The 71,447-nt window shown below is 52.0% G+C and overlaps 2 protein-coding genes and 1 long non-coding RNA gene across 7 annotated transcripts; 2 read left to right on the top strand and 1 right to left on the bottom strand.

Annotated features, from left to right (window-relative positions):
• The first annotated feature begins 36,823 nt into the window (after positions 1-36,823).
• LOC135302258 (ribosomal RNA processing protein 1 homolog) lies at positions 36,824-37,873 on the top strand. Its single transcript, XM_064422663.1, has 3 exons — positions 36,824-36,983; positions 37,099-37,306; positions 37,624-37,873. Exons 1-2 carry the CDS (start codon positions 36,960-36,962, stop codon positions 37,300-37,302), a joined length of 228 nt encoding a protein of 75 aa, XP_064278733.1. The 5' UTR covers positions 36,824-36,959; the 3' UTR covers positions 37,303-37,306; positions 37,624-37,873.
• A 403-nt stretch (positions 37,874-38,276) lies between these two features.
• Positions 38,277-45,417, bottom strand: LOC135303998 (uncharacterized). Of its 5 annotated transcripts, none has more exons than XM_064426307.1 (2): positions 39,524-44,380; positions 38,277-38,947 (listed from the first exon to the last, which is right to left on the bottom strand). In XM_064426307.1, the coding sequence occupies exons 1-2, from the start codon at positions 40,561-40,563 to the stop codon at positions 38,929-38,931; spliced, it is 1,059 nt and encodes a 352-aa protein (XP_064282377.1). In that variant the 5' UTR covers positions 40,564-44,380; the 3' UTR covers positions 38,277-38,928. The 5 variants fall into 5 exon arrangements, with proteins under 5 accessions (XP_064282377.1, XP_064282375.1, XP_064282372.1 ...); XM_064426305.1 differs by having other exon boundaries at positions 38,284-40,469; positions 42,443-44,384; XM_064426302.1 differs by adding an exon at positions 44,686-45,417 and having other exon boundaries at positions 38,285-42,580.
• Positions 45,418-45,955: 538 nt separating this feature from the next.
• On the top strand, positions 45,956-46,897 carry LOC135302257 (uncharacterized). Its single transcript, XR_010363960.1, has 3 exons — positions 45,956-46,070; positions 46,181-46,370; positions 46,645-46,897. It is a non-coding gene; the product is annotated as an uncharacterized LOC135302257 (long non-coding RNA).
• Positions 46,898-71,447: the final 24,550 nt, after the last annotated feature.

Genomic DNA, 71,447 nt, shown 5'->3' with positions numbered 1-71,447 from the left:
CAGGAGGGGAGTGGCTGTGAAACCCAGGGCGGGGCTTTCACATTGCCTGCTCTCAGTGAGTGTCTGGAAATGACAGTTTTCCATCTTCTGCCAACCAAGGCTGCCAGTGTTTCTGTGTTTGTATTGATGAGAAGGGTAGAGTGTGGGTTTGTGGTTTCATGGAGAGCAAAGCAGTCTGAATTCAATTGATTTCAATTTTTTCTTTCTTGGTATTTTGTCTGTGAAAAGTCTGAAAATCAAGGACATCTTTCTGGAATCCACTGTCTGTGACCTCAATACTGGCTGAGTGACCCTTCAGGACCTTGACCTGACTAAGCGAGTGCATGAACTCTTTTAGCTCTTTTTAGAGGGAGAAAATAAACCAAACCCAAACCTGTTTGTTGAATCTTTGGAAAATCTGACTTATCCAAGAAAGTATAATTTGGAACACACAGATTTTCTGTTCATAATTCATTCAGGTGCCTGTGAAGCCAGACCAGCAATGCCCTCTTCAAAGATTCAACACAGCTGATTGACATCAAGTCGCTTGAAATTTTGGCCTCAACTTTCAGTGATATTTTGAATATGACAATTCCCGTTTCAAGGAGGAGCAGAATGCATGTGCACAGTTCCATTATGGTTTGTTTTTTTTTTTTTCAACACACAGATTCTCTCATTTCCCCTTCTGTAGCCTTAAGCATTAAAATCAACCATCTGCTTTGGAAATGCAGCTGAAATGTAGCTCTTTCTGCTGTTTTGCTTAACTTTTTTTTAGGGGCTGAAAATATTCAGTTGTAATTTGCTTTACATTCTTTGTATTATTTGCCACTGTGGCATTGGAAAAATTCACAGGAGTTTCTCCCATCTTGGACTTTAAAATAATTTAAAATATTATTATAAAGACGATTTGGCAATATTTAATTTTTGCTGCTTGTGTAACTTTATTAAATCTGTGCTTTAAAACAGGTGTCACCTAGCAGGCTTTCAGTTCAATGACAGCAGTTGCTTTTCAGCAGGCTGATTTTCCTGTAGGACTAGCCAAGGAAAGTACCTTAGGAAACTGAGTTTTCCACATTGTTGCAGTGTAGGAATGGTATTCCCTAGTTGAGTGCTCACACTGATACCCCTCAGAGCACGTGCCCCTCACTGACTTCCCCACCACTTTCCCTGTGGCAGGATGGAGAGAAGAGCACAAATAGGTAAAGATCACGGGTTGAGATAAGAACAATTTACTAGAAAGAGCAGTGAAAAAAGAACACAAACGGTAATAACAACACTAAAAGGAGAGTGTACCAGAGGCAAACGAGTCACACGTGATCGTTCTCCACGCAGAACTTGGCACAGCCCGTGACTTGCTGACACGATCCGTCCTAAGGACGTGATTCGTGGAGGTTCTTTTTTCACTGATCTCAGGGTGCAAAAACTGACACGACAAGGGGATTTGCAGTAAAATCAAAATACATGTACTTTTATTAAATAGCCATAGCAAAGATGTGTTAGAGAAAGGGGGAAAGAAGAAAGGGAAAAGAATAAGGAAAAGAAAAAGAAGAGAGAGAGAGGGCAAGGAGGTATATAGCTACCAGACGTGCGGATGACAAAGTCCCTCGAAGTCCGGTCGACGAAGAGGCCTGTCGTCTTCACGTCAGGGGAGATCTCAAAGGTATCAGTCAGGTCTAACCTTTTTTATAGTCCTTTTGAAAAGGGGGAAGGGGACCCATTTCAAAATAGTCTATTGATAAAGGGTACAAGGAGTCCATCAGTAGTCCATCAGGAGCAGGCGTTGTCAGCAGCAGATGTCGTAGGCAGGAACCATTGTCTTCTCGGTCCAGTGGTCGCTTGCAAAACTTGCTCCGGTCCCCACACACGCCTTCCTTCACCATACGGTGGGGATTTCAGTCTTAGTCCTTTTGGCAAAAGAGGGGAGCTTTTCCATGTAGGGGTCGCACGTCTCAGTCCTTGAGGGGAGAACCTTCTCCCATCTCAGTCCATCTGTCACGGTGGTTGATGTACGGTGAGTGGAGGGTCCTTTTGTGGCGACCTCCAGGAAGGTCATTCCAGAGAGAAAGTCCAGCCAAGTCAGAAGGGTGGAGAAATTCCAGCACTAGCGTTGCTAGGTGATGCAGGCGAAGGAGAGCACACTGCCCCTTCTTGGGTGCAGTGTTCCATGAGTTGAGCAAACACACCCGTAGGCAATAATCTGGCTTGGTGGACCAGACAGACCTGGATTTTCAGAACAGGATCTTTCCCTTTCTCCGGTGGTCTTGGCTTTCATGACGATCGAGAGGCAAAAAAATGAGGGAAGTTTCGGACAGACTCTCACACATAGCAACAGGGGGCCGGTGATGTTTTCCTTGGAAACTGACCATAGCAACAGGGAGCTAGGGATGGTTGCCATGGATACTGACCATAGCAACAGTATGCTGGTGATGTCTGCCATGAAAGCTGACCACAGCAACGAGGGGCTGGGGATGGTTGTCATGGAAACCGACCATAGCAACAAGAGGCTGGGTATGGTTGCCATGAAAACTGACCATAGCAACAAGGGGCTGGAGACGTTTTCCTTGGAAACTGACCATGCCAACAGGGGGTTGGGGATGGCTGCCGTGGAAACTGACAATAGCAACAGGGGGCTGGAGATGTTTTCCTTGGAAACTGACCATAGCAAGAGGGGGCTGGGGATGGTTGCCATGGAAACTGATCATAGCAACGGGGAGCTTGGGATGGTTGCCATGGAAACCTGACATAGCAACGGGAGGCTGGGGATGGTTGCCATGGAAACTGACCACAGCAACAAGGGGCTGGGGATGGTTGCCACGGAAACTGACCACAGCAACAAGGGGCTGGTGATGGTTGCCATGGAAACTGACCATAGCAACGGGAGCTGGGGATGGTTGCCATGGAAACTGACAACAGCAAGAGGGGGCAGGTGATGGTTGCCATGGAAGCTGACCATAGCAATAATGGTCTGGGGACGGCTTCCATGGAAACAGACCATAGCAACAAGGTGCTGGGGATGGTTGCCATGGAAAGCGACCATGGCAACCGGGGGCTGGGGATGGTTGCTATGGAAACTGACCATAGCAACAGTGGGCTGGTGATGGTTGCCATAGTAATTGACCATAGCAACAGGGGATGGGGATGGCTGCAATGGATACCGACCATCGCAACAGGGGGCTGGGGGTTGTTGCTATGGAAATTGATCATAGCCACTGGGGGGTGTTGATGGTTGCCATGGAAACTGACCATAGAAACAGGGGGCCGGGAATGGTTGCCATGGAAACCGACCGTAGCAACATGGGGCTGGTGATGGCTGCCATGGAAACCGACCATGGCAATGGGGAGCTGGGGATGGTTGCCATGAAAACTGACCATAGCAACGGGGAGCTTGGGATGCTTGCCATGGAAACCGACCATACCAACGCAGGGCTAGGGATGGTTGCCATGGAAACTGACCATAGGAACAAGGGGCTGGGGATGGCTGCCATGGAAACACACCATAGCAACAGGGGGCTGGGGATGGTTGCCATGGAAACCGATCATAGCAACAGGGGACTGGGGATGGCTGCTATGAAATCTGGCCATAGCAACAGGGGGCTGGTGATGGTTGCCATGGAAACTGATCATAGCAGCAGAGAGCTAGGGATGGTTGCCATGGAAACAGGCCGTAGCAACTGCGGGGTTTTGGTGGTTGCCATGGAAAGTGACCATAGCAACAGGGGGTCTGAGGATGGTTATCATGGAAACCGACCATACCGACGGGGGTCTGGGGATGGTTGCTATCTAAACGGACCATAGCAACGGTGGGCAAATTGTGGTCGCCATGGAAACCGACCATAGCAACATGGGGCTGGTGATGGCTGCCATGGAAACCGACCATAGCAACGGGGGCAAATGATGGTTGCCATGGAAGCTGACCATAGCAACAGGGGGTTGGTGATGGTTGCCTTCGAAACTGACCATAGCAACTGGGGGCTGGGGATGGCTGCTATGGAAACTGATCATAGCAACAGGAGGCTGGAGATGTTTTCCTTGGAAACTGACCATAGGAAGAAGGGGCTGGTGATGGTTGCCACGGAAACTGACCACAGCAACAAGGGGCTGGGGCTGGTTGCCATGGAAACTAACCATAGCAACGGGAGCTCGGGATGGTTGAAATAGAAACTGAAAATAGCAAGAGGGGGCTGGTGATGGTTGCCATGGAAACTGACCATAGCAATAGTGGGCTGGGGATGGCTTCTATGGAAATCGACCATAGCAACAAGGTGCCGGGGATGGTTGCCATGGAAAGTGACCATGGCAACCGGGGGCTGGGGATGGTTGCTATGGAAACTGACCATAGCAACTGTGGGCTGCGGATGGTTGCCATGGAAACTGACAATATCAACAGGGGGCTGGTGATGGTTGCCATGGAAACCGATCATAGCAACAGGAGGCTGGTGATGGTAGCCATGGAAACTGACCATAGCAACAGGGGGCTGGTGATGGTTGCCATGGAAATTGATCATAGCAACGTGGGGCTGTGGATCTCTGCCATGGAAACTGACCATAGGAACAGGGGGCTGGTGATGGCTGCCATGGAAACTGACCACAGCAACAGTGGGCTGGGGATGGTTGCCATGGAGATTTACCATAGCAACGGGGTGCTAGTGGTGGTTGCCATGGGAAGTGACCATAGGAACAGGGGGCTGGGGATGGTTGCCATGGAAACCGACCATAGAAACAAGGGGCTGGGGATGGCTGCCATGGAAACTGACCATAGCAACGGGGAGCTGGGGATGGTAGCCAAGGAGACAGACCATAGCAACAGTTGGCTGGTGATGTCTGCCATGGAAACCGACCATAGCAACGCGGGGCTGGGGATGGTTCCCATGGAAACTGACCATAGCAACAGGGAGGTCGGGATGGTTGCTATGGAAACTGATCATAGCAACAGGTGTCTAGTGATGATTGCCGTGGAAACTGACCATAGCAACATGGGGCTGGCGATGGTTGCCATGGAACCTGACAGAGCAACAAGAGGCTGGGGTTGGTTGCCATGAAAACTGACCATTGCAACAGGGGTCTGGTGACGTTTTCCTTGGAAACTGACCATAGCAAGAGGGGGCTGGAGATGGCTGCCATGGAAACCGACAATAGTAACGGGTGGCTGGTGATCGTAGCCATAGAAACTGACCATAGCAACATGGGGCTGGGGATGGTTGCCATGGAAACTGACCATAGCAACAGTGGGCTGGTGATGTCTGCAATGAAAACTGACCATTGCAACGGGGGGCTGGAGGCGGTTGTCATGGAAAACGACCATAGCAAGAGGGGTCTGGGGTTCGTTGCCATGGAAACAGGCCGTAGGAAGTGCGGGGTGTTGACGGTTGCCATGGAAACTCACCATAGCAACAGGGGGTCTGAGGATGGTTATCGTGGAAACCGACCATAGCAACGATGGGCAAATTATGGTCGCCATGGAAACCAACAATAGGAACGAGAGGCTGGGGATGGTTGCCATGGAAACTGACCGTAGCAACATGGGGCTGGTGATGGTTGCAATGGAAACCGACCATAGCAAAGGGAGCTGGTGATGGTTGCCATGGAAACTGACCATAGCAACTGGCGGGCTCGTGATAGTTGCGATGGAAACTGACCATAGCAACAGGGGGGTGGGGATGGTTGCTATGGAAACGGACCATAGCAACAGGTGTCTGGTGATGATTGCCGTGGGAACTGACCATAGCAACATGGGGCTGGGGATGGCTGCCAGGGAAACCGACCATAGCACCAGTGGGCTGGTGATGTTTGCCATGGAATGTGACCATAGCAACAGGGGTCTGGGGGTCGCTGCCATGGATACTGACCACAGCAACGGGGGTCTGGTGATGGTTGCCATGGAAACCGACCATTGCAACAGGGTGCTGGGGATGGCTGCCGTGGAAACTGACCATAGCAACAGGCGTCTGGTGACGTTTTGCCTGGAAACTGACCATGCCAACAGGGGGCTGGGGATGGCTGCCATAGAAACTGATCATAGCAACGGGGCGCTAGGGATGCTTGCCATGGAAACCGACCATACCAACGCGGGGCTAGGGATTGTTGCCATGGAAACTGACCATAGCAACATGGGGCTGGTGATGCCTGTAATGGAAAACGACCATAGTAGTGGGGGGCTGGGGATGGTTGCCATGGAACCTGACAGAGCAACAAGAGGCTGGTGATGGTTACCATGAAAACTGACTATAGCAACAGGGGTCTGGTGACGTTTTCCTTGGAAACCGACCATAGCAACAGGGGACTGGGGATGGCTGCCATGAGAACTGAACATAGAAACAGGGGATGGTGATGTTTTCCTTGGAAACTGACCGTAGCAAGAGGGGGCTGGAGATGGCTGCCATGGAAACCGACCATAGTAACGGGGGGCTGGTGATGGTAGCCATAGAAACTGACCATAGCAACAAGGGGCTGGGGATGGTTGCCATGGAAACCGACCATAGCAACAGTGGGCTGGTGATGTCTGCCATGAAAACTGACTATTGCAACGGGGGGCTGGGGGCGGTTGTCAGGGAAACCGACCATAGCAAGGGGGGGCTGGGGATGGTGTCCATGGAAACAGGCCGTAGCAACTGCGGGGTGTTGATGGTTACTATGGAAACTGACCATAGCAACAGGTGTCTGGTGATGATTGCCATGGAAACTGACCATAGCAACGGGGGGCTGGGGATGGTGTCCATGGAAACCGACCATAGTAACGGGGGGCTGGTGATGGTAGCCATAGAAACTGACCATAGCAACAAGGGGCTGGGGATGGTTGCTATGGAAACTGACCATAGCAAAAGGCGGGCTGGTGATGGTTGGGATGGAAACTGACCATAGCAACAGGCGGGCTTCTGATGGTTGCAATGGAAACTGACCATAGCAACAGGTGTCTGGTGATGATTGCTGTGGAAACTGACCATAGCAACAGGGGGTGGGGGTGGTTGTCATGGAAACCGACCACAGAAACAAGGGGCTGGGGATGGCTGCGATGGAAACTGACCATAGCAACGGGGGGCTGGGGATGGTTGCCATGGAAACTGACCATAGCAACAGTGGGCTGGGGATGATTTCCATGGAGATTTACCGTAGCAACGGGGTACTAATTGTGGTCGTTGTAAAAACTGACCATAGGAACGGGGGGCTGGGGATGGTTGCCATGGAAACCGACCACAGAAACAAGGGGCTGGGGATGGCTGCGATGGAAACTGACCATAGCAACGGGGGGCTGGGGATGGTTGCCATAGAAACTGACCATAGCAACAGGGGGCTGGGGATGGTTGCTATGAAAACTGACAATAGCAACAGGGGGCTGGTGGTGGTTGCTATAAAAACTGTCCATTGCAACAGGGGACTCGAAATGTTTTCCTTGGAAACTGACCATAGCAAGACGAGGCTGCTGATGGTTGCCATGGAAATTGATCACAGCAACGGGGGGCTGGTGATGGTTGCCATGGAAACTGATCATAGCAACAGGAGGCTGGTGATGGTTTCCATGGAAACTGACCATAGCAATAGGGGATTTGTGATGGTTGCCATAGAAACTGACCATAGCAAGAGGGTGCTGGGCGTGGTTGCCATGGAAACTGAGCATAGCAACAGGGTGCTGGTGATGTTTTCCTTGGAAACCGACCATAGCAACGGGGGGCTGGGGATGGTTGCCATGGAAACTGACCATAGTAACTAGGGGCTGGGGATGGCTGCCATGGAAACTAAGCATAGCAACGGAGGGCTGGGGATGGTTGCCATGGAAACTCACCATACCAACATTGGGCTGCGGATGGTTACCATGGAAACTGACCATAGACACGGGGGGCTGGTGATGGTTGCCATGGAAACCGACCATTGCAACAGGGCACTGGGGATGGCTGCCGTGGAAACTGACCATAGCAACAGGGGGCTGGCGATGGTTGCCATGGAACCTGACATAGCAACAAGAGGCTGGGGATGGTTGCCATGAAATCTGACCATAGCAACAGGGGTCTGGTGACGTTTTCCTTGGAAACCGACCATAGCAACGGGGGGCGGGGGATGGCTGCCATGGAAACCGACCATAGCAACAGGGGTATGGGGTTTGTTGCCATGGAAACTGACCACAACAAGAGGGGGCTGGTGGTGGTTGCCATGGAAATTGATCATAGCAACTTGGGGGCGTTGATGGTTGCCATGGAAACAGACCATAGCAACTGGGGGCTGGTGATAGTTGCCATGGAAACAGACCATAGCAACTTGGGGCTGGGGGTCGCTGCCATGGATACTGACCATAGCAACAGGGGGCTGGGGATGGTTGCCATGGAAACTGACCATAGTAATAGGGGCTGGTATGGTTGCTATGGAAACTGACCATAGCAACAAAGGGCTGGGGATGGTTGCCATGGAAACTGACCATGGCAACCGGCAAGCTGGTGATGGTTGCGATGTAAACTGACCTAGCAACAGGTGTCTGGTGATGATTGCCATGGAAACTGACCATAGCAAGGGGGGCTGGGGATGGTGTCCATGGAAACTGACCATAGCAACGGGGGGCTGGGGATGATTGCCATGGAATCTGACCCCAACCAGAGGGGGCTGGGGGTGGTTGCCATGGAAACAGACCATAGTAACTGGGGGCTGGGGATGGTTGCTATGGAAACTGACCATAGCAAAAAAGGTCTGGGGATGGTTGCCATGGAAACCGACCATAGCAACGGGGGGCTGGAGATGGTGGCCATGGAAACTGAGCATAGCAACAGGAGGCTGGTGATGGTTTCCATGGAAACTGACCATAGCAATAGGGGATTTGTGATGGTTGCCATAAAAACTGACCATAGCAAGAGGGCGCTGGGCGTGGTTGCCATGGAAACTGAGCATAGCAACATGGGGCTGGTGATGGCTGCCATATAAACCGACCATAGCAACAGTGGGCTGGGGATGGTTGCCATGGAAACTGACCATAGCAACAGGGGGCTGCGGGTGGGGTCCATGGAAAGTGACCACGGCAACCGGGGGCTGGTGATGGTTGCTATGGAAACTGACCATAGCAACAGGGGTCTGGTGACGTTTTCCTTGGAAACCGACCATAGTAACGAGACCTGGTGATGCTTGCCATGGAAACTGACCATAGCAACAGGGGGCTGGGTATGGTTGCTATGAAAACTGACGATTGCAACAGGGGGTTTGTGATGGTAGCCATAGAAATTGACCATAGCAACCCGGGGCTGGGGATGGTTGCCACGGAAACTGACCATAGCAACGGGAGCTGGGGATGGTTGCTATGGAAACTGATCATAGCAACAGGGGGCTGGTGATGTTTGCCATGGAAATTGACCATAGCAACAGTGGTCTGGGGTTGGCTGCCATGGAAACTGACCATAGCAACAAGGGACGGGGGATGGTTGCCATGGAAAATGACCATAGCAACAGTGGGCTGCGGATGGTTACCATGGAAACTGACTATAGCAACGGGGAATGGTGATGGTTGCCATGGAAAGTGATCACAAAAAGAGGGGGCTGGGGTGGTTGCCATGGAAATTAATCATAGCAACTGGGGGGTTTTGATGGTTGCTATGAAAACTGACCATAGCAACGGGCGGCTGGTGAGGCTCGCCGTGGAAACTGACCATATCAACAGGGGTCTGGTGATGGTTGCCATGGAAACTAATCATAGCAACAGGAGTCTAGAGATGGTTGCCATGGGAACTCACCATAGCAACAGGGGTCTGGAGATGCTTGCCATGGAAACTGACCATAGCAACAGTGGGCTGGGGATGGTTGCCATGGAAACTGACCATAGCAACGGGGGGGGATGGTTGCTATGGAAACTGACCATAGCAACAGGGTGCTGGGGATGGTTGCCATGGAAACTGAGCATAGCACCAGGGGGCTGGTGATGTTTTCCTTGGAAACTGACCATAGCAATAGGGGGCTGGGGATGGTTACCATGGAAACGGACCATAGGAACAAGGGGCTGGGAATGGTTGCCATGGAAAGTGACTATGGCAACTGGGGGCTTGGGATGGTTGCCATGGAAACTGACCATAGCAACGGGGGGCTGGTGATGGTTGCCATGGAACCTGGCATGGTAACAAGGGGCTGGGGATGGTTGCCATGGAAACTGGCCATAGCAACAGGGGGCTGGTAATAATTGCCGTGGAAGCTGACCACAGCAAGAGTGGGCTGGGGGTTGTTGCCATGTAAATTGATCATAGCAACTGGGGTGTGTTGATGGTTGCCATGGAAACGGACCATACCAACAGGGGGCTGGTGATGGTTGCCGTGGAAACTAATCATAGCAACAGGCAGCTGGGGATAGTTGCCTTGGAAACTGACCATAGCAAGAGGGGCCTAGTGATGTTTTCCTTGGGAACTGACCATAGCAACAGGGGGCTGGTGATGGTTGCCATGGAAACTGACCATAGCAACAGGGGTCTGGTGATGGTAGCCATGGAAAGCGACCACAGCAACAGGGTGCTGGGGATGGTTGCCATGGAAACTGAGCTTAGCAGCAGGGGGGTGGGGATGATTGGTATGAAAACTGACCATAGCAACGGCGGGCTGGTGATGGTTGCCATAGAAACTGACCGCAAAAAGAGGGGTCTGGGATGGTTGCCATGGAAACCGACCATCGAAACAAGGGGCTGGGGATGGCTGCCATGGAAACCGACCATAGCAACGGTGGGCTGGTGATGGTTGCCATGGAAAGTGATCACAAAAAGAGGGGGCTGGGGTGGTTGCCATGGAAATTAATCATAGCAACTGGGGGGTGTTGATGGTTGCTATGAAAACTGACCATAGCAACGGGCGGCTGGTGAGGCTCGCCGTGGAAACTGACCATATCAACAGGGGTCTGGTGATGGTTGCCATGGAAACTAATCATAGCAACAGGAGTCTAGAGATGGTTGCCATGGGAACTCATCATACCAACAGGGGTCTGGAGATGCTTGCCATGGAAACTGACCATAGCAACAGGCGGGCTGGTGATGGTTGCGATGGAAACTGACCATAGCAACGGGGGGGGATGGTTGCTAAGGAAACTGACCATAGCAACAGGGTGCTGGGGATGGTTGCCATGGAAACTGAGCATAGCACCAGGGGGCTGGTGATGTTTTCCTTGGAAACTGACCATAGCAATAGGGGGCTGGGGATGGTTACCATGGAAACGGACCATAGGAACAAGGGGCTGGGAATGGTTGCCATGGAAAGTGACTATGGCAACTGGGGGCTGGGGGTGGTTGCCATGGAAACTGACCATAGCAACGGGGGGCTGGTGATGGTTGCCATGGAACCTGGCATAGTAACAAGGGGCTGGGGATGGTTGCCATGGAAACTGGTCATAGCAACAGGGGGCTGGTAATAATTGCCATGGAAAGTGATCACAAAAAGAGGGGGCTGGGGTGGTTGCCATGGAAATTAATCATAGCAACTGGGGGGTGTTGATGGTTGCTATGAAAACTGACCATAGCAACGGGCGGCTGGTGAGGCTCGCCGTGGAAACTGACCATATCAACAGGGGTCTGGTGATGGTTGCCATGGAAACTAATCATAGCAACAGGAGTCTAGAGATAGTTGCCATGGGAACTCATCATATCAACAGGGGTCTGGAGATGCTTGCCATGGAAACTGACCATAGCAACAGGCGGGCTGGTGATGGTAGCCATGGAAACTGAGCATAGCACCAGGGGGCTGGTGATGTTTTCCTTGGAAACTGACCATAGCAATAGGGGGCTGGGGATGGTTACCATGGAAACGGACCATAGGAACAAGGGGCTGGGAATGGTTGCCATGGAAAGTGACTATGGCAACTGGGGGCTGGGGATGGTTGCCATGGAAACTGACCATAGCAACGGGGGGCTGGTGATGGTTGCCATGGAACCTGGCATAGTAACAAGGGGCTGGGGATGGTTGCCATGGAAACTGGCCATAGCAACAGGGGTCTGGTAATAATTGCCGTGGAAGCTGACCACAGCAAGAGTGGGCTGGGGGTTGTTGCCATGTAAATTGATCATAGCAACTGGGGTGTGTTGATGGTTGCCATGGAAACTGACCATAGAAACAGGGGGCCGGGAATGGTTGCCATGGAAACCGACCGTAGCAACATGGGGCTGGTGATGGCTGCCATGGAAACCGACCATGGCAATGGGGAGCTGGGGATGGTTGCCATGAAAACTGACCATAGCAACGGGGAGCTTGGGATGCTTGCCATGGAAACCGACCATACCAACGCAGGGCTAGGGATGGTTGCCATGGAAACTGACCATAGGAACAAGGGGCTGGGGATGGCTGCCATGGAAACACACCATAGCAACAGGGGGCTGGGGATGGTTGCCATGGAAACCGATCATAGCAACAGGGGACTGGGGATGGCTGCTATGAAATCTGGCCATAGCAACAGGGGTCTGGTGATGGTTGCCATGGAAACTGATCATAGCAGCAGAGAGCTAGGGATGGTTGCCATGGAAACAGGCCGTAGCAACTGCGGGGTTTTGGTGGTTGCCATGGAAAGTGACCATAGCAACAGGGGGTCTGAGGATGGTTATCATGGAAACCGACCATACCGACGGGGGTCTGGGGATGGTTGCTATCTAAACGGACCATAGCAACGGTGGGCAAATTGTGGTCGCCATGGAAACCGACCATAGCAACATGGGGCTGGTGATGGCTGCCATGGAAACCGACCATAGCAAGGGGGGCAAATGATGGTTGCCATGGAAGCTGACCATAGCAACAGGGGGTTGGTGATGGTTGCCTTCGAAACTGACCATAGCAACTGGGGGCTGGGGATGGCTGCTATGGAAACTGATCATAGCAACAGGAGGCTGGAGATGTTTTCCTTGGAAACTGACCATAGGAAGAAGGGGCTGGTGATGGTTGCCACGGAAACTGACCACAGCAACAAGGGGCTGGGGCTGGTTGCCATGGAAACTAACCATAGCAACGGGAGCTCGGGATGGTTGAAATAGAAACTGAAAATAGCAAGAGGGGGCTGGTGATGGTTGCCATGGAAACTGACCATAGCAATAGTGGGCTGGGGATGGCTTCTATGGAAATCGACCATAGCAACAAGGTGCCGGGGATGGTTGCCATGGAAAGTGACCATGGCAACCGGGGGCTGGGGATGGTTGCTATGGAAACTGACCATAGCAACTGTGGGCTGCGGATGGTTGCCATGGAAACTGACAATATCAACAGGGGGCTGGTGATGGTTGCCATGGAAACCGATCATAGCAACAGGAGGCTGGTGATGGTAGCCATGGAAACTGACCATAGCAACAGGGGGCTGGTGATGGTTGCCATGGAAATTGATCATAGCAACGTGGGGCTGTGGATCTCTGCCATGGAAACTGACCATAGGAACAGGGGGCTGGTGATGGCTGCCATGGAAACTGACCACAGCAACAGTGGGCTGGGGATGGTTGCCATGGAGATTTACCATAGCAACGGGGTGCTAGTGGTGGTTGCCATGGGAAGTGACCATAGGAACAGGGGGCTGGGGATGGTTGCCATGGAAACCGACCATAGAAACAAGGGGCTGGGGATGGCTGCCATGGAAACTGACCATAGCAACGGGGAGCTGGGGATGGTAGCCAAGGAGACAGACCATAGCAACAGTTGGCTGGTGATGTCTGCCATGGAAACCGACCATAGCAACGCGGGGCTGGGGATGGTTCCCATGGAAACTGACCATAGCAACAGGGAGGTCGGGATGGTTGCTATGGAAACTGATCATAGCAACAGGTGTCTAGTGATGATTGCCGTGGAAACTGACCATAGCAACATGGGGCTGGCGATGGTTGCCATGGAACCTGACAGAGCAACAAGAGGCTGGGGTTGGTTGCCATGAAAACTGACCATTGCAACAGGGGTCTGGTGACGTTTTCCTTGGAAACTGACCATAGCAAGAGGGGGCTGGAGATGGCTGCCATGGAAACCGACAATAGTAACGGGTGGCTGGTGATCGTAGCCATAGAAACTGACCATAGCAACATGGGGCTGGGGATGGTTGCCATGGAAACTGACCATAGCAACAGTGGGCTGGTGATGTCTGCAATGAAAACTGACCATTGCAACGGGGGGCTGGAGGCGGTTGTCATGGAAAACGACCATAGCAAGAGGGGTCTGGGGTTCGTTGCCATGGAAACAGGCCGTAGGAAGTGCGGGGTGTTGACGGTTGCCATGGAAACTCACCATAGCAACAAGGGGTCTGAGGATGGTTATCGTGGAAACCGACCATAGCAACGATGGGCAAATTATGGTCGCCATGGAAACCAACAATAGGAACGAGAGGCTGGGGATGGTTGCCATGGAAACTGACCGTAGCAACATGGGGCTGGTGATGGTTGCAATGGAAACCGACCATAGCAAAGGGAGCTGGTGATGGTTGCCATGGAAACTGACCATAGCAACTGGCGGGCTCGTGATAGTTGCGATGGAAACTGACCATAGCAACAGGGGGGTGGGGATGGTTGCTATGGAAACGGACCATAGCAACAGGTGTCTGGTGATGATTGCCGTGGGAACTGACCATAGCAACATGGGGCTGGGGATGGCTGCCAGGGAAACCGACCATAGCACCAGTGGGCTGGTGATGTTTGCCATGGAATGTGACCATAGCAACAGGGGGCTGGGGAAGGTGTCCATGGAAACTGACCATAGCAACAGGGGGCTGGTGATAGTTGCTATGGAAACTGACCATAGCAACAGGGGTCTGGGGGTCGCTGCCATGGATACTGACCACAGCAACGGGGGTCTGGTGATGGTTGCCATGGAAACCGACCATTGCAACAGGGTGCTGGGGATGGCTGCCGTGGAAACTGACCATAGCAACAGGCGTCTGGTGACGTTTTGCCTGGAAACTGACCATGCCAACAGGGGGCTGGGGATGGCTGCCATAGAAACTGATCATAGCAACGGGGCGCTAGGGATGCTTGCCATGGAAACCGACCATACCAACGCGGGGCTAGGGATTGTTGCCATGGAAACTGACCATAGCAACATGGGGCTGGTGATGCCTGTAATGGAAAACGACCATAGTAGTGGGGGGCTGGGGATGGTTGCCATGGAACCTGACAGAGCAACAAGAGGCTGGTGATGGTTACCATGAAAACTGACTATAGCAACAGGGGTCTGGTGACGTTTTCCTTGGAAACCGACCATAGCAACAGGGGACTGGGGATGGCTGCCATGAGAACTGAACATAGAAACAGGGGGTGGTGATGTTTTCCTTGGAAACTGACCGTAGCAAGAGGGGGCTGGAGATGGCTGCCATGGAAACCGACCATAGTAACGGGGGGCTGGTGATGGTAGCCATAGAAACTGACCATAGCAACAAGGGGCTGGGGATGGTTGCCATGGAAACCGACCATAGCAACAGTGGGCTGGTGATGTCTGCCATGAAAACTGACTATTGCAACGGGGGGCTGGGGGCGGTTGTCAGGGAAACCGACCATAGCAAGGGGGGGCTGGGGATGGTGTCCATGGAAACAGGCCGTAGCAACTGCGGGGTGTTGATGGTTACTATGGAAACTGACCATAGCAACAGGTGTCTGGTGATGATTGCCATGGAAACTGACCATAGCAACGGGGGGCTGGGGATGGTGTCCATGGAAACCGACCATAGTAACGGGGGGCTGGTGATGGTAGCCATAGAAACTGACCATAGCAACAAGGGGCTGGGGATGGTTGCTATGGAAACTGACCATAGCAAAAGGCGGGCTGGTGATGGTTGGGATGGAAACTGACCATAGCAACAGGCGGGCTTCTGATGGTTGCAATGGAAACTGACCATAGCAACAGGTGTCTGGTGATGATTGCTGTGGAAACTGACCATAGCAACAGGGGGTGGGGGTGGTTGTCATGGAAACCGACCACAGAAACAAGGGGCTGGGGATGGCTGCGATGGAAACTGACCATAGCAACGGGGGGCTGGGGATGGTTGCCATGGAAACTGACCATAGCAACAGTGGGCTGGGGATGATTTCCATGGAGATTTACCGTAGCAACGGGGTACTAATTGTGGTCGTTGTAAAAACTGACCATAGGAACGGGGGGCTGGGGATGGTTGCCATGGAAACCGACCACAGAAACAAGGGGCTGGGGATGGCTGCGATGGAAACTGACCATAGCAACGGGGGGCTGGGGATGGTTGCCATAGAAACTGACCATAGCAACAGGGGGCTGGGGATGGTTGCTATGAAAACTGACAATAGCAACAGGGGGCTGGTGGTGGTTGCTATAAAAACTGTCCATTGCAACAGGGGACTCGAAATGTTTTCCTTGGAAACTGACCATAGCAAGACGAGGCTGCTGATGGTTGCCATGGAAATTGATCACAGCAACGGGGGGCTGGTGATGGTTGCCATGGAAACTGATCATAGCAACAGGAGGCTGGTGATGGTTTCCATGGAAACTGACCATAGCAATAGGGGATTTGTGATGGTTGCCATAGAAACTGACCATAGCAAGAGGGCGCTGGGCGTGGTTGCCATGGAAACTGAGCATAGCAACAGGGTGCTGGTGATGTTTTCCTTGGAAACCGACCATAGCAACGGGGGGCTGGGGATGGTTGCCATGGAAACTGACCATAGTAACTAGGGGCTGGGGATGGCTGCCATGGAAACTAAGCATAGCAACGGAGGGCTGGGGATGGTTGCCATGGAAACTCACCATACCAACATTGGGCTGCGGATGGTTACCATGGAAACTGACCATAGACACGGGGGGCTGGTGATGGTTGCCATGGAAACCGACCATTGCAACAGGGCACTGGGGATGGCTGCCGTGGAAACTGACCATAGCAACAGGGGGCTGGCGATGGTTGCCATGGAACCTGACATAGCAACAAGAGGCTGGGGATGGTTGCCATGAAATCTGACCATAGCAACAGGGGTCTGGTGACGTTTTCCTTGGAAACCGACCATAGCAACGGGGGGCGGGGGATGGCTGCCATGGAAACCGACCATAGCAACAGGGGTATGGGGTTTGTTGCCATGGAAACTGACCACAACAAGAGGGGGCTGGTGGTGGTTGCCATGGAAATTGATCATAGCAACTTGGGGGCGTTGATGGTTGCCATGGAAACAGACCATAGCAACTGGGGGCTGGTGATAGTTGCCATGGAAACAGACCATAGCAACTTGGGGCTGGGGGTCGCTGCCATGGATACTGACCATAGCAACAGGGGGCTGGGGATGGTTGCCATGGAAACTGACCATAGTAATAGGGGCTGGTATGGTTGCTATGGAAACTGACCATAGCAACAAAGGGCTGGGGATGGTTGCCATGGAAACTGACCATGGCAACCGGCAAGCTGGTGATGGTTGCGATGTAAACTGACCTAGCAACAGGTGTCTGGTGATGATTGCCATGGAAACTGACCATAGCAAGGGGGGCTGGGGATGGTGTCCATGGAAACTGACCATAGCAACGGGGGGCTGGGGATGATTGCCATGGAATCTGACCCCAACCAGAGGGGGCTGGGGGTGGTTGCCATGGAAACAGACCATAGTAACTGGGGGCTGGGGATGGTTGCTATGGAAACTGACCATAGCAAAAAAGGTCTGGGGATGGTTGCCATGGAAACCGACCATAGCAACGGGGGGCTGGAGATGGTGGCCATGGAAACTGAGCATAGCAACAGGAGGCTGGTGATGGTTTCCATGGAAACTGACCATAGCAATAGGGGATTTGTGATGGTTGCCATAAAAACTGACCATAGCAAGAGGGCGCTGGGCGTGGTTGCCATGGAAACTGAGCATAGCAACATGGGGCTGGTGATGGCTGCCATATAAACCGACCATAGCAACAGTGGGCTGGGGATGGTTGCCATGGAAACTGACCATAGCAACAGGGGGCTGCGGGTGGGGTCCATGGAAAGTGACCACGGCAACCGGGGGCTGGTGATGGTTGCTATGGAAACTGACCATAGCAACAGGGGTCTGGTGACGTTTTCCTTGGAAACCGACCATAGTAACGAGACCTGGTGATGCTTGCCATGGAAACTGACCATAGCAACAGGGGGCTGGGTATGGTTGCTATGAAAACTGACGATTGCAACAGGGGGTTTGTGATGGTAGCCATAGAAATTGACCATAGCAACCCGGGGCTGGGGATGGTTGCCACGGAAACTGACCATAGCAACGGGAGCTGGGGATGGTTGCTATGGAAACTGATCATAGCAACAGGGGGCTGGTGATGTTTGCCATGGAAATTGACCATAGCAACAGTGGTCTGGGGTTGGCTGCCATGGAAACTGACCATAGCAACAAGGGACGGGGGATGGTTGCCATGGAAAATGACCATAGCAACAGTGGGCTGCGGATGGTTACCATGGAAACTGACTATAGCAACGGGGAATGGTGATGGTTGCCATGGAAAGTGATCACAAAAAGAGGGGGCTGGGGTGGTTGCCATGGAAATTAATCATAGCAACTGGGGGGTTTTGATGGTTGCTATGAAAACTGACCATAGCAACGGGCGGCTGGTGAGGCTCGCCGTGGAAACTGACCATATCAACAGGGGTCTGGTGATGGTTGCCATGGAAACTAATCATAGCAACAGGAGTCTAGAGATGGTTGCCATGGGAACTCACCATAGCAACAGGGGTCTGGAGATGCTTGCCATGGAAACTGACCATAGCAACAGTGGGCTGGGGATGGTTGCCATGGAAACTGACCATAGCAACGGGGGGGGATGGTTGCTATGGAAACTGACCATAGCAACAGGGTGCTGGGGATGGTTGCCATGGAAACTGAGCATAGCACCAGGGGGCTGGTGATGTTTTCCTTGGAAACTGACCATAGCAATAGGGGGCTGGGGATGGTTACCATGGAAACGGACCATAGGAACAAGGGGCTGGGAATGGTTGCCATGGAAAGTGACTATGGCAACTGGGGGCTTGGGATGGTTGCCATGGAAACTGACCATAGCAACGGGGGGCTGGTGATGGTTGCCATGGAACCTGGCATGGTAACAAGGGGCTGGGGATGGTTGCCATGGAAACTGGCCATAGCAACAGGGGGCTGGTAATAATTGCCGTGGAAGCTGACCACAGCAAGAGTGGGCTGGGGGTTGTTGCCATGTAAATTGATCATAGCAACTGGGGTGTGTTGATGGTTGCCATGGAAACGGACCATACCAACAGGGGGCTGGTGATGGTTGCCGTGGAAACTAATCATAGCAACAGGCAGCTGGGGATAGTTGCCTTGGAAACTGACCATAGCAAGAGGGGCCTAGTGATGTTTTCCTTGGGAACTGACCATAGCAACAGGGGGCTGGTGATGGTTGCCATGGAAACTGACCATAGCAACAGGGGTCTGGTGATGGTAGCCATGGAAAGCGACCACAGCAACAGGGTGCTGGGGATGGTTGCCATGGAAACTGAGCTTAGCAGCAGGGGGGTGGGGATGATTGGTATGAAAACTGACCATAGCAACGGCGGGCTGGTGATGGTTGCCATAGAAACTGACCGCAAAAAGAGGGGTCTGGGATGGTTGCCATGGAAACCGACCATCGAAACAAGGGGCTGGGGATGGCTGCCATGGAAACCGACCATAGCAACGGTGGGCTGGTGATGGTTGCCATGGAAAGTGATCACAAAAAGAGGGGGCTGGGGTGGTTGCCATGGAAATTAATCATAGCAACTGGGGGGTGTTGATGGTTGCTATGAAAACTGACCATAGCAACGGGCGGCTGGTGAGGCTCGCCGTGGAAACTGACCATATCAACAGGGGTCTGGTGATGGTTGCCATGGAAACTAATCATAGCAACAGGAGTCGAGAGATGGTTGCCATGGGAACTCATCATAGCAACAGGGGTCTGGAGATGCTTGCCATGGAAACTGACCATAGCAACAGGCGGGCTGGTGATGGTTGCGATGGAAACTGACCATAGCAACGGGGGGGGATGGTTGCTAAGGAAACTGACCATAGCAACAGGGTGCTGGGGATGGTTGCCATGGAAACTGAGCATAGCACCAGGGGGCTGGTGATGTTTTCCTTGGAAACTGACCATAGCAATAGGGGGCTGGGGATGGTTACCATGGAAACGGACCATAGGAACAAGGGGCTGGGAATGGTTGCCATGGAAAGTGACTATGGCAACTGGGGGCTGGGGGTGGTTGCCATGGAAACTGACCATAGCAACGGGGGGCTGGTGATGGTTGCCATGGAACCTGGCATAGTAACAAGGGGCTGGGGATGGTTGCCATGGAAACTGGCCATAGCAACAGGGGGCTGGTAATAATTGCCATGGAAAGTGATCACAAAAAGAGGGGGCTGGGGTGGTTGCCATGGAAATTAATCATAGCAACTGGGGGGTGTTGATGGTTGCTATGAAAACTGACCATAGCAACGGGCGGCTGGTGAGGCTCGCCGTGGAAACTGACCATATCAACAGGGGTCTGGTGATGGTTGCCATGGAAACTAATCATAGCAACAGGAGTCTAGAGATAGTTGCCATGGGAACTCATCATATCAACAGGGGTCTGGAGATGCTTGCCATGGAAACTGACCATAGCAACAGGCGGGCTGGTGATGGTAGCCATGGAAACTGAGCATAGCACCAGGGGGCTGGTGATGTTTTCCTTGGAAACTGACCATAGCAATAGGGGGCTGGGGATGGTTACCATGGAAACGGACCATAGGAACAAGGGGCTGGGAATGGTTGCCATGGAAAGTGACTATGGCAACTGGGGGCTGGGGATGGTTGCCATGGAAACTGACCATAGCAACGGGGGGCTGGTGATGGTTGCCGTGGAAGCTGACCACAGCAAGAGTGGGCTGGGGGTTGTTGCCATGTAAATTGATCATAGCAACTGGGGTGTGTTGATGGTTGCCATGGAAACGGACCATACCAACAGGGGGCTGGTGATGGTTGCCGTGGAAACTAATCATAGCAACAGGCAGCTGGGGATAGTTGCCTTGGAAACTGACCATAGCAAGAGGGGCCTAGTGATGTTTTCCTTGGGAACTGACCATAGCAACAGGGGGCTGGTGATGGTTGCCATGGAAACTGACCATAGCAACAGGGGTCTGGTGACGGTAGCCATGGAAAGCGACCACAGCAACAGGGTGCTGGGGATGGTTGCCATGGAAACCGACCATCGAAACAAGGGGCTGGGGATGGCTGCCATGGAAACCGACCATAGCAACGGTGGGCTGGTGATGGTTGCCATGGAAAGTGATCACAAAAAGAGGGGGCTGGGGTGGTTGCCATGGAAATTAATCATAGCAACTGGGGGGTGTTGATGGTTGCTATGAAAACTGACCATAGCAACGGGCGGCTGGTGAGGCTCGCCGTGGAAACTGACCATATCAACAGGGGTCTGGTGATGGTTGCCATGGAAACTAATCATAGCAACAGGAGTCTAGAGATGGTTGCCATGGGAACTCATCATAGCAACAGGGGTCTGGAGATGCTTGCCATGGAAACTGACCATAGCAACAGGCGGGCTGGTGATGGTTGCGATGGAAACTGACCATAGCAACGGGGGGGGATGGTTGCTATGGAAACTGACCATAGCAACAGGGTGCTGGGGATGGTTGCCATGGAAACTGAGCATAGCACCAGGGGGCTGGTGATGTTTTCCTTGGAAACTGACCATAGCAATAGGGGGCTGGGGATGGTTACCATGGAAACGGACCATAGGAACAAGGGGCTGGGAATGGTTGCCATGGAAAGTGACTATGGCAACTGGGGGCTGGGGATGGTTGCCATGGAAACTGACCATAGCAACGGGGGGCTGGTGATGGTTGCCATGGAACCTGGCATAGTAACAAGGGGCTGGGGATGGTTGCCATGGAAACTGGCCATAGCAACAGGGGGCTGGTAATAATTGCCGTGGAAGCTGACCACAGCAAGAGTGGGCTGGGGGTTGTTGCCATGTAAATTGATCATAGCAACTGGGGTGTGTTGATGGTTGCCATGGAAACGGACCATACCAACAGGGGGCTGGTGATGGTTGCCGTGGAAACTAATCATAGCAACAGGCAGCTGGGGATAGTTGCCTTGGAAACTGACCATAGCAAGAGGGGCCTAGTGATGTTTTCCTTGGGAACTGACCATAGCAACAGGGGGCTGGTGATGGTTGCCATGGAAACTGACCATAGCAACAGGGGGCTGGTGACGGTAGCCATGGAAAGCGACCACAGCAACAGGGTGCTGGGGATGGTTGCCATGGAAACTGAGCTTAGCAGCAGGGGGGTGGGGATGATTGGTATGAAAACTGACCATAGCAACGGCGGGCTGGTGATGGTTGCCATAGAAACTGACCGCAAAAAGAGGGGTCTGGGATGGTTGCCATGGAAACCGACCATCGAAACAAGGGGCTGGGGATGGCTGCCATGGAAACCGACCATAGCAACGGTGGGCTGGTGATGGTTGCCATGGAAAGTGATCACAAAAAGAGGGGGCTGGGGTGGTTGCCATGGAAATTAATCATAGCAACTGGGGGGTGTTGATGGTTGCTATGAAAACTGACCATAGCAACGGGCGGCTGGTGAGGCTCGCCGTGGAAACTGACCATATCAACAGGGGTCTGGTGATGGTTGCCATGGAAACTAATCATAGCAACAGGAGTCGAGAGATGGTTGCCATGGGAACTCATCATAGCAACAGGGGTCTGGAGATGCTTGCCATGGAAACTGACCATAGCAACAGGCGGGCTGGTGATGGTTGCGATGGAAACTGACCATAGCAACGGGGGGGGATGGTTGCTAAGGAAACTGACCATAGCAACAGGGTGCTGGGGATGGTTGCCATGGAAACTGAGCATAGCACCAGGGGGCTGGTGATGTTTTCCTTGGAAACTGACCATAGCAATAGGGGGCTGGGGATGGTTACCATGGAAACGGACCATAGGAACAAGGGGCTGGGAATGGTTGCCATGGAAAGTGACTATGGCAACTGGGGGCTGGGGGTGGTTGCCATGGAAACTGACCATAGCAACGGGGGGCTGGTGATGGTTGCCATGGAACCTGGCATAGTAACAAGGGGCTGGGGATGGTTGCCATGGAAACTGGCCATAGCAACAGGGGGCTGGTAATAATTGCCATGGAAAGTGATCACAAAAAGAGGGGGCTGGGGTGGTTGCCATGGAAATTAATCATAGCAACTGGGGGGTGTTGATGGTTGCTATGAAAACTGACCATAGCAACGGGCGGCTGGTGAGGCTCGCCGTGGAAACTGACCATATCAACAGGGGTCTGGTGATGGTTGCCATGGAAACTAATCATAGCAACAGGAGTCTAGAGATAGTTGCCATGGGAACTCATCATATCAACAGGGGTCTGGAGATGCTTGCCATGGAAACTGACCATAGCAACAGGCGGGCTGGTGATGGTAGCCATGGAAACTGAGCATAGCACCAGGGGGCTGGTGATGTTTTCCTTGGAAACTGACCATAGCAATAGGGGGCTGGGGATGGTTACCATGGAAACGGACCATAGGAACAAGGGGCTGGGAATGGTTGCCATGGAAAGTGACTATGGCAACTGGGGGCTGGGGATGGTTGCCATGGAAACTGACCATAGCAACGGGGGGCTGGTGATGGTTGCCATGGAACCTGGCATAGTAACAAGGGGCTGGGGATGGTTGCCATGGAAACTGGCCATAGCAACAGGGGTCTGGTAATAATTGCCGTGGAAGCTGACCACAGCAAGAGTGGGCTGGGGGTTGTTGCCATGTAAATTGATCATAGCAACTGGGGTGTGTTGATGGTTGCCATGGAAACGGACCATACCAACAGGGGGCTGGTGATGGTTGCCGTGGAAACTAATCATAGCAACAGGCAGCTGGGGATAGTTGCCTTGGAAACTGACCATAGCAAGAGGGGCCTAGTGATGTTTTCCTTGGGAACTGACCATAGCAACAGGGGGCTGGTGATGGTTGCCATGGAAACTGACCATAGCAACAGGGGTCTGGTGACGGTAGCCATGGAAAGCGACCACAGCAACAGGGTGCTGGGGATGGTTGCCATGGAAACCGACCATCGAAACAAGGGGCTGGGGATGGCTGCCATGGAAACCGACCATAGCAACGGTGGGCTGGTGATGGTTGCCATGGAAAGTGATCACAAAAAGAGGGGGCTGGGGTGGTTGCCATGGAAATTAATCATAGCAACTGGGGGGTGTTGATGGTTGCTATGAAAACTGACCATAGCAACGGGCGGCTGGTGAGGCTCGCCGTGGAAACTGACCATATCAACAGGGGTCTGGTGATGGTTGCCATGGAAACTAATCATAGCAACAGGAGTCTAGAGATGGTTGCCATGGGAACTCATCATACCAACAGGGGTCTGGAGATGCTTGCCATGGAAACTGACCATAGCAACAGGCGGGCTGGTGATGGTTGCGATGGAAACTGACCATAGCAACGGGGGGGGATGGTTGCTATGGAAACTGACCATAGCAACAGGGTGCTGGGGATGGTTGCCATGGAAACTGAGCATAGCACCAGGGGGCTGGTGATGTTTTCCTTGGAAACTGACCATAGCAATAGGGGGCTGGGGATGGTTACCATGGAAACGGACCATAGGAACAAGGGGCTGGGAATGGTTGCCATGGAAAGTGACTATGGCAACTGGGGGCTGGGGATGGTTGCCATGGAAACTGACCATAGCAACGGGGGGCTGGTGATGGTTGCCATGGAACCTGGCATAGTAACAAGGGGCTGGGGATGGTTGCCATGGAAACTGGCCATAGCAACAGGGGGCTGGTAATAATTGCCGTGGAAGCTGACCACAGCAAGAGTGGGCTGGGGGTTGTTGCCATGTAAATTGATCATAGCAACTGGGGTGTGTTGATGGTTGCCATGGAAACGGACCATACCAACAGGGGGCTGGTGATGGTTGCCGTGGAAACTAATCATAGCAACAGGCAGCTGGGGATAGTTGCCTTGGAAACTGACCATAGCAAGAGGGGCCTAGTGATGTTTTCCTTGGGAACTGACCATAGCAACAGGGGGCTGGTGATGGTTGCCATGGAAACTGACCATAGCAACAGGGGGCTGGTGACGGTAGCCATGGAAAGCGACCACAGCAACAGGGTGCTGGGGATGGTTGCCATGGAAACTGAGCTTAGCAGCAGGGGGGTGGGGATGATTGGTATGAAAACTGACCATAGCAACGGCGGGCTGGTGATGGTTGCCATAGAAACTGACCGCAAAAAGAGGGGTCTGGGATGGTTGCCATGGAAACCGACCATCGAAACAAGGGGCTGGGGATGGCTGCCATGGAAACCGACCATAGCAACGGTGGGCTGGTGATGGTTGCCATGGAAAGTGATCACAAAAAGAGGGGGCTGGGGTGGTTGCCATGGAAATTAATCATAGCAACTGGGGGGTGTTGATGGTTGCTATGAAAACTGACCATAGCAACGGGCGGCTGGTGAGGCTCGCCGTGGAAACTGACCATATCAACAGGGGTCTGGTGATGGTTGCCATGGAAACTAATCATAGCAACAGGAGTCGAGAGATGGTTGCCATGGGAACTCATCATAGCAACAGGGGTCTGGAGATGCTTGCCATGGAAACTGACCATAGCAACAGGCGGGCTGGTGATGGTTGCGATGGAAACTGACCATAGCAACGGGGGGGGATGGTTGCTATGGAAACTGACCATAGCAACATATGTCTGGTGATGATTGCTGTGGAAACTGTCCATAGCAACAGTGGGTGGGGAGGGTTGTCATGGAAACTGACCATAGCAACAAGGGGCTGGTGATGGTAGCCATGGAAAGTGACCATGGCAACCGGGGGCTGGGCATGGTTGCCACGGAAACTGACCATAGCAACAGGGGGCTGGTGATGTTTTCCTTGCAAACCGACCATAGCAACTGGGGTCTGGTGATGGTTGCCATGGAAAGTGACCATAGCAACGGGGGACTGGGGATGGTTGCCATGGATCCTGACATAGTAACAAGGGGCTGGGGATGGTTGCCATGGAAACTGGCCATAGCAACTGGGGTCTGGTGATAATTGCCGTGGAAACTGACCATAGCAAGAGTGGGCTGGGGTGGTTGCCATGGAAATTAATCATAGCAACTGGGGGGTGTTGATGGTTGCCGTGGAAACCGACCATATCAACAGGGGGCTGGTGATGGTTGGCATGGAAACTGACCATCGCAACTGGGGGCTGTTGATGGTTGCCATGGAAACTGACCATAGCAACAGGGGGCTCACGATTGTTGCCATGGAAACCGACCATAGCAACGGAGGGCTGGAGAGGTTTTCCTTGGAAACTGACCATAGCAACAGGGAGCTAGGGATGGTTGCCATGGATACTGACCATAGCAACAGTGGGCTGAGGATGGTTGTCATGGAAACCGACCATAGCAACGAGAGGCTGGGGATGGTTGGTATGGAAACTACCCATAGCAAGAAGGGGCTGGTGATGGTAGCCATGGAAACCGACAATAGCAACGGGGGGAGGCGATGGTTGCCATGGAAACGGACCATAGAAACGGGAGCTGGGGATGGTTGCCATGGAAACTGACCATAGCAACAGGGGGTTGGGGATGGCTGCCATGGATACCGACCATAGAAACAGGGGGATGGTGATAGTTGCCATGGAAACTAACCATAGCCACAGTGGGCTGGGGATGGCTGCCATGGAAACTAACCGTAGCAACAGTGGGCTGGGGATGGCTGCCATGGAAACTGATCATAGCAACAAGGGGCGGGGGATGGTTACCATGGAAAGTGACCATAGCAACGGTGGGCTGGTGATGGTTGCCATGGAAAGTGATCACAAAAAGAGGGGGCTGGGGTGGTTGCCATGGAAATTAATCATAGCAACTGGGGGGTGTTGATGGTTGCTATGAAAACTGACCATAGCAACGGGCGGCTGGTGAGGCTCGCCGTGGAAACTGACCATATCAACAGGGGTCTGGTGATGGTTGCCATGGAAACTAATCATAGCAACAGGAGTCGAGAGATGGTTGCCATGGGAACTCATCATAGCAACAGGGGTCTGGAGATGCTTGCCATGGAAACTGACCATAGCAACAGGCGGGCTGGTGATGGTTGCGATGGAAACTGACCATAGCAACGGGGGGGGATGGTTGCTATGGAAACTGACCATAGCAACATATGTCTGGTGATGATTGCTGTGGAAACTGTCCATAGCAACAGTGGGTGGGGAGGGTTGTCATGGAAACTGACCATAGCAACAAGGGGCTGGTGATGGTAGCCATGGAAAGTGACCATGGCAACCGGGGGCTGGGCATGGTTGCCACGGAAACTGACCATAGCAACAGGGGGCTGGTGATGTTTTCCTTGCAAACCGACCATAGCAACTGGGGTCTGGTGATGGTTGCCATGGAAAGTGACCATAGCAACGGGGGACTGGGGATGGTTGCCATGGATCCTGACATAGTAACAAGGGGCTGGGGATGGTTGCCATGGAAACTGGCCATAGCAACTGGGGTCTGGTGATAATTGCCGTGGAAAGTGACCATAGCAAGAGTGGGCTGGGGTTGTTGCCATGGAAATTGATCACAGCAACTGGGGGGTGTTGATGGTTGCCGTGGAAACCGACCATATCAACAGGGGGCTGGTGATGGTTGGCATGGAAACTGACCATCGCAACTGGGGGCTGTTGATGGTTGCCATGGAAACTGACCATAGCAACAGGGGGCTCACGATTGTTGCCATGGAAACCGACCATAGCAACGGAGGGCTGGAGAGGTTTTCCTTGGAAACTGACCATAGCAACAGGGAGCTAGGGATGGTTGCCATGGATACTGACCATAGCAACAGTGGGCTGAGGATGGTTGTCATGGAAACCGACCATAGCAACGAGAGGCTGGGGATGGTTGGTATGGAAACTACCCATAGCAAGAAGGGGCTGGTGATGGTAGCCATGGAAACCGACAATAGCAACGGGGGGAGGCGATGGTTGCCATGGAAACGGACCATAGCAACAGGGGGCTGGGGATGGTTTCCATGGAAACCGACCATAGAAACGGGAGCTGGGGATGGTTGCCATGGAAACTGACCATAGCAACAGGGGGTTGGGGATGGCTGCCATGGATACCGACCATAGAAACAGGGGGATGGTGATAGTTGCCATGGAAACTAACCATAGCCACAGTGGGCTGGGGATGGCTGCCATGGAAACTAACCGTAGCAACAGTGGGCTGGGGATGGCTGCCATGGAAACTGATCATACCAACAAGGGGCGGGGGATGGTTACCATGGAAAGTGACCATAGCAACAGTGGGCTGCGGGTGGTTACCATGGAAAGTGACCATAGCAACGGGGTGCTGGGTATGGTTGCCATGGAAACCGAGCATAGCAACAGGCATGCTGGTGATGGTTGCGATGGAAACTGACCATAGCAACGGGGGGGATGGTTGCTATGGAAACTGACCATAGCAACCGGAGGTGGGGATGGTTGTCATGGAAACTGACCATAGCAACATGGGGTGGGGATGGCTGCCATGGAAACCGACCATAGCAAGGGGGGCTGGGGATGGTGTCTATGGAAACTGATCATAGCAACAAGGGGCTGGTGATGGTTGCCATGGAAAGTGACCATGGCAACCGGGGGCTGGGGATGGTTGCCACGGAAACTGATCATAGCAACAGTGTGCTGCTGATGGTTGCCATGGAAACTGACTATTGCAACGGGGGCTGTGATAGTTGCCATGGAACCTGACATAGCAACAATGGGTTGGGGATGGTTGCCATGGAAACTGACCATAGCAACAGGGGGCTGGTAATGTTTGCCATGGAAACTGACCATAGCAACAGGTGGCTGGGGTTGGTTGCCATGGAAACTGACCATAGGAACAAGGGGCTGGGAATGGTTGCCATGGAAAGTGACTATGGCAACTGGGGGCTGGGGATGGTTGCCATGGAAACTGACCATAGCAACGGGGGGCTGGTGATGGTTGCCATGGAACCTGGCATAGTAACAAGGTGCTGGGGATGGTTGTCATGGAAACTGGCCATAGCAACTGGGGGCTGGTGATAATTGCCGTGGAAACTGACCATAGTAAGAGTGGGCTGGGGTTGTTGTCATGGAAATTGATCACAGCAACTGGGGGGTATTGATGGTTGCTGTGGAAACCGACCATATCAACACGGGGCTGGGGTTGTTGCCATGGAAACTGACCATCGCAGCTGGGGGGTGTTGATGGTTACCATGGAAACTGACCATAGCAACAGGGGGCTGGGGATGGCTGCCATGGAAATAGACCATAGCAACAGGGGGCTCACGATTGTTGCCATGGAAACCGACCATAGCAAGGGAGGGCTGGAGACGTTTTCCTTGGAAACTGACCATAGCAACAGGGAGCTAGGGATGGTTGCCATGGATACTGACCACAGCAACAGTGGGCTGAGGATGGTTGTCATGGAAACCGACCATAGCAACGCGAGGCTGGGGATGGTTGGTATGGAAACTATCCATAGCAAGAAGGGGCTGGTGATGCTAGCCATGGAAACCGACAATAGCAACGGGGGGTGGCGATGGTTGCCATGGAAACGGACCATAGCAACAGGGGCTGGGGATGGTTGCCATGGAAACCGACCATAGAAACGGCAGCTGGGGATGGTTGCCATGGAAACTGACCATAGAAACAGTGGGCTGGGGATGGCTGCCATGGAAACTGACCATAGCAACGGGGTGCTGGGAATGGTTGCCATGGAAACTGACCATAGCAACAGGGGGGTGGGGATGATTGCTATGGAAACTGACCATAGCAACTGGGGGGTGGTGATGGTTGCCATGGAAACTGACCATAGCAACGGTAGCTGATGATGGTTGCCTTGGAATCTGACCATAGTAACAGTGAACTAGGGATGGTTGCCATGGAAAGTGACCATAGCAACAGGGGGCTGGGGTTGGTTGCCATGGAAACTGACCATAGCAACAGGGGGCTGGTTATGGTTGCCATGGAAACTGACCATATGTCTTGGTTTGAAAAGACAGGAGTCTGTGAAGGAAGGCAAAAAGCCTTCTGTGAAATGGAAAAGGTAAACCCCCTCCTTCCGAATTATCACAATTTCAGAATTAAAAGGGCTCTCAGGCAAAGATATGGGAATAACAGTTTTTTACTAGGAAGAAAAAAACCTAAATAACAATGTAATTTAGCACAAGCAAAAAACCACTGGCAGAGTGAGAAAAACCTGACACCCTGAGAAGTCAGGGTGTTGATAGTAGTCCAGCCAAATGGTGGCTGCTCCTCCTGGAGCGGCGATCTGCAGAAGGGTGTAGATCCTTTCTGAAAATGCGGCGAAGGAGCAGCTGGGCCTTGGTTCCTGATTCCTCTGGGAAATCCAGCGAAGAAGGCTGTCTGTGGTCTCAGAAATGCTTGTTTTATGGTGGCAGGGATGCTTGGCTCCTCCCTCTGGGTGGAGCATCTCCCAATGGGATGATGTAACTAATCTTACCAGCCACAGTGAGTAATTCAATAGCCCATTAGCAGGAGATTATCTTCCAGGCAGTGTCATTGTTCTTGAAAGAGATAAGAAAAACTGCCTAACCCCCAACAGATGGCAAAAATAGAATACATGCTTATTTTACAAGCCAGGACATTATCCACCCCTTATTCTATTTCCATCTGTGTCACAATGAAATCTTATACTCAGTTTTCACTTAAGACCAGGTTTCCCTGTGGTACACAACGGGTTTCCCCATCTTTCTGCATTACCCACCAAGTGTAACCAGGTCCTTGAGCAAAAACAATCCCACGGATGGGTTTGTCTCTGCCTGAGGTGGGATTAATCCAGACAGTTTTCCCTAAAATACCCTTCATATGTACCACAGGGACTTTATCTCCATCTATTGTGTGCAAGGGTTCAGACTGGGCAGGGCCAGCTCGATTGATGGACCCTCGGGTGTTGACCATCCAGGTTGCTTTTGCCAGGTTATTTTCCCAGATTCTAAATGTTCCCCCACCAAGTGCCTTCAGGGTAGTCTTAAGGAGTCCGTTGCACCATTCAACTTTGCCAGCAGCTGGAGCATGATAGGGGATATGATATATCCATTCGATACCATGTTCTCTGGCCCAGGTGTTGATAAGGCCGTTCTTGAAATGGGTGCCGTTGTCAGATTCAATCCTTTCAGGTGTGCCATGTCTCCATAGCACTTGCTTTTCCAGGCCTAAGATGGTGTTCCGGGCAGTGGCATGAGGTACAGGGTAGGTCTCTAGCCATCCAGTGGTGGCTTCCACCATGGTCAGCACGTAGCGCTTGCCTTGGCATGTCTGGGGCAGTGTGATGTAGTCAATCTGCCAGGCCTCCCCATACTTGTACTTGGACCACCGCCCACCATACCATAGGGGCTTCACCCGCTTGGCCTGTTTGATGGCAGCACATGTCTCACAGTCGTGGATAACCTGAGAAATACTGTCCATGGTTAGATCCACCCCTCGGTCTCGTGCCCACTTGTAGGTGGCATCTCTGCCCTGATGACCTGAGGCATCGTGAGCCCATCGAGCCAGGAACAACTCCCCCTTATGGTGCCAATCTAAGTCTATCTTTGACACTTCTATTCTCGCTGCCTGATCTACCTGCTCGTTGTTTCGGTGTTCCTCATTAGCCCGACTTTTGGGGACATGGGCATCTACATGACGGACTTTCACCGTTAGTTTCTCCACCCGAGAGGCAATGTCTTTCCATATATCAGCAGCCCAGATTGGTTTTCCTTTACGTTGCCAGTTGGCTTTTCTCCACCTTCCCAGCCAGCCCCATAGAGCATTGGCTACCATCCATGAATCAGTATAAAGGTAGAGCTTTGGCCACCTCTCCCTTTCAGCAATGTCCAGGGCCAGCTGAATGGCCTTGAGTTCAGCAAGTTGGCTCGATCCACCTTCTCCTTCGGTAGCTTGTGCAACCTGTCGTGTGGGGCTCCATACGGCTGCTTTCCACTTCCGGTTCATCCCTACGATGCGACAAGAACCGTCAGTGAAAAGAGCGTAACGTGTTTCCTCTGCTGGTAGTTGGTTATAGGGTGGAGCTTCTTCAGCTCTTGTCGCTTGTACCTGCTCCTCATTGTCAGTGAGACTAAAGTTTTCACCTTCTGGCCAGTTTGTAATTATCTCTAAAATCCCAGGGCGATTCAGGTTTCCAATACGGGCGCGCTGGGTGATGAGGGCAATCCATTTGCTCCATGTGGCGTCGGTGGCGTGGTGGGTAGTAGGAACCTTTCCTTTGAACATCCACCCCAGCACTGGTAGTCGGGCTGCCAGGAGGAGTTGTGCTTCCGTGCCAATCACCTCCGAGGCGGCTTGAACTCCTTCATAGGCAGCCAAGATTTCCTTCTCTGTTGGGGTGTAGTTGGCTTCGGACCCTTTGAAACTTCGGCTCCAGAATCCCAATGGTCGACCTCGAGTCTCACCAGGCACCTTCTGCCAAAGGCTCCAGGAACAAACCATTGTTCCCGGCTGCAGAGTAGAGCACATTTTTGACTTCTGGTCCCGTTCTGACTGGGCCAAGGGCTACAGCATGAGCGATCTCCTGCTTGATCTGGGTGAAGGCTTGTTGCTGCTCAGGGCCCCAGTGGAAATTGTTCTTTTTGCGGGTAACCAGGTAAAGAGGGCTCACAATCTGGCTATACTCGGGAATGTGCATCCTCCAAAAACCTATGGCACCTAGGAAAGCTTGTGTTTCCTTCTTGCTGGTTGGTGGGGACATAGCGGTGATCTTGTTGATGACCTCAGTGGGAATCTGGCGCCGTCCGTCTTGCCATTTCACTCCCAGGAACTGGATTTCTCGGGCAGGTCCCTTGACTTTGCTCTTCTTGATGGCAAAGCCAGATTCTAGCAGTATCTGGATGATCCTCTTACCTTTCTCAAACACTTCTGCCGCTGTGTTCCCCCACACAATGATGTCATCGATGTACTGCAGGTGTTCTGGAGCCTCACCCTTTTCTAGTGCAGTCTGGATCAGTCCATGGCAGATAGTGGGACTGTGTTTCCACCCCTGGGGCAGTCGGTTCCAGGTGTACTGCACGCCCCTCCAGGTGAAAGCAAACTGAGGCCTGCATTCTGCTGCCAGAGGAATGGAGAAAAACGCATTAGCAATATCAATAGTGGCATACCACTTCGCTGCCTTGGACTCCAGCTCGTACTGGAGTTCCAGCATATCCGGTACAGCGGCGCTCAGCGGTGGAGTCACTTCATTCAAGGCACGATAGTCCACAGTCAATCTCCATTCTCCGTCAGATTTGCGCACAGGCCAGATGGGGCTGTTGAATGGTGAGTGGGTTTTGCTGACCACCCCTTGGCTCTCCAGCTCACGAATCATTCTGTGGATGGGGATCACGGCATCTCGATCCGTCCGATACTGCCGGCGGTGCACTGTCGAGGTCGCAATTGGCACGAGTTGCTCTTCCACCCTCAGGAGTCCTACTGCCGACGGGTTTTCTGACAGTCCAGGCAAGGTGTTCAATTGCTTAATGTCCCCTGCCTCTACAGCAGCTATGCCAAAAGCCCACCTGAGTCCCTTTGGGTCTTTGTAATAGCCGTTCCGGAGGAAGTCTATGCCCAGAATACATGGGGCCTCTGGGCCAGTCACTATAGGATGTTTCTGCCACTCCTTCCCAGTCAGGCTCACCTCGGCTTCCACCAGGGTCAATTGCTGTGATCCCCCTGTCACACCAGCAATAGAAACAGGCTCTGCCCCCACATGTCCCGATGGTATCAGGGTACACTGCGCACCAGTATCAACTAGGGCATCGTATTTTTGTGGCTCTGATGTGCCAGGCCATCGGATCCACACTGTCCAGAAGATCCGGTTTTCCCGTGCCTCTCCCTGGCTAGAGGCAGGGCCCCTCTAACACTGGTTATTATTCCTCTCCTGGGTATACATACTAGAGGTCCCTTCAAGGGGATCTGACAGATCGTACCCAAAAGCTTGGTCATGGGAGGTTGAGGCTACCTTCACCTTGGTGGAACTCCCCTGGTTAGAGTTTCCCTCCTTGAGTTGACAGACCCGTGCTGCCAGGACAGAAGTGGGTTTCCCATCCCACCTCCCCATGTCTTCCCCGTGGTCACGCAGGAAGAACCACAGATTAGCCCTTGGGGTGTACCCTCTCTCTCTAGCTGGGGAATGTTGGGCTCTGACTTTGGGGCCTGTGACTCATACGGGTGCTGCATTAACCTTCCTCATTTCCTCCCTCATCTCTTCTTTGAACTTCTTAATCACAGCTGAGATATGAGCCTGCATTGGGCCATTAATCATACTCTCATAATTCCTAAGTTTGTTGGCAACAGAGCCCACTGTCTCTCGGTTAGTGTCAGCATCAATTGTTGCAATGAAAGTGGTGTACTGAGATGGCCCCAGATTTGCCAGACTCCACAGCATTTGCCCTGTGCACCTGACCTTGTCGGGGTCATTATTATGTTGTCCATCCCTCCCAAAGAGTACCTCTAATACTGCCACTTCCCTTAACTGTTGGATCCCTTCCTCCAGGGTCTTCCAACGCATTCTATGGTGGTGCTCCTGCATTCTCTCCCTGTGGACAAACCTCTCTCTGACACTCATTAAAAGCCGCTCCCAGAGAGAAAGGGATCCTGGCTCCCTTACAAAAATCTGATTCATACCTGAGTCCTGGGTTAAGGGTCCCAAGTTCCTTGCCTCACCACCGTCCAGCTGCACGCCTGTACCCATAAGGTCCCAGACCCGGAGTAGCCAGGTAGTATAAGCCTCACGCCCTCGTCGCACAATGTCTTTGTGCAGATTACGGAGACTTTCGTACGTCAGGGACTCGGTGATGATCGCAACTCCTGGCTCCCCTGTGGGTTGTGAGGTTCCTCCATTCCTATCTCTATCTGGGTGCTCTGCTTTCATCTCAGACCTCCTTGTTTCTACCGGGGCAACTGCTGCTGGCTGTGACTGCCTTTGTGGTTCAGCTGGAGCCTGGACAGTTGTAACATTTGTGGGTTCCACAGCTGTACTATTAGACTGTCCCTCTTCAAGGCAAAAGGCGGGCTTCTCACCAGCTGGTGAAATGCACTCCTTCAGCATCTCTTGCATCTCCTGCATCTCCTTAACCAGCACCCTCACCCAATCTGGGTGGTTCGTTTCTGAGGCAGGCTGTGGGGCAGGGTCAGGCTCTGGAGCAGCAGCATCTCCAGTCTCTGGGGTAGTGTCAGGCTCTGCAGCAGCATCCCTAGTCTCTGGTGTAGGTGTCAGGGTAGTTATCCAGGTTAATCTTCTCTTATCTCTGAGTGCTAAACATAACAGGCATATCAGCAACACCATCCATTGTATGATATCATTAGCACTTAGAGTGGATCTTAACCCTTCGAAAACTGGTGGAGCAGACCCAAAAAGATGGTTAAAAGGTTGGGAGAAAGTTTCCCCCCGTGTCATTTCTACACAGTAGGTACCATTATTAAAGTAACTCCAAAAACATGCAGTTAGTGTGTGATAGCTCTGAATCCATGTACCTGCCATCCAGAGGAAATTAAAGATCCATGAATCCTTCACCCAGAGGACAAACTTGATAACAGACACAGTGGCTTTAGTTATAGGACCCATATTTAGATAAGGGCCTGTAAATGGGAAGAATACACTTGCGACCACATGCCACCCAAACCAGGGAAAACTAGACCACATGGTGGTACTTAAAAATTAAACTACCTAAGAACTGTTAATCCCTTTTTTTTTTTTTTCTCAATGCCCTCGAGCCCCTGTTCAGGCGCCAAAATCTGTCTTGGTTTGAAAAGACAGGAGTCTGTGAAGGAAGGCAAAAGCCTCCTGTGAAATGGAAAAGGTAAACCCCCTCCTTCCGAATTATCACAATTTCAGAATTAAAAGGGCTCTCAGGCAAAGATATGGGAATGGGAATAACAGTTTTTTACTAGGAAGAAAAAAAACCCTAAATAACAATGTAATTTAGCACAAGCAAAAAACCACTGGCAGAGTGAGAAAAACCTGACACCCTGAGAAGTCAGGGTGTTGATAGTAGTCCAGCCAGATGGTGGCTGCTCCTCCTGGAGCGGCGATCTGCAGAAGGGTGTAGATCCTTTCTGAAAATGCGGCGAAGGAGCAGCTGGGCCTTGGTTCCTGATTCCTCTGGGAAATCCAGCGAAGAAGGCTGTCTGTGGTCTCAGAAACGCTTGTTTTATGGTGGCAGGGATGCTTGGCTCCTCCCTCTGGGTGGAGCATCTCCCAATGGGATGATGTAACTAATCTTACCAGCCACAGTGAGTAATTCAATAGCCCATTAGCAGGAGATTATCTTCCTGGCAGTGTCATTGTTCTTGAAAGAGATAAGAAAAACTGCCTAACCCCCAACAGATGGCAAAAATAGAATACATGCTTATTTTACAAGCCAGGACACCTGGGTCTAAAGCTTGCATCTCTCAGTTCCTGATGCTATTTGCTACCCTTCAGCCTTGACTGGCCCTGATGTGACTGACTGCTGGGCAAGTGGGGCTGGGGATGCTCAGCCTGGAGAGAGGAGACACTGGGCAGCCTCACTGCGGCTCTGCAGGACTGGAAGGCTCCCGCAGGAAAGAAGGGGACAGAGTGTTCAGCAGGGCCTGTGCTGACAGGACAAGGGGGGATGGCTTTCAACTGCAGCAGGTTGATGGAAGCTGCATCTAAGGAAGCTGCTCTTTTCCACTGGGGGTGGTGGGGCACTGGCCCAGGCTGTGCAGAGAGGCTGTGCATGTCCCATCCTTGGCAACAGGGCTCTCAGCAGCATGCTCTGGGGGAAGACTGCTCAGCTGGGAACAAGATGTTGTTCTTCAGGCTCCCTTGCAAGCCCAACCGTTCAGGGACTCCATCATTCCATGGTCTCCACTGTCCACTTCAGATGGAGCCTGGGAACTGTGATGTCACAGCCCACGCTCCAGCTGGAATGTCCAGCGCCCAGCAAAGGGCACAACACAACCCTTGGCCGCTGTGTTGACACGCTCTGCACCTTGCTCCTGCCCTCGCCTTTCACTCTTCTTATCCCCCCGATACCCCGATCACCTCGATCATTCCTGACAGCTCCTGAGTGCCTGGATTTCATCATCCAGCCCTGCAGGATGCTCCCCTTTCTTCTGAGGAAGGTATGGTGCCATTCCATGGAGGTGGACACCCCCCACCTGCCCGGGTGGGCTGGAGCTCTGTGGGCATGGAGTGGGACAGGGACCCGCTCTGAGCTTTTGCTACCTACCTCTGCAGGCTGTCCCAGACAGAGAGGAGGAGATGGAGGTAGATACCAAGATTGATATGGAGGAGGAGATGGAAATAGACGGAGAAGACCCTGGAGAGGAAGAGATGGATGTGGATGAGGATGATGAAGAAGAGATGGACGTGGATGTGCATGAGGACGAAGAGATGGATGTGGATATGGAAGAGTCCATTGAGGACATGGATATTGATTAAGAAGGTGAGGAAGCGGCCATGATCTTGGCATGAAGAGCAATGCCAGCAGCAGGACAGGCAGAGTGGGTCTCCTGCTGCCAGGCTGGGGCTGGGCTGGGTGCTCCCTGCTCAGGGACATTGTAGCCAGGCCACTGGATTCTGGTGGCCATCCACAGCCCATCCTGTGCCTGCTTTGCTCCACACAAGCTCCATGCCAGACCCAGCCAGGCTCAGTTCTGGTAGCAGAGTCCTGCTGCTGGGTAAGCATGTGCCAGCCTGGGGGCACATGCAAGAGCCCTCTGTGCCTGACTGGAGTGACCATGCCATTTGCTTTTCTTCCAGGTGCGATGGACATCACCGACAGAGGCACCACCCTTTTGTATATATGTTTTACACTTTGTTGTTGTTTTTTAGAATATAGATTTTAGGGCTATTTTGGACTTCTGTAAATACATTTCACATAGTTTTGCTAGGTAGGTTTTTCTCTATATATGTTCTATCAATTGTTGTTGTTACAAACATTCTTAGAATGTAAATATCTTCTGTATTTTTGCTTCTGTTCTTCTGTAATAAACAAATTTTATTTTTCACATCTCAGTTCTCCTTGCATTTGCTTCAGGCACAGGCAGCATTTTGACAAGTTGTGCTTTCCACTTGCTCCAGGTTCCCAGGGCTGGAGGTCCCTGGCACAGCCTCCCCAGGAGTGGGGGTCCCTGTGCACAGAGGGGTCCCACTGACAGAGGTGAGCCTCTCCTTGCAGTTTCTCTGGACACACTTGGGAGCTGTAGGGGCAAAGCCCAGCGTGCCCTGGCCCATGAATCCCATGTTGGAGCAGGGCTGAGCCTGTGTGCTCCTGCAGAGCTTCAGCCATGGCTCTTCCCTGGGCAGCCCCAGGGCTAAGGAGGGGGAACTGGGCTGTGGGCACCCTGAGGGGCTGGAGCCAGCCTGGAGGGAGCCTCAGCCCCACATGGACCAAGATTTCCTTTGGAAACCCTCTCTGTCCCCAGACTCTGCTGAGCACAACAAGAATTGATCCTCCTAGTTCAAGGTGTGAAGTTCATTGGCACAAATTTGTCCCTTGGACTTTGTCCTGGTTTAGGGAAAATTTGGGAGATAACCCCCAAAGGGGCTTCTCTACAAAAGCAGATTCAATTGCCCCTCCACCCTCCAACCAGTTTGGGAGAAAATATCTCCTTGGAGAAAAAGTGGAAAGAAACCTGTTTATTAAACAATAGAAACCAAACAATATTAAACAACAAAACTTTTCACTGATCCAAAAAAACAAGCAAACTCAGAACAGCCACCTCCCTGGGTTGCAGCTCGGCTCACTCAGTCTTTGATCAGTCTCTCTAGTGCTGGAAATGCTGCTGCCCAGGCCCAGACAGGGGGGCTACAGGTGGAGCTGCTGGTGCTCTTCTGGGTGTTCAGTGCAGAGCAGGCTTGAACAGGTCCAAGAAAAAAGGAAAAAATCACAGTCCAGGGAACTTCTTTGCTTCAGCTAGGTAAAACTAACTAAAAGCAAGAAAATAGGGAAAAAGGAGCTCTGTCCGGCTGTCTGTCCATCCGCAGAATACACAGTCCAGGAGCAGGAATGTGGAGGAGTGAGAGCAGTCTGAAAACAAACTGTGCGCTTCTTCCCTCCCCTCTTCACTGTCTGGAAGAGAGTCTTAAAGGTGTAAAACATATTATTCAGTATAAACAGAACAAGACGATTGGGGATAAAAGCATCATATAGTCAACCCAGGACATTCCACCCCTTATCCCCATATCATCGGCTTACTACTAAAACTAATATATATTCTTACTCTACAAACACATATATTATACATCTAATATACAGCTATACACAGACAATGGTGGTAACATTCAGCAAACAGTGATATTTATACATAGTTCTCACCCAACAATCAGATCTCCCTGAGGTACACATCCTGTTCTTCCATCTTTTTGCATTATCCACCATGTGCAACCTGGTCCCTGAGCAAAAACAACTCCGCAAATGGGTTTGTCTGTACTCAAGGTAGGATTGATCCAAACTGTCTTCCCTAACAAACCCCTGACATGTACCACTGGGACTTTGTCTCCATCTACTCTATGCAAAGGCTCAGATTGGGCAGGGCCCACTCAGTTAGTAGAGCCTCGGGTATTAACTAACCAGGTGGCCTTTGCCAAATGCTGCTCCAAATTTTTGAAAGATCCCCCACCTAAGGCTTTTAAGGTGGTTTTTAGCAGCCCATTGTACCTTTCCACTTTTCCCGCAGCTGGTGCATGGTAGGGGTTATGGTACACCCACTCAATGCCATGTTCTCTGGCCCAGGTGCTGATAAGGCTGTTCTTGAAATGAGTCCTGTTGTCTGACTCAGTCCTCTCAGGGGTACCATGTCTCCACAGGACTTGCTTTTCCAGGCACAGGATGGTGTTCTGGGCAGTAGCATGAGGCACAGGGTAGGTCTCCAACCATCCTGTGGTGGCTTCTACCATTGTGAGCACGTAGCGCTTGCCTTGGTGTGTGTGGGGCAGTGTGATGTAGTCAATCTGCCAGGCCTCCCCATACTTGTACTTGGACCACCGCCCACCATACCATAGGGGCTTCATCCGCTTGGCCTGTTTGACGGCAGCACACGTCTCACAGTTGTGGATAACTTGAGAAATACTGTCCATGGTTAAATCCACTCCTCGGTCTCGTGCCCTCTTATAGGTGGCATCTCTACCCTGATGACCTGAGGCATCATGGGCCCATCGAGCTAGGAATAACTCTCCCTTATGCTCCCAATCTAGGTTTGTCTTGGACACCCCTATCTTTGCAGCCTGGTCTACCTGCTCATTGTTCTTGTGCTCCTCATTAGCTCTACTCTTGAGGACATGGGCATCTACATGGCGGACCTTCACAGGTAGCCTCCCTACCCTGGTAGCGATGTCTTTCCACTCTTCAACAGCCCAAACTGGTTTTCCTCTACGCTGCCAATTAGCCTCTTTCCACCTCTCCAGCCATCCCCACAGAGTGTTGGCTACCATCCATGAATCAGTGTAGAGGTAGAGCTTTGGCCACTTCTCTCTTTCAGCAATGTCCAAGGCCAGTTGAACAGCTTTGAGTTCAGCAAGTTGGCTTGATCCATCTTCTCCTTCAGTGGCCTCTGCAACCTGTCGTGTGGGGCTCCATACGGCTGCTTTCCACTTCCGATTCATTCCTACCATGCGACAGGAACCATCAGTAAAAAGAGCATATTGTGTTTCTTCCGCTGGCAGTTGGTTATATGGAGGAGCTTCTTCAGCATGTGTCATTTCTTGTTCTTCTTTATCAGTGAGACTGAAGTTTTTACTTTCTGGCTAGTTTGTAATTATTTCTAGAATTTCAGGGCGATTCAGCTTTCTAATACGGGCACGCTGTGTTATGAGAGCAATCTACTTATTTTATGTAGCACTGGTGGCATGGTGGGTAGAGGGAACTTTTGCTTTGAACATCCACCCCAGTACTGGTAGTCGGGGTGCCAGGAGGAGTTGTGCTTCGGTGTTTATTACTTCTGAGGCAGTTTGGACTCTTTTATAGGTTGCTAAAATTTCTTTCTCTGTTGGAGTATAGTTGGCTTCAGACTTTCTGTAGTTTCGACTCTAAAATCCCAGTGGTCGGCTTCGAGTCTCTTCAGGCACTTTCTGCTACAAGTTCTAGGACAAACCATGGTTCCCGGCTGTAGAATAGAGCACATTTTTCACATCTGGTCTTGTTTTGACTGGGCTAAGGGTTACTGCATGAGCGATTTTTTGCTTAATTTGGACGAAGGCTTGTTGCTGTTCAGGGCTCTAGTGGAAAGTGTTCTTTTTATGGGTGACTAGATAGAGAGGGCTCACGATTTGACTATATTCAGGAATGTGCATTTTCTAAAAACCTATGGCACTTAGGAAAGCTTGTGTTTCCTTCTTGTTGGATGGTGGAGACATTGCTGTTATCTTGTTGATGACATCAGTGGGAATCTGACGCTGTTCGTCTTGCTACTTTACTCTTAGAAACTGGATTTCTTGAGCAGGTCTTTTGACTTTGCTCTTCTTGATGGTAAAGCCGGCTTTCAGGAGAATTTGGATAATTTTCTCTCTTTTCTCAAACACTTCTGCTGCTGTCTTCCCCTATATAATGATGTCATCAATATACTGCAGATGTTCTGGAGTTTTACCTTTTTCTAGTGTACTTTGGATCAGTCTATGGCAGATGGTAGGACTGTGCTTCTACTCCTGGGGCAGTCGGTTTCAAGTGTACTGCACACCTCTCTAGGTGAAGGCAAACTGAGGCTTGCATTCTGCTGTCAGCAGAATGGAGAAAAATGTATTGGCAATATTGATAGTGGCATACTACTTCGCTGCTTTGGACTCAAGCTCATACTGGAGCTCTAATATGTCTGGTACAGCAGCGCTCAGTGGTGGACTCACTTTATTTAATGCACGGTAGTTAACCGTCAGTCTCTATTCTCTTTTAGATTTATGCACAGGCTAGATGGGGCTGTTGAAGGGTGAGTGGGTTTTGTTGACTATTCTTTGGCTCTCTAGCTCTCGCATCATCTTATGGATGGGAATTACAGCATCTCGAGTGGTTTTATATTGTCGATGATGTACTGTGGAAGTGGCAATTGGTACTTGTTGTTCTTTTCTCTTTAGAAGCTTTATTGTAGATGGATTTTCAGACAGTCTAGGCAAGGTATTCAATTGCTGGACGCCCTCTGTTACTATAGTTGCTATCTTAAATGCTTACTTCAGTCCTTTTGGGTCTTTGAAATACCTACTTCACAGATAATCTATGCCCAGGATACATGGGGCTTTTGGGCCAGTCACAATAGGATGTTTCTTCTACTCATTCTCAGTCAAGCTCACATCAGCTTCTACTAAAGTGAAGTCTTGTGATCTCCCTGTCACACCAGCGATAGAAACGGATTCTGTCCCTACGTGTCTTGATGGAATTATGGTACACTGTGCACCAGTGTTGACTAAAGCTTTATACTTTTGTGGTTCTGATGTGCCAGGCCAACGAATCTATACTGTCCAGAAAACACGATTTTTTTTAGCTTCTACTTGGCTAGCGGCAGGGCTCCTCTAAGCTTGGTTATCTTTCTTTCTTTGGGCATATGTCTTAGAGGTTTTTTCAAGGGGATTAGACATGTCATTATTATTATCATACCTGGCAGTTTGGCTATGGGTAACTGGAGCTGCTTTCCTTGTGGTGGAACTTCTTCTCTGAGCTTTGTCTTCTTTTAATTCACGTACTTTTCGGGCCAGAGCAGCGGTGGATTTTTCATCTTATAGCTTCATGTTTTCTCTACAATTACGCAGAAAGAACCACAGCTCAGCTCGTGGGGTGTACTTTCTTTCTCCATCTGGGGAACGTCTGCATTGGGTACTAGAACCTCTGATCTGTACTGCTGAGATTTGGAGAAGGTTTTCTTTAATCTCTTTTCTAAGCTTCTTATGATTCTTTTTTATCTTATCTTCTAATCTCTGCAGACGTGTTTCCACCGCTGCGATTCTGGCATGTGTGGGGCTATGCACAGCATCTGCATAAGCTCGGAGTTTCTTTGCCATGTCAAGCACAGTCTCATCCGTGTTATCTCGCTTTATGATAGCTAGAGCAGATGCATATTCATGTGGTTCAAGTTGTACTAGTTTTCGCCACATCACAGATGTGCATGGTACTAAGTCTGGATTTTTAGTTGTTATGTCATCTGAGAATATAATTTCTCTTATTGTTATTTTTTTCAAGCGTTGAATCTTTTGTTCTATGGTTTTTTACTGTGTTTGCTGCATGTAGAGATCATCGGCACACAGGTATCTTTGCGCTACACTGTTTAAGACCCGTACCCAGAGGCTGTGAGGGTTAGCCCCCCTCATCATGCTTTGGTCAATGACAGGATCATGTGACAGGGATCTCAAATGCTTCGCTTCTGTGTTATTCAGAATTGTAGCTTCGCTTGCAGCATTTTAAAGACGGACTAACCAGCTAATTATGGATTTATCAGATCGTCGGGTGTAATCCTTCCTTAGGCCACGCAGGTCTTTTAGGGAGAAGGACTTAATATTGGCTTCTGATTTTGTGTTAGTTGCTTTGACTCCTGATTTTATGTTAGGAAATGTTGAGGGTCTTTCTTTTGCATCATCATCATTATCATCTATTGGTCGATCGGTCTTGTCTGTGCACTTCTTACTTTTAGTGCTAGTAGCAACAGCTATTGGTTGAGGCTTATTGTTTGGTTTAACCACTGGCTTAGGTTCACTATGTGGTTTAGCTGCTGGTTTTGAGCTTGGGGTGTTGGTTGCAACTTGAGCGATTGGGATAGCTCTTGATGTATCTCCCTGCCCCCGTTCCTCGGTCTGCTGCCCTAGAGTATCTAGCAGTGTACGATAAGCATATGCTAGGGCCCAGCTCACTGCAATGATCCTTTTCTCCTTAGGGTCATCATGATATTTCTCTTTCAGATATTTCCCCACCTCAGCTGGGTTCTGAATTTGTTCATGGGGAAAGTCCCAGACTATAGGGTCAGAGAATTCTTTCAGGATTTGGCTCATATTTTCCCATTCTCCACCCCACTCAGGATTCTCCACACGTGGGTCTACTTCTGGGTCAGGGGTCTCATCAGCTCTTCTAGACATCTCAGCCCTCATTCTAGAGAAGCTGCAGACCATATAGAGGAAGCCTACTAGATTAAATGCCAGAAAGATGGTCTCTTTAATATTCAGGGGAAACTGAACATTCTCTACAAGTGACATAACAGATTCAAAGGAGAAGAAGGAAAGGAAAGGCTGGAAAGCCTCATTCCCTGCTCCTCCTCTAACCAGCTAGGTGCAATTACTAATAAATTCCCAAAACATACTGCTAGAACTGGGATGCAGGGTAAGACGAAGAAACCATAAACCATACATATCGTAAACAGACGCCAGTATTTTTGTAAACGCCTTATAAATCATTATCACCAAGGCTAACACAATAGCTAATCTAATCCATGCCCCTTTACCGCAAAAACTACGTGATAGGGACAATAATCCTAGTGACCAGAAAGGTATTGAAACCTCAAAAAGGTCTAGAGACCAGAGCCACATAAAGGCCTCCCCAAGAGACATCACAAATTCAAATAACATGGCTACTGGGTACTTTAACCTACTACACACCAAGCACAACAAACCTACAATCAATAAAGGGTTTTTTTCCACTTTCTCAAGCCACGCGTTGGGCGCCACTAGCTGTATTTGTCTTGGTTTAGGGCAAGTTTGGGAGATAACTCCCAAAGGGGCTTCTCTACAAAAGCAGATCCAATTGCCCCTCCACCCTCCAACCGGTTCAGGAGAAAATATTTCTTTGGAGAAAAGTGGAAAGAAACCTGTTTATTAAACAATAGAAACCAAACAATATTAAACAATAAAACTTCTCACTGATCCAAGGAAAGCAAACTCAGAACAGTCCTCTCTCCTGGTTGCAGCTTGGCTCACTCAGTCTCTGATCAGTCTCTGGTGCTGGAAACGCCGCGGCCTAGGCCTGGCCAGGGGCTACAGGTGGAGCTGCCGGTGCTCTTCTGGGTGTTCAGTGCAGAGCAGGCTTGAACAGGTCCAAGAAAAAAGGAAAAAAATCACAATCTGGAGAACTTCTTTACCTCAGCCAGCTAAAACTAACTAAAAAAAAGAAAAAGGGAAAAAAGGAGCTTTGTCCGGCTGTCTGTCCATCCGCAGACAACACAGTCCAGGAGCAGGAATGTGGAGGAGTGAGAGCAGTCTGAAAACAAACTGTGCGCTTCTTCCCTCCCGTCCTCACTGTCTGGAAGAGAGTCTTAAAGGTTTAAAACATATTATTCAGCGTAAACAGAACAAGACGATTGGGGATAAAAGCATCATATAGTCAACCCAGGACAACACTCTTCATGGCAATGCACAGCGTTTGGAGTTCCACACAAAGACCCATCTCTGGCCTCATTCATCAGCACTTGAAGCAAGTGTGCTCCGGCCTCTGGGAGTGCAGCTCGCTCACACGGGCTCACTGTGGACACGCCGCAATCACACAGTCATTGAGTGCACCAGAGAACCTGGCCTCTAATAAAAGGCATGAATGCCACAGCCCACCCAACCCAATGCCTTGCATGTCTCTACTTTTTCCTTCTTCTCTCATCTCTCATGTCACTTTCCCCATTGCCTCTCTCTGGCAGCTTGGCTTCTCTCTCTCCTGGCTGCAGCTTCAGCCACATGTGTGACACTGCAGGAACAGCCTGACCCACAGGGAAGTGGGAGAGGACTCTTTGTCAGCAACTGAAGTGACAGAACAAGGGGGAATGGGATGAAACTGCAAGAGCTGGAATCCATTCCATGATGGGAAGAAGTTCTTTCCTGTCAGGGTGCTTGTCCCTGACACAGGGACCAGCGCAGAGAGGCTGTGCATGCCCCATGCCCATCAACATCCAAGGCCAGCTTGGACAGGGGCCGCAGCAACCTGCTGTGTTGGGAGGCTGCTCAGCTTGGAACCAGATGATCTTTAGGGTCCCTTCCTAGCCAAACCATTCAAGGATTTCATCATTCCACCATGCCCACCTCCCAGTGTGGAGCAGCCCTGAAACTTCTGTGACATCACAGCCCCCACAGCGTTCCAGGTGGAACGTCCAGCACCTGGAAACCACCACAGCAGACACTCTGCCTGCTGCCAGCGCTCAGTTGGCTCTCGCTCTGCGCTCTGCCCGTCAGCACTCAGCTGTTGCTGCTGCTGCCTGGGCTTTTCCTGCTGCCTGCTCTGGAGCACCAACCCCAGCAGGATGAGCACTGCTGCACCAGTGGAGGTACAGTGCCATTCCAGGGAGGAGGCAGCCTGCTTGAGCAGGCTGCAGCCATGTAGGAATGGATGGTGTGGGACAGGAACCCCACTGTGAGATTGTGCTGTCTCTTGCAGACTAACAGAGACACTGTGGAGGAGATGCAAGTGGACATGGTGCTGGATGAGGAAGAAAGGATGCAGGTGGATGTGGAAGACCAGGTTGAGGAGATGGAAGTTGATGAGGAGGATGACATCGAGCAGATGGAAGTGGATGAGAAGGATGAGGAGGAGCCCATGGTCCTTGGATGAAGATGGAGCCCCACAAGTAAGACAGGCAGATGCTCCCCATGCCCTGCCCACAGACACAGTGGCTGCCCTGGCGCCAGGCTGGGGCTGGGCTGGATGGCCCCGCTCAGGGACACGCTGCCCGCAGGGGGCCTGGATTGTGCTGCCACAAGCACCAGCCCTGGCCTGCCCTGCACTTGCCTGGGGCCACACCAGCCCTGCCAGTCCTGTCCCAGCTCCTGTGGCCCAGCTCCCAGCCCAGCTGGGCCCAGGGCTGGCAGCAGACTCCAGCTTTGCTTCTTTCTTCCTTCCAGGACTGCTGGAGATGACGGCCGTACCTATTACGCCTCTGTATATATGTTTGAAAAGTTAGAAGATTTTTGTAAATATGTTCTTAGGTTAGTAGTTCTCTGTAAATATGTTTTGAAGATTGTTAGTCCATGGGATCCCACGGAAATATGTGCTGTAGATTGTTGTTGTTGTTGTTGTTATAAGGATTTTTGTAATGGAAGGTGTTCTGTAAATCCTCGTGTTTGCCGATGTTCAGCAAATAAATAATGATTCTTTATAAAACTTCACTTCTCTTTCTCATTCCTTTGGGCACTGTCAGAACCCCGGACGTCTCGCTGACCATCCTAAATGATTCCAGCCCCAGCCAGGGGGCTTTAAATCCCTGGCAGGGGGTTCAGAGACCCTGGCATGTAGCCAAAGACCCCTGGGCCTTTGAATTTAACCCATAAAGCATGTTACCACCTTTATGTCAAGAATTAAAAGTCACAACAATTTAGATAGTCTAGTAATAGTAATCACAAAGTGAACGGAAAACATTTAGAGCACTGTACACAGAGGTTTTGAACCTTGTACGAAAGAGTTTGGAATTGTCTACATAGAAGTCAGAGGTTCTAAGATAGAAAAATTTGGGCGTACCCTGTCCTTCCTCTTTCTTCTCCCTAGCATCCATATGAAAGATGATGTTAGCATCCACAAATTGGTTTCAAGTAGAAAGTCACTATCTAACTTAAGTAATAGGTATTAAAACATTCTTGTAAACATAGTATATGCACTTTTTAATATAAAAGATAACACCAACCCGAGAGGCAAAAAGAGTGCCTTGAGCTGACCTGCTGAACAAACCTCAGCAGGCCAGCAAAAAAATGTTTTAGACAAAATATAAAAATCAACCTTAAGAGAGTGAAGCACATACTTCTCAACTCTTCCTTCGACAGCTAAGTTAGAGAAAAAGAGACTTCTAACGTACCTCGAAATCCCCTCAACCAAAGAAAACCCAAGAGGCACAGGCAGCGTTTGCACAGTTGGGATTTCCACTTGTTCCGGGATCCCGGGGCTGGAGCTCCCTGGGGCTGCTGCCACGGCCACCCCGCGGCTGGGGCTCCCTGTGCACAGGGGGTCCCACTGACACCACTGCTGCCGCTGGCCACTGCTGCTGCTCCTGGGCTGGGGCACAGCCGCGTCCCCAAGAGCTGAGCTCTCACCAGCACAGAGGGGGCTCTCACTGCACTGGCCCCTGCAGCCATGCCACCAAAGCAAGGCAGGAAACTTTCAGCCACCCTTCCTGCTGCAGCCACAGCCACTCCTGGCTCCAGAGCCGCCATCAGCCCACAGGGATGCAAAATCCACCTGCCCGCTCTCAAGGCCTTGACAGCCTTGGCAACTGTGGCACCTGCATCTGGGCTGCTGCAGGGGCTGATGTTTAAGGCTTGCAGCCTCCAAAGGCTCCGGGCTCTGCTTCCCACCCTGCTCTGCACTGCCCTGGCTCCGCATTGCTCAAGAGACAAAAGCCAAGCCAGGGGATCCTCACCCTGCCCAAACTGCTAAATTGACTGCAGTCCTTAGGACCTTCTCCACTTTCAGAGAACCTATTCGTTTGATCACTGATTCGGCACATGTCTATGGCCTAGTGCAGCGGGCTGAAAATTCCATTTTCAAAGACATTTCTAACCCCAACTAGAGCATTTGTTTTCAGCATTCATTTCTCTTTTGTCCCACAGACAACATCCACGCTATATCATGCACACAAGGCCTCATACCACCCTTCCTGGGTTCATAGTAGGCAATGCTACAGCAGATGCCCCAGCAAGGGTTGTCCAAACTTCCCCACGGAATGTTTTTGAACAGGCTAGGATCCGCCACCACTTCCACCATCAAAACATTCCTGCACCGCTCAGCATCTTTAAAATTACCCAAGATCCATGGCAAACACCTGCCCAAATTGTCAGCAACGTGCCTTTGCTTCTGTCAGAGCTGCACTCAATCCAAGAGGACTAAAGACTCTCCAGATCGGGCAATCACACATCACACACCAAGCCCCTTTTGGGAGACTAAAATACATCCCCGTCTCAATCCACACCGACAACGCTGCGGTTTTCGCCTTTGCCCATGCTGGTGAGAAAGCAAAAGCTGCTATAAAACGTTCCTTTTTAGCCTTTTCCACCTTCCCTGTTCCACAGGAAATTAAAACTGATCATGGTCCTGCTTATACCTCCCACTAATTCCAACCGTTTTCTGACCAGTGGGCTACAAAACATGTCACAGCCATACCACACTCTGCCACAGGACAGTCCATAGTCCAGAGGGCCCACTCTTCCATCCAAAGGATCCTTGATCAACAGAGACAGGGAGTCCACATAGTATCTCCCATTGGAGGCCAAGGCCCTTGATGTGCTCAACTTTTTCAACAACTCCCCCAGTCATCAGGCATTTTATATTTAATTGGCAGCCCAATAAAAAGAAAAGCCACCTGTGTTGATCAAAGACCCTGAATCCAAACAAATTATGGGCCCTTTCCCATTCATTACTTGGGAGGGAGGATATGCTTGTGTCTCTACAGCAGCAGGCCCAAGACGCATCCCAGCAAAAAACATAAAACTCTTCTGCCAATGGCCAGGCAAACACCACAGCCACCATCAGAAAAACAGAACAAAAGCCTAAGAGAGACAGCAGCAGCCTGGAAAAGAAGAAGAAGAAGGACAGAAGAAGATCTCCTAAGCAGTGTGGACCGCACAGACCAACACCAAGAGAGCTCAGACACCACTAACTGCGATATCCCGCTTAACAATTGGAAAAACTGTATTCTAGCCTTGATATTTGATTCTTCTAATAAGCTGACTTCAAACCCTTGCCTTACAGAAGAGAAAGTTTAGTGGGACCAGAATTTAAGGTTCACATTGCAATCTCCCTATCTCTTTACTTTCAGGCCACCCAAGCCTCCACCCACTAGTAAATTAGCTAAAGTCAAAGGATGCTGTCCTTTCTTGCCACTGCAGCAGGAAGCTGGATGCTCCTAACTATGCCGCATGCCTTCGCATGGGTGGTTCCACAGCCAAGCCACAATTTCTTGCCCATGGCCACACATGTCAACCTCTTCTCACATAGGGACTCAGTATACCAGAGCGGCCAGCTGCTCACAGATCAAATCAATAAGATCCAGACAAAAGGCAACAACGACTGGCTCACTGGACTGTTGAAAGACTGGGGCATGAAAGGCTGGCTTTCATCTTTACGTCCAACAATATGAAGTCTAATAAGTCTAAGTGCCGTGTTCTGCATTTTGGCCACAAAAATCCCCTACAGCGTTACAGGCTGGGGACGGTGTGGCTGGATAGTGTTCAGGCAGAAAGGGACCTGGGGGTGCTGGTTGACAGCCGATTGGATATGAGCCAGCAATGTGCCTTGGTGGCCAAGAAGGCCAACGGCATCCTGGCCTGCATTAGGACTTGTGTGAGCAGCAGGAGCAGGGAGGTCATTCTCCCCCTGTACTCGGCACTGGTGAGGCCACATCTTGAGTACTGTGTCCAGTTCTGGGCCCCTCAATTTAGGAAGGATATTGAGATACTTGAGCGTGTCCAGAGGAGAGCAACGAGGCTGGTGAGGGGCTTGGAAAACAAGCCCTACGAGGAACATTTGAGGGAGCTGGGGTTGTTTAGCCTGGAGAAGAGGAGGCTTAGAGGTGACCTTATTGCTCTCTACAACTTCCTGAAGGGAGGTTGTAGACAGGTGGGGGTCGGTCTCTTCCACCGGGCAGCAACTGACAGAACAAGGGGACACAGTCTCAAGCTACGTCAGGGAAGGTATAGGTTAGATATTAGGAAAAAAATTTTCACTGAAAGAATAATAAAGCACTGGAACTGTCTTCCCAGGGAGGTGGTGGAATCACCATCACTGGATGTGTTTAAAAAAAGACTGGACATGCCACTTGGTGCTATAGTCTAGTTGAGATGTTAGGGCATAGGTTGGACTTGATGATCTTAGGGGTCTCTTCCAAACTCATGATTCTGTGATTCTGTGATTTAGTCAAGACTGTTTTGTGGGCTTTGTTTCTTGTATTCATTGTCTTGGTTATTCTATCCAGTTTTGCTCAACGCTTGCAAAAGTCCATGGCAGAAGCCTTCATTCTTGAAAACAAAAAGGGGGCACTTGTGGAGGCCCAGGGGCCTCTCATTGCAACTGTAATACCTTAGGGCAAAGGGGACCAAGGTGAAACAGAGAAACCCCTCTGAATGCAAGGCTCTCACCCATGGCCACTTGCAGCCTCTTGCAATCCGCAGGTTTTGTTGCTATCACCCACTTCAACTGCCATTTTTTCCTTATATCTACTCTCCAGAGAATGTTCTCCTCTCTCTTCTCCCCTGCTGGTCCTGGCTTCACCCCTTCGCCCCCCCGAATGAAACCCTCAGACCCCAGCCTCATTTTCTCTCTGGCCCTGGACCCTCTTCATGGCAATGCACAGCGTTTGGAGTTCCACACAAAGACCCATCTCTGGCCTCATTCATCAGCACTTGAAGCAAGTGTGCTCCGGCCTCTGGGAGTGCAGCTCGCTCACACGGGCTCACTGTGGACACGCCGCAATCACACAGTCATTGAGTGCACCAGAGAACCTGGCCTCTAATAAAAGGCATGAATGCCACAAATCACCCAACCCAATGCCTTGCATGTCTCTACTTTTTCCTTCTCCTCTCATCTCTCATGTCACTTTCCCCATTTCCTCTCTCTGCCAGCTTGGCTTCTCTCTCTCCTGGCTGCAGCTTCAGCCACATGTGTGACACTGCAGGAACAGCCTGACCCACAGGGAAGTGGGAGAGGACTCTTTGTCAGCAACTGAAGTGACAGAACAAGGGGGAATGGGATGAAACTGCAAGAGCTGGAATCCATTCCATGATGGGAAGAAGTTCTTTCCTGTCAGGGTGCTTGTCCCTGACACAGGGACCAGCGCAGAGAGGCTGTGCATACCCCATGCCCACCAACATCCAAGGCCAGCTTGGACAGGGGCCGCAGCAACCTGCTGTGCTGGGAGGCTGCTCAGCTTGGAACCAGATGATCCTTAGGGTCCCTTCCAAGCCAAACCATTCAAGGATTTCATCATTCCACCATGCCCATCTCCCAGTGTGGAGCGGCCCTGAAACTTCTGTGACATCACAGCTCCCACAGCGTTCCAGGTGGAACGTCCAGCACCTGGAAACCACCACAGCAGACACTCTGCCTGCTGCCAGCGCTCAGTTGGCGCTCGCTCTGCGCTCTGCCCGTCAGCACTCAGCTGTTGCTGCTGCTGCCTGGCCTTTTCCTGCTGCTTGCTCTGGAGCACCAATCCCAGCAGGATGAGCACTGCTGCGCCAGTGGAGGTACTGTGCCATTCCAGGGAGGAGGCAGCCTGCTTGAGCAGGCTGCAGCCATGTGGGAATGGATGGTGTGGGACAGGAACCCCACTGTGAGATTGTGCTGTCTCTTGCAGACTAACAGAGACACTGTGGTGGCGATGGAAGTGGACATGGTGCTGAATGAGGAAGAGATGATGGAGGTGGACGTGGAAGACCAGGTTGAGGAGATGGAAGTTGATGAGGAGGATGACATCGAGGCGATGGAAGTGGATGAGAAGGATGAGGAGGAGCCCATGGTCCTTGGATGAAGATGGAGCCCCACAAGTAAGACAGGCAGATGCTCCCCATGCCCTGCCCACAGACACAGTGGCTGCCCTGGCGCCAGGCTGGGGCTGGGCTGGATGGCCCCGCTCAGGGACACGCTGCCCGCAGGGGGCCTGGATTGTGCTGCCACAAGCACCAGCCCTGGCCTGCCCTGCACTTGCCTGGGGCCACACCAGCCCTGCCAGCCCTGTCCCAGCTCCTGGGGCCCAGCTGGGCCCAGTGCTGGCAGCTGACTCCAGCTTTGCTTCTTTCTTCCTTCCAGGACTGATGCAGATGATGGCTGTAGATATTACGGCGGTGTATATATGTTTGAAAAGTTAGGATATTTTTGTAAATATGTTCTTAGGTTAGTAGTTCTTTGTAAATATGTTTTGAAGATTGTTACTCCATAGGATCCCATGGAAATATGTGCAGTAGATTGTTGTTGTTGTTGTTATGAGGATTGTTGTAATGAAATGTGTTCTGTAAATCCTCGTGTTTGCCGATGTTCAGCAAATAAATAATGATTCTTTATAAAACTTCACTTCTCTTTCTCATTCCTTTGGGCACTGTCAGAACCCCGGACCTCCCCCTGACCATCCTAAATGATTCCAGCCCCAGCCAGGGGGCTTTAAATCCCTGGCAGGGGGTTCAGAGACCCTGGCATGTAGCCAAAGACCCCTGGGCCTTTGAATTTAACCCATAAAGCATGTTACCACCTTTATGTCAAGAATTAAAAGTCACAACAATTTAGATAGTCTAGTAATAGTAATCACAAAGTGAACGGAAAACATTTAGAGCACTGTAGACAGAGGTTTTGAACCTTGTACGAAAGAGTTTGGTATTATCTACATAGATAGAAAAATTTGGGTGTACCCAGTCCTTCCTCTTTCTTCTCGCTAGCATCCATATGAAAGACGATATTACCATTCACATATTGGTTTCAAGTAGAAAGTCACTATCTAACTTAAGTAATAGCTATTAAAACATTCTTGTAAACATAGTATAGTCAGGTTTTAATATAAAAGATAACACCAACCCAAGAGGCAAAAAGAGTACCTTAAGCTGACCTGCTGAACAAACCTCAGCAGGCCAGCAAAAAAATGTTTTAGACAAAATATAAAAATCAACCTTAAGAGAGTGAAGCACATACTTCTCAACTCTTCCTTCGACAGCTAAGTTAGAGAAAAAGAGACTTCTAACGTACCTCGAAATCCCCTCAACCAAAGAAAACCCAAGAGGCACAGGCAGCGTTTGCACAGTTGGGATTTCCACTTGTTCCGGGATCCCGGGGCTGGAGCTCCCTGGGGCTGCTGCCACGGCCACCCCGCGGCTGGGGCTCCCTGTGCACAGGGGGTCCCACTGACACCACTGCTGCCGCTGGCCACTGCTGCTGCTCCTGGGCTGGGGCACAGCCGCGTCCCCAAGAGCTGAGCTCTCACCAGCACAGAGGGGGCTCTCACTGCACTGGCCCCTGCAGCCATGCCACCAAAGCAAGGCAGGAAACTTTCAGCCACCCTTCCTGCTGCAGCCACAGCCACTCCTGGCTCCAGAGCCGCCATCAGCCCACAGGGATGCAAAATCCACCTGCCCGCTCTCAAGGCCTTGACAGCCTTGGCAACTGTGGCACCTGCATCTGGGCTGCTGCAGGGGCTGATGTTTAAGGCTTGCAGCCTCCAAAGGCTCCGGGCTCTGCTTCCCACCCTGCTCTGCACTGCCCTGGGCCCGCATTGCTCAAGAGACAAAAGCCAAGCCAGGGGATCCTCACCCTGCCCAAATTGCTGAATTGACTGCAGTCCTTAGGACCTTCTCCACTTTCAAAGAACCTCTTCCTTTGATCACTGATTCGGCACATGTCTATGACCTAGTGCAGCGGGCCGAAAATTCCATTTTCAAAGACATTTCTAACCCCAACTAGAGCATTTGCTTTCCCCTTTCATTTCTCTTCTGTCCCACAGACAACACCCACGCTATATCATGCACACAAGGCCTCATACCACCCTTCCTGCATTTATAGTAGGCAATGCTAGAGCAGATGCCTCAGCAATGCTTCTCCAAACCTCCCTACGGAATCTTTCTGACCAGGCTAGGATCCGCCACCACTTCTACCATCAAAACATTCCTGCACCGCTCAGCATCTTTAAAATTACCCAAGATCAGGCAAGATTCATGGCAGCCACCTGCCCAAATTGTCAGCAACGTGCCTTTGCTTCTGTCAGAGCTGCACTCAATCCAAGAGGACTAAAGACTCTCCAGATCGGGCAATCACACATCACACACCAAGCCCCTTTTGGGAGACTAAAATACATCCCCGTCTCAATCCACACCGACAACGCTGCGGTTTCTGCCCCTGCCCATGCTGCTGAAAAATCAAAAGATGCTATAAAACATTACTTTTTAGCCTTTTCCACCTCCCCTGTTCCACAGGAAATTAAAACTGATCATGGTCCTGCTTATACCTCCCACTGATTCCAACCGTTTTCTGACCAGTGGGCTACAAAACATGTCACAGCCATACCACACTCTGCCACAGGACAGTCCATCGTCCAGAGGGCCCACTCTTCCATCCAAAGGATCCCTGATCAACAGAGACAGGGAGTCCACATAGTATCTCCCATTGAGAGCCTGGCCAAGGCCCTTGATGTGCTCAACTTTTTGAACAACTCCCCCAGTCATCAGGCATTTTATATTTAATTGGCAGCCCAATAAAAAGAAAAGCCACCTGTGCTGATCAAAGACCCTGAATCCAAAGAAATTATGGGCCCTTTCCCATTCATTACTTGGGAGGGAGGATATGCTTGTGTCTCTACAGCAGCAGGCCCAAGACGCATCCCAGCAAAAAACATAAAACTCTTCTGCCAATGGCCAGGCAAACACCAGGGCCACCTTCAGAAAAACAGAACAAAAGCCTAAGAGAGACAGCGGCAGCCTGGAAAAGAAGAAGAAGAAGGACAGAAGAAGATCTCCTAAGCAGTGTGGACCACACACACCAACACCAAGAGAGCTCAGACACCACTAACTGCGATATCCCGCTTAACAATTGGAAAAACTGTATTCTAGCCTTGATATTTGATTCTTCTAATAAGCTGACTTCAAACCCTTGCCTTACAGAAGAGAAAGTTTAGTGGGACCAGAATTTAAGGTTCACATTGCAATCTCCCTATCTCTTTACTTTCAGGCCACCCAAGCCTCCACCCACTAGTAAATTAGCTAAAGTCAAAGGATGCTGTCCTTTCTTGCCACTGCAGCAGGAAGCTGGATGCTCCTAACTATGCCGCATGCCTTCGCATGGGTGGTTCCACAGCCAAGCCACAATTTCTTGCCCATGGCCACGCATGTCAACCTCTTCTCACATAGGGACTCAGTATACCAGAGCGGCCAGCTGCTCACAGATCAAATCAATAAGATCCAGACAAAAGGCAACAACGACTGGCTCACTGGACTGTTGAAAGACTGGGGCATGAAAGGCTGGCTTTCATCTTTACGTCCAACAATATGAAGTCTAATAAGTCTAAGTGCCGTGTTCTGCATTTTGGCCACAAAAATCCCCTACAGCGTTACAGGCTGGGGACGGTGTGGCTGGATAGTGTTCAGGCAGAAAGGGACCTGGGGGTGCTGGTTGACAGCCGATTGGATATGAGCCAGCAATGTGCCTTGGTGGCCAAGAAGGCCAACGGCATCCTGGCCTGCATTAGGACTTGTGTGAGCAGCAGGAGCAGGGAGGTCATTCTCCCCCTGTACTCGGCACTGGTGAGGCCACATCTTGAGTACTGTGTCCAGTTCTGGGCCCCTCAATTTAGGAAGGATATTGAGATACTTGAGCGTGTCCAGAGGAGAGCAACGAGGCTGGTGAGGGGCTTGGAAAACAAGCCCTACGAGGAACATTTGAGGGAGCTGGGGTTGTTTAGCCTGGAGAAGAGGAGGCTTAGAGGTGACCTTATTGCTCTCTACAACTTCCTGAAGGGAGGTTGTAGACAGGTGGGGGTCGGTCTCTTCCACCGGGCAGCAACTGACAGAACAAGGGGACACAGTCTCAAGCTACGTCAGGGAAGGTATAGGTTAGATATTAGGAAAAAAATTTTCACTGAAAGAATAATAAAGCACTGGAATTGTCTTCCCAGGGAGGTGGTGGAATCACCATCACTGGATGTGTTTAAAAAAAGACTGGACATGCCACTTGGTGCTATAGTCTAGTTGAGATGTTAGGGCATAGGTTGGACTTGATGATCTTAGGGGTCTCTTCCAAACTCATGTTTCTGTGATTCTGTGATTTAGTCAAGACTGTTTTGTGGGCTTTGTTTCTTGTATTCATTGTCTTGGTTATTCTATCCAGTTTTGCTCAACGCTTGCAAAAGTCCATGGCAGAAGCCTTCATTCTTGAAAACAAAAAGGGGGCACTTGTGGAGGCCCAGGGGCCTCTCATTGCAACTGTAATACCTTAGGGCAAAGGGGACCAAGGTGAAACAGAGAAACCCCTCTGAATGCAAGGCTCTCACCCATGGCCACTTGCAGCCTCTTGCAATCCGCAGGTTTTGTTGCTATCACCCACTTCAACTGCCATTTTTTCCTTATATCTACTCTCCAGAGAATGTTCTCCTCTCTCTTCTCCCCTGCTGGTCCTGGCTTCACCCCTTCTCCCCCCCGAATGAAACCCTCAGACCCCCGTCTCATTTTCTCTCTGGCCCTGGACCCTCTTCATGGCAATGCACAGCGTTTGGAGTTCCACACAAAGACCCATCTCTGGCCTCATTCATCAGCACTTGAAGCAAGTGTGCTCCGGCCTCTGGGAGTGCAGCTCGCTCACACGGGCTCACTGTGGACACGCCGCAATCACACAGTCATTGAGTGCACCAGAGAACCTGGCCTCTAATAAAAGGCATGAATGCCACAAATCACCCAACCCAATGCCTTGCATGTCTCTACTTTTTCCTTCTCCTCTCATCTCTCATGTCACTTTCCCCATTTCCTCTCTCTGCCAGCTTGGCTTCTCTCTCTCCTGGCTGCAGCTTCAGCCACATGTGTGACACTGCAGGAACAGCCTGACCCACAGGGAAGTGGGAGAGGACTCTTTGTCAGCAACTGAAGTCACAGAACAAGGGGGAATGGGATGAAACTGCAAGAGCTGGAATCCATTCCATGATGGCAAGAAGTTCTTTCCTGTCAGGGTGCTTGTCCCTGACACAGGGACCAGCGCAGAGAGGCTGTGCATACCCCATGCCCACCAACATCCAAGGCCAGCTTGGACAGGGGCCGCAGCAACCTGCTGTGCTGGGAGGCTGCTCAGCTTGCAACCAGATGATCCTTAGGGTCCCTTCCAGGCCAAACCATTCAAGGATTTCATCATTCCACCATGCCCATCTCCCAGTGTGGAGCGGCCCTGAAACTTCTGTGACATCACAGCTCCCACAGCGTTCCAGGTGGAACGTCCAGCACCTGGAAACCACCACAGCAGACACTCTGCCTGCTGCCAGCACTCAGTTGGCGCTCGCTCTGCGCTCTGCCCGTCAGCACTCAGCTGTTGCCGCTGCTGCCTGGGCTTTTCCTGCTGCCTGCTCTGGAGCACCAACCCCAGCAGGATGAGCACTGCTGCACCAGTGGAGGTACAGTGCCATTCCAGGGAGGAGGCAGCCTGCTTGAGCAGGCTGCAGCCATGTGGGAATGGATGGTGTGGGACAGGAACCCCACTGTGAGATTGTGCTGTCTCTTGCAGACTAACAGAGACACTGTGGTGGCGATGGAAGTGGACATGGTGCTGAATGAGGAAGAGATGATGGAGGTGGACGTGGAAGACCAGGTTGAGGAGATGGAAGTTGATGAGGAGGATGACATCGAGGCGATGGAAGTGGATGAGAAGGATGAGGAGGAGCCCATGGTCCTTGGATGAAGATGGAGCCCCACAAGTAAGACAGGCAGATGCTCCCCATGCCCTGCCCACAGACACAGTGGCTGCCCTGGCGCCAGGCTGGGGCTGGGCTGGATGGCCCCGCTCAGGGACACGCTGCCCTCAGGGGGCCTGGATTGTGCTGCCACAAGCACCAGCCCTGGCCTGCCCTGCACTTGCCTGGGGCCACAGCAGCCCTGCCAGCCCTGTCCCAGCTCCTGGGGCCCAGCTGGGCCCAGTGCTGGCAGCTGACTCCAGCTTTGCTTCTTTCTTCCTTCCAGGACTGATGCAGATGATGGCTGTAGATATTACGGCGGTGTATATATGTTTGAAAAGTTAGGATATTTTTGTAAATATGTTCTTAGGTTAGTAGTTCTTTGTAAATATGTTTTGAAGATTGTTACTCCATAGGATCCCATGGAAATATGTGCAGTAGATTGTTGTTGTTGTTGTTATGAGGATTGTTGTAATGAAATGTGTTCTGTAAATCCTCGTGTTTGCCGATGTTCAGCAAATAAATAATGATTCTTTATAAAACTTCACTTCTCTTTCTCATTCCTTTGGGCACTGTCAGAACCCCGGACCTCCCCCTGACCATCCTAAATGATTCCAGCCCCAGCCAGGGGGCTTTAAATCCCTGGCAGGGGGTTCAGAGACCCTGGCATGTAGCCAAAGACCCCTGGGCCTTTGAATTTAACCCATAAAGCATGTTACCACCTTTATGTCAAGAATTAAAAGTCACAACAATTTAGATAGTCTAGTAATAGTAATCACAAAGTGAACGGAAAACATTTAGAGCACTGTAGACAGAGGTTTTGAACCTTGTACGAAAGAGTTTGGTATTATCTACATAGATAGAAAAATTTGGGTGTACCCAGTCCTTCCTCTTTCTTCTCGCTAGCATCCATATGAAAGACGATATTACCATTCACATATTGGTTTCAAGTAGAAAGTCACTATCTAACTTAAGTAATAGCTATTAAAACATTCTTGTAAACATAGTATAGTCAGGTTTTAATATAAAAGATAACACCAACCCAAGAGGCAAAAAGAGTACCTTAAGCTGACCTGCTGAACAAACCTCAGCAGGCCAGCAAAAAAATGTTTTAGACAAAATATAAAAATCAACCTTAAGAGAGTGAAGCACATACTTCTCAACTCTTCCTTCGACAGCTAAGTTAGAGAAAAAGAGACTTCTAACGTACCTCGAAATCCCCTCAACCAAAGAAAACCCAAGAGGCACAGGCAGCGTTTGCACAGTTGGGATTTCCACTTGTTCCGGGATCCCGGGGCTGGAGCTCCCTGGGGCTGCTGCCACGGCCACCCCGCGGCTGGGGCTCCCTGTGCACAGGGGGTCCCACTGACACCACTGCTGCCGCTGGCCACTGCTGCTGCTCCTGGGCTGGGGCACAGCCGCGTCCCCAAGAGCTGAGCTCTCACCAGCACAGAGGGGGCTCTCACTGCACTGGCCCCTGCAGCCATGCCACCAAAGCAAGGCAGGAAACTTTCAGCCACCCTTCCTGCTGCAGCCACAGCCACTCCTGGCTCCAGAGCCGCCATCAGCCCACAGGGATGCAAAATCCACCTGCCCGCTCTCAAGGCCTTGACAGCCTTGGCAACTGTGGCACCTGCATCTGGGCTGCTGCAGGGGCTGATGTTTAAGGCTTGCAGCCTCCAAAGGCTCCGGGCTCTGCTTCCCACCCTGCTCTGCACTGCCCTGGGCCCGCATTGCTCAAGAGACAAAAGCCAAGCCAGGGGATCCTCACCCTGCCCAAATTGCTGAATTGACTGCAGTCCTTAGGACCTTCTCCACTTTCAAAGAACCTCTTCCTTTGATCACTGATTCGGCACATGTCTATGACCTAGTGCAGCGGGCCGAAAATTCCATTTTCAAAGACATTTCTAACCCCAACTAGAGCATTTGCTTTCCCCTTTCATTTCTCTTCTGTCCCACAGACAACACCCACACTATATCATGCACACAAGGTCTCATACCACCCTTCCTGCATTTATAGTAGGCAATGCTAGAGCAGATGCCTCAGCAATGCTTCTCCAAACCTCCCTACGGAATCTTTCTGACCAGGCTAGGATCCGCCACCACTTCTACCATCAAAACATTCCTGCACCGCTCAGCATCTTTAAAATTACCCAAGATCAGGCAAGATTCATGGCAGCCACCTGCCCAAATTGTCAGCAACGTGCCTTTGCTTCTGTCAGAGCTGCACTCAATCCAAGAGGACTAAAGACTCTCCAGATCGGGCAATCTCACATCACACACCAAGCCCCTTTTGGGAGACTAAAATACATCCCCGTCTCAATCCACACCGACAACGCTGCGGTTTCTGCCCCTGCCCATGCTGCTGAAAAATCAAAAGATGCTATAAAACGTTCCTTTTTAGCCTTTTCCACCTCCCCTGTTCCACAGGAAATTAAAACTGATCATGGTCCTGCTTATACCTCCCACTGATTCCAACCGTTTTCTGACCAGTGGGCTACAAAACATGTCACAGCCATACCACACTCTGCCACAGGACAGTCCATAGTCCAGAGGGCCCACTCTTCCATCCAAAGGATCCTTGATCAACAGAGACAGGGAGTCCACATAGTATCTCCCATTGGAGGCCAAGGCCCTTGATGTGCTCAACTTTTTGAACAACTCCCCCAGTCATCAGGCATTTTATATTTAATTGGCAGCCCAATAAAAAGAAAAGCCACCTGTGTTGATCAAAGACCCTGAATCCAAACAAATTATGGGCCCTTTCCCATTCATTACTTGGGAGGGAGGATATGCTTGTGTCTCTACAGCAGCAGGCCCAAGACGCATCCCAGCAAAAAACATAAAACTCTTCTGCCAATGGCCAGGCAAACACCACAGCCACCATCAGAAAAACAGAACAAAAGCCTAAGAGAGACAGCAGCAGCCTGGAAAAGAAGAAGAAGAAGGACAGAAGAAGATCTCCTAAGCAGTGTGGACCGCACAGACCAACACCAAGAGAGCTCAGACACCACTAACTGCGATATACCGCTTAACAATTGGAAAAACTGTATTCTAGCCTTGATATTTGATTCTTCTAATAAGCTGACTTCAAACCCTTGCCTTACAGAAGAGAAAGTTTAGTGGGACCAGAATTTAAGGTTCACATTGCAATCTCCCTATCTCTTTACTTTCAGGCCACCCAAGCCTCCACCCACTACTAAATTAGCTAAAGTCAAAGGATGCTGTCCTTTCTTGCCACTGCAGCAGGAAGCTGGATGCTCCTCACTATGCCGCATGCCTTCGCATGGGTGGTTCCACAGCCAAGCCACAATTTCTTGCCCATGGCCACGCATGTCAACCTCTTCTCACATAGGGACTCAGTATACCAGAGCGGCCAGCTGCTCACAGATCAAATCAATAAGATCCAGACAAAAGGCAACAACGACTGGCTCACTGGACTGTTGAAAGACTGGGGCATGAAAGGCTGGCTTTCATCTTTACGTCCAACAATATGAAGTCTAATAAGTCTAAGTGCCGTGTTCTGCATTTTGGCCACAAAAATCCCCTACAGCGTTACAGGCTGGGGACGGTGTGGCTGGATAGTGTTCAGGCAGAAAGGGACCTGGGGGTGCTGGTTGACAGCCGATTGGATATGAGCCAGCAATGTGCCTTGGTGGCCAAGAAGGCCAACGGCATCCTGGCCTGCATTAGGACTTGTGTGAGCAGCAGGAGCAGGGAGGTCATTCTCCCCCTGTACTCGGCACTGGTGAGGCCACATCTTGAGTACTGTGTCCAGTTCTGGGCCCCTCAATTTAGGAAGGATATTGAGATACTTGAGCGTGTCCAGAGGAGAGCAACGAGGCTGGTGAGGGGCTTGGAAAACAAGCCCTACGAGGAACATTTGAGGGAGCTGGGGTTGTTTAGCCTGGAGAAGAGGAGGCTTAGAGGTGACCTTATTGCTCTCTACAACTTCCTGAAGGGAGGTTGTAGACAGGTGGGGGTCGGTCTCTTCCACCGGGCAGCAACTGACAGAACAAGGGGACACAGTCTCAAGCTACGTCAGGGAAGGTATAGGTTAGATATTAGGAAAAAAATTTTCACTGAAAGAATAATAAAGCACTGGAACTGTCTTCCCAGGGAGGTGGTGGAATCACCATCACTGGATGTGTTTAAAAAAAGACTGGACATGCCACTTGGTGCTATAGTCTAGTTGAGATGTTAGGGCATAGGTTGGACTTGATGATCTTAGGGGTCTCTTCCAAACTCATGATTCTGTGATTCTGTGATTTAGTCAAGACTGTTTTGTGGGCTTTGTTTCTTGTATTCATTGTCTTGGTTATTCTATCCAGTTTTGCTCAACGCTTGCAAAAGTCCATGGCAGAAGCCTTCATTCTTGAAAACAAAAAGGGGGCACTTGTGGAGGCCCAGGGGCCTCTCATTGCAACTGTAATACCTTAGGGCAAAGGGGACCAAGGTGAAACAGAGAAACCCCTCTGAATGCAAGGCTCTCACCCATGGCCACTTGCAGCCTCTTGCAATCTGTAGGTTTTGTTGCTATCACCCACTTCAACTGCCATTTTTTCCTTAGATCTACTCTCCAGAGAATGTTCTCCTCTCTCTTCTCCCCTGCTGGTCCTGGCTTCACCCCTTCTCCCCCCCGAATGAAACCCTCAGTCCCCAGCCTCATTTTCTCTCTGGCCCTGGACCCTCTTCATGGCAATGCACAGCGTTTGGAGTTCCACACAAAGACCCATCTCTGGCCTCATTCATCAGCACTTGAAGCAAGTGTGCTCCGGCCTCTGGGAGTGCAGCTCGCTCACACGGGCTCACTGTGGACACGCCGCAATCACACAGTCATTGAGTGCACCAGAGAACCTGGCCTCTAATAAAAGGCATGAATGCCACAAATCACCCAACCCAATGCCTTGCATGTCTCTACTTTTTCCTTCTTCTCTCATCTCTCTTGTCACTTTCCCCATTTCCTCTCTCTGGCAGCTTGGCTTCTCTCTCTCCTGGCTGCAGCTTCAGCCACATGTGTGACACTGCAGGAACAGCCTGACCCACAGGGAAGTGGGAGAGGACTCTTTGTCAGCAACTGAAGTCACAGAACAAGGGGGAATGGGATGAAACTGCAAGAGCTGGAATCCATTCCATGATGGCAAGAAGTTCTTTCCTGTCAGGGTGCTTGTCCCTGGCACAGGGACCAGCGCAGAGAGGCTGTGCATACCCCATGCCCACCAACATCCAAGGCCAGCTTGGACAGGGGCCGCAGCAACCTGCTGTGCTGGGAGGCTGCTCAGTTTGCAACCAGATGATCCTTAGGGTCCCTTCCAGGCCAAACCATTCAAGGATTTCATCATTCCACCATGCCCACCTCCCAGTGTGGATCGGCCCTGAAACTTCTGTGACATCACAGCTCCCACAGTGTTCCAGGTGGAACGTCCAGCACCTGGAAACCACCACAGCAGACACTCTGCCTGCTGCCAGCGCTCATTTGGCGCTCGCTCTGCGCTCTGCCCGTCAGCACTCAGCTGTTGCTGCTGCTGCCTGGCCTTTTCCTGCTGCCTGCTCTGGAGCACCAACCCCAGCAGGATGAGCACTGCTGCGCCAGTGGAGGTACAGTGCCATTCTAGGGAGGGGGCAGCCTGCTTGAGCAGGCTGCAGCCACGTGGCAATGGATGGTGTGGGACAGGAACCCCACTGTGACATTGTGCTGTCTCTTGCAGACTAACAGAGACACTGTGGTGGCGATGGAAGTGGACATGGTGCTGAATGAGGAAGAAATGATGGAGGTGGACGTGGAAGAGCAGGTTGAGGACATGGAAGTAGATGTGGAGGATGACATCAAGGAGATGGAAGTGACACCAGGAGGAATTTCCCCAGGGAAATGCTGCTCTGGCCTTGGCAGGGGCTGCCCAGGGAGCTTTGCAGTGCCCATCCCTGCAGCTGTCCCAGGAAGGCCTGCAGGTGGCACTCAGGGCTCTGGGCTGGGGACAAGCTGGGCATCGAGCACTGCTGGGACTCCATGGTCTCACAGACCTTTCCCAACCTTAGTGATTCCATGAGTCTATGATTCTATGAAGACATGATTCAGAACAGAGTTAACTCAAATCTATCATACACAAATATTACAGAGGTCAAAATTCACGTGAATGAAATTTAAGATTATTCTTTAAGACTGAAAGAATCGTATGTCAATGTTGCATATAGGTAAAGCCCTATAAAAGAAGAGCCTTGTTACCCTTGTAAGATGATGCCTCGGGCCTCCTGCTTCGGCTAAGTACAGCTAACAGGCAGGGGTGAGGGGCTCCCAGCAGGGCAGGGAGAGCCGAGCTCAGGATCCCAGGCATCCGAGCAGAAGGGGATTGGTGTCTCCTTTATTGAGGTGGGTGTTAATAAGGTCCCAGTTCAGTGGCTGTTGTCACCAGCAGAGGCTCACCCCACGGCAGAGGAAGCAGCTCTGGGCTGGGCTCCTGCAGCAGCAGTGGAATTCCTTTCCCCAAGAGCAGTGGCTCCCACAGTGCTCCTCCAAAGCCAAGACAGGGCTAGGAGCTGCACCCAGCCCCTTCCCCCAGCCCAAATCCCACCGTAGCTCTGGCCCTCCTCCTGCTTCCCCAGGGAAAACTCCCAAAGAAACAGAGCTCTCCCTTTGTCTGAAGCACCCAGCAATCACCTGCCATTAGCAACTCACTGGCAAGAAATTCTACAGGTGAAAAGGAAGAACAGAAAAGAAAACCCTTCCCCAAACAAGGAGGTGGCCAGATGCTGAAGGAGCACACACACATCCCCAGCTGGTGAGAAACCCTCCCCCTGCCTCAAAGAGGAAGAGTCTGACCGTGCAGGAGTGAAACCCACAGACATTACAACCAGCCAGGTTCCAGCTGAACTGCAAGGGCAGCCACAGCCAGCAGCAGTCGCCCCTGTAGAACCAAGGAGATCGAAGATGAAATCAGAGCACCCAAATGCTGTGGAGTCTGGCAAATCTGGGGCCATCTCAATACACCACCTTCACTGCAACCATTAATGCCCATACCAACCCAGAGACAGTGGGCTCTGCCACCAACAAGCTTAGAAATAATGAGAGTGTGATCAATGGCCCCATGCAGGCCTGATGCAGTCTGTGCTGTGGTTAAGGACCTCAGAAAAGAATTTAAAGAGGAAATGAGGGAGATGAGGCAGGAGGTAAGATAAATGCAGCACTAGTGCAAGTCACAGGCCCCAAAGTCAGAGCCCAACGTCCCCCAGCTACTGTGAGAGTACATCCCACGAGCTGACCTGTGCTTCTTCCTGAGTGACCATGGGGAAGGCATGGGAACGTGGGATGGGAAACCCACTTCTGTCTTAGCAGCACAAGGAGGGAAAACTCAACTCAAGGAAGGAAACACTAATCGAGGGAGTTCCAGTAAGGTGAAGGTAGCCTCCTGCCATGACCAAGCTGCTGGGTATGATCTGTCAGATCCCCTTAAAAGGTACCTCTAGTATGAATGCCCAGGAAAGAAAGAATAACCACGGCTAAAGGGGCCCTGCCTCTAGCCAGGGAGAGGCACAGGAAAACCAGGTCTTTTGGATGGTGTGGCTCCAATGGCCTTTCCACATCTTCTGTGGAAAGGAAGGTGCCCACAGCACAGCTCGTACAGCAGGATGCCCAGGGACCAGATGGTGGCTGGCTGGCCATGGGAGCAGCCAAAGAGGATCCACTCCGCTGGGCTGTACTCCGGCATTCCTATGGGACACGGGCGCAGCTCATCAGGCCCATGCTGCTCCCTCCCTCCCTCCCAGCCAGCTCCCGTTCCACAACAGCCAGCCCCTGCCCTGCCAAAAAGCAACTGGGCTGCAGCTGGCTGAAGAAGGATTCTCCCTCCCTCCCTCCCTGTTTCCCCTCTGCCAGCAAAGGGGGGAACCTCCGCTGCCCGGCTGGGCCCAGCTTTGGGCTCACCTGACATCCGGGTGTAGAACATGTCCTGGAGGATCGTGCCGCACCCGAAGTCGATGAGCTTCACCTCGCCCGTGCCCAGGTCCACGAGGATGTTCTCGGCCTTGATGTCGCGGTGCAGACGCCGTGGCTGCTGCAGGGCAGCACGGCCTCCAGCACCGGGCGGAGCAGCCCCCGCGCCACGGGCTCCGTCAGGAAGCCCCGCTCCTCCAGCAAGTGCCAGAGCTCCTGACTGCGCTCCGCACGCTCCATGACCAGCGCCAAGCCGTCGGGCACCTCGAACCAGCCCAGGAGCCGCACCACGCCGCGGAAGCTGGGCCGCCACACCTTCCACAGCAGCGCCAGCTCCAGGGCCACAAGGGCGCCCTTGTGCTGCGGGGGGACCGCGATGCCGACAGCGGGGCCGATGCTGCGCCGCGCCTTGGGCCCCCTGCCCGGCCCCGCCGCGGCTCGCCACTGCCCGGCCCGGCACGCTGCGCGGGCCCCGCTCTCTCCACGCTCGCTCCCCTCCGCCTGCCGCCCTGCCGGGCCTCGCCTCAGCCCCGCCCGGCACGCCCCGCCGGCTCCTCCGCGGGCCCCGCTCCCTCACCGGCCGCGCCCACTCCCAGACGCGCTCCCGGCACGCTCGCTTGATGGCCGCCTGCGAGCCAAGGCCAGCGGCGGGCTCAGCTCGCCGCCCGCCGCCCCGCTCCGACCCGGCCCCGTCTCTTACCGGGTCCCGGAGTAAACGCTGCCGCAGCCGCCGCTGCCCAGCAGCGGCCCTCCCGGCAGAGCTGCTCTGGGCGAGGCTTCTCCGCCCGTGCGGGCGGCACCGCGCTCTCGCTCTTGTGCCCGGGGCAGCCGAGCGCCCGGCGCGCTGCTGCTTGCCGAGCCGCCCCGGGCTGCGGCGGCTCGGGGCCGGCGGCCGAGCTGGCGAGCGGCGGAGCTCGGAGCGGGGAAGCTGCCGGCAGCGCTGTCGGCGGCGGGCCGGGAGCCGGGCGGCAGCGGGGCGGCTGCGGGCGGAACCGCGGCAGGGGCTTCCTTCGGGGCCGGGGCCTCGGCCGGGGCCGGGCCAGAGCCCGCGCCGGGCGGAGCCGAAAGACCGTGCTGCTCCGCCGGCAGCAGAGCGAGCGGCACCTCCAGCGGCGCCACGGGCGGGACGGAGAGAGCCCGGCGGAGGCGGAAGCACGGCGGGCCGGGCAGCGGCGGGCACGGGGCGGCCCCGCCGAGGGGCGCCGTGTGGGACGCGGCGTGAGCCGGGCGGGAGAGGCGGGACACGGACGGGACGGGACGGGAGCAGAGCGAGTGTGAGAGGGCCAAGGGGATGGGGAACCAGTGGAAAGTCGAACGGAAAACCCATCCAGAGAAGCGCTGCTGCTGCTGCTGCTGCCCCTGCAGCTGCTGCTGCTGCTGCTGCTGTGCCCCGCGGAACGAAAGAGAGAAAGAAACAAATCACACCCCAAAGTCATTCCTATTAGAGAAATAACCAAAGAAAACAATGGAGCAATAAAGAAGAGTGCTGGCTTGTGGCTTCTTTCTTCTTTGGGTGAGACGAAGCATTTCATGGGGAAGAATTGCCTCTTCTGACAGTTTTGCCAGAGTGGACAGGAGTGCAGCATTGAATTTTGAAGTCGAAAAGGGAAATCGTGTCAGTAATGTCATCTCTTTTCATCCTCTCTTGAGACAGTTGCAGGCTGCCAAAAGACATGGGCTGCAGTGTGGAACTTGGGGCCAAGTTTCTTTTTCTGCCAGAGGATGAGGAGGGGAAGCATCCCAGAATCATGGAGTCGTGCCATGGTTGAGCTTGGAAGGGATCTGAAGAATCCCATGGCTGCAACCCCGCTGCTGTGGCTGGGGAGCCCTTGCACTAGACCGGCTTGTCTGGAGCTCCGTGCAGCCCGGCCTTGACCACTGTCAGGGACGGGACATGCACGCCTTCTCTGGGCAACCTGTTCCAGGAGAGTCTTTTTTTCTGAATCCCTTAGCTAAACCTAATCTGTCTCCATTTGGATCCATTCTCCCTTGTCCTGTCCTTGCCTGCCCTTGTACAAAGTGGCGGGGGGGGGGATTGGTTGTGGAAGAGATTAAGAAAAGTGCCCAATGAACAGACAATCAGTGCCCCACCTCTAACAGATAGGAATAGAATTCCCCTATTTGCAACCTAAGACAACTGGGATCCTGGATCCATTTTTCCTGTGGCTGCGGGTCCCAGCCCCAGCGGAGCAGAACTGGGAGCTGGGACTGCGATCCCTGATTGTCGATCCCCTTGTCTCTCTCTCTCCTGTTCCCTCCCTTTCCTCTGGGGGATCACAAATCCCAGAGCAGCTGCAGAGCCCCGTGCCCAGCCCGGGTTTCCCAGCAAAGGGAGGCCTGGGGGTGAGGTGCCCCGGGCTAGCCAGGAATGGGGGTCCGGGGGTCCCTGGGCTCATGGAAACAGGGAATCCAGGGGCTGGCAGAGGGGGATACCCGGGAAAGGGGGTGCAGGGGGTGTTGGTGCAGGACAAGGGAGTGCAGGGGGTCCTGGAACTGGGGAAGGAGATGCAGGGGGGTCCCAGTGCCCCAAAATGGGGATTCAAGGGGGTCCCCGGGGGAGTCCCCAAAGCCCCTCCCAGGGGGAGCAGGAGCTGGGTCGGGAGCTCTGGGCAGAGAAAAGGGGGTGACCCCGGCATGGGGGGACATGGGGGAGTCAGACGCGCTCTGAGGGGGGACACGACCCCCGGGGACCCCCCTCACCTTCTCCCGCAGGGGAGGCCGAGCCCCAGCCCAGCAGATGAAGCCCAACACGAAGCCCCCGAGCCCCGGCAGCACCTTGGGGGGCGTCCGGCGGCAGCTCCGGGGGCGGGAGGGGCAGGATCCGGGAAACGGCGGCTGAGAAGGGACCGGCACGGACTGGGACAGGCTGGGATGGACTGGGACAGGCACGGACTGGGACAGGCTGGGATGGACTGGGACAGGCATGGACTGGGACAGGCATGGACTGGGACAGGCACGGACTGGGACAGGCACGGACTGGGACAGGCATGGACTGGGATAGGGATGGACTGGGACAGGCTGGGATGGACTGGGACAGGCATGGACTGGGACAGGGATGGACTGGTACAGGGATGGACTGGGACAGGGATGGACTGGGACAGGCTGGGATGGACTCGGACAGGGATGGACTGGGACAGGCACGGACTGGGACAGGGATGGACTGGGACAGGCTAGGATGGACTGGGACAGGCATGGACTGGGACAGGCTGGGATGGACTGGGACAGGCATGGACTGGGACAGGGATGGATTGGGACAGGCTGGGATGGACTGGGACACTGGGACACACCAGGGTACACCGAGATATCCCAGGACACACCAGAATACACTGGGACACACCACACCCAGGACTGGGACCCACTGGGAGCAGGATCAGAGCACACTGGGACCTAGCAGGACCAGAAGTGGGGCAGTAGGGATCATAGTGGCAGCAACTGGGATATACTGGGAGTGACTGGGATCATACTGGTGGAAACTGGAACTATATTGGGTTAGCTGGATGTGACTGGAAAGGACCATGAGTATGCTGAGGGCAACTGGGATATACTGGGAGTGTCTGTAACCATACTGGGGGTGACTGGTTTGACTGGGACCATGCTGAGGGAGAATGGGATCACACTTGGAATGACTGGGCCAGTGCTAGGGGCAACTGAGAGCAACTGGGATCATACTGGAGCAACTGGGACCACACTGAGGGTGACTGGGGTCATACTGGGATCATATTGGAAGTCACTAGGAGCAAGCTGAGAACAGCTGGGACTATGTTGGGGCAACTGGGATATACAGGGAGTAACTGGAATCATGCTGGAGTTGACTGGGAGTCGCTATGAGCAACTGGAATCATGGTGGAAGCTACTGGGAGCAACTGGGAGTGCGTGGAAGCACGCTGCAGGCAACTGGGATATACTGGGAGAGGCCAGGAGTGAGTGGAATCACAGAGCAATCATAAAGGAAGCTACTGGAATAATATACTGGGAGTGACTGGGATGGTACTGGGAGTAACTGGAACCATACTGGGATGATAGTGGGGGCAAAGGGCATTGTACTGAGAGTACTGGGAGTGACTGAGATGATACTGGGGGTGAGTGGAACCATACTGGGAGAGGCTGGAACCATCCTAGGGGTGAATGGTAACACCTGGGACCATTCTGGGATCATTCTGGGAGTGACTGGGATCATACTGGGATTGTAATGAATGCAACTGAAAGTTACTGGGATCATACTAGGTGTGACTGGGAGCCGCAGAGCCCATGCTGGGAGTGACCTGGGCACCCCTGAGGGAACTGGGGCAACTGGCCCAGCTGGGGCTCAGGGTTGTTCTCCCCCAGGGCTGCCCCGGGTCCTGCTGCCACCTCCGACCCCACAGAGCCAAGGGACAGGGGACAGGGACAGGGGAGAGCTGAGGGACAAGGACAGGAGACAGGGACAGGGACAGGAGAGGGACAGGGGACAGGGCAGAGCCAGGGAACACGGCCTGGCCGAGGGACACTGAGCTCCAGCACTTGGGGCTGTTGCCCTTGGGCTCCCAGCACAGCCCAGGGGCAGAATCCCCTCCAGAAACTGTTGTTTGCTTTCAGCTTTGCTCTGGAACATTCCCCAGGAGCCCCTGCAGCGGCTGCAGCCCGGCCGGGTGCCCGGGGCCACCAAAGCCGCTCCGGCAGTGCCCTCCTGCCCTGGGCAGGGCACACAACAGCCAAGGAAAGGCTCCTGCTGGGCTCAGGGCAGGCACAGGGCACTCCCCTGGCGCTGCCACGGGCACAGCAGAGCCGGCCTGGGCACAGCATTGGCACCCATGTCCCATGCAATCCCAGCAGGGATTATGTCTCATTGTGTTATAAATGAGAAGCTTGACTAGACCAATGTTCAGGCAGCAATCAATATATTAATTAATATGGTAAAGTATGAGCAATACAGCACTTGGTAGCAGTGGGGGAAATTTTCCCTGCAACTGCACACTGATAGTTGAGGCTTACAGGCATTGATAGGGGTACTCATAAGTTTTCTCAGCAGTTTCCATTCCCAATTTTTATGTCACAATTCTATACACTATTATGATTTAGTTTTTCTCAGGATGTATCCCAGAAAGGAGTATCCCCAGATGGTGGTGTCTGTCTTCTGAAAGAAGGAAGAAATCTCTCAGCTGGTGAGGTCCAGATTCCAGATGGGTTCACCTTTTAATTGCAAATCTCATAACAGTGATATCCAGCTTCCCTTGGTGGAAACTATCAATCCTTGGGTAGATGTTCATCTTCCTTTGTTAAGCTGCTTTTCACTGTTTTGTTAATGCGTCGAGATAAGCATGTTTCCTTTTGATATCTTCTAAAGCTATAGTTTCAAAGATCCTTACTACAAACAATATTCTAAAATGATACTTCAAAAGGTTATTATTGCAAAACTCTTT

Source organism: Passer domesticus, chromosome 6 (assembly GCF_036417665.1).
Source record: "Passer domesticus isolate bPasDom1 chromosome 6, bPasDom1.hap1, whole genome shotgun sequence".
NCBI classification, from domain to species: Eukaryota; Metazoa; Chordata; class Aves; order Passeriformes; family Passeridae; genus Passer; species Passer domesticus.
This window is presented reverse-complemented; position numbering and strand designations above follow the sequence as displayed.

Excerpts from the sequence above, each read along its gene's own strand:
- LOC135303998 (XM_064426302.1), bottom strand. The coding sequence starts at position 40,563 with ATGACACATGCTGAAGAAGCTCCTCCATATAACCAACTGCCAGCGGAA.
- LOC135302258 (XM_064422663.1), top strand. The coding sequence starts at position 36,960 with ATGCTCCCCTTTCTTCTGAGGAAG. Across the intron at positions 36,984-37,098 it reads TCCCCTTTCTTCTGAGGAAG|GCTGTCCCAGACAGAGAGGA; the intron begins GTATGGTGCCAT and ends CTACCTCTGCAG.